General features: G+C 38.3%; 1 protein-coding gene across 2 annotated transcripts; it reads right to left on the bottom strand.

Moving 5' to 3' along the window:
• Nucleotides 1–1,526: 1,526 nt before the first annotated feature.
• On the bottom strand, nt 1,527–50,715 carry LOC138851956 (probable phospholipid-transporting ATPase IIB). 2 transcript variants are annotated; one of them, XR_011391500.1, is made up of 11 exons: nt 50,559–50,715; nt 49,721–49,897; nt 43,143–43,313; nt 41,049–41,222; nt 38,426–38,527; nt 31,542–31,664; nt 28,973–29,193; nt 28,226–28,392; nt 25,629–25,829; nt 10,496–12,452; nt 1,527–10,421 (listed from the first exon to the last, which is right to left on the bottom strand). XR_011391500.1 is itself a non-coding variant. In XM_070081524.1 (10 exons), exons 1-10 carry the CDS (start codon nt 50,574–50,576, stop codon nt 12,274–12,276), a joined length of 1,533 nt encoding a protein of 510 aa, XP_069937625.1. In that variant the 5' UTR covers nt 50,577–50,715; the 3' UTR covers nt 1,527–12,273. The 2 variants fall into 2 exon arrangements, 1 of the variants encoding a protein (XP_069937625.1); XM_070081524.1 differs by having other exon boundaries at nt 1,527–12,452.
• Between the last annotated feature and the right edge of the window lie 60 nt (nt 50,716–50,775).

Genomic DNA, 50,775 nt, shown 5'->3' with positions numbered 1-50,775 from the left:
CGACAGGCCCTCTCCGAAACTTTCAGCCCTCAAATTAGAGGGTCGGCCCAAATTTAAAAAAAAAAAAAAAATTATTTTCTCTTATGAAAAGATAGAGAATCTTTTTCCGATCATAACGACACCAAAAGTTTGAAATTTGATAGAAAACTTACGGAATTATGCTCTCGCAAAGTTAGCGGTCTCGGCGATGTTTACGGATCGGCGACTTTGCCCACTTTGAGCCCCATTTTCGGCCAATTTCACTGTACTAGTCGACAAAAAACATGAATATTTCGCTAGAACTCCATTTTTTCTATCGAATGGGTGCAAGAAACCACCCATTTATAAATTCAACTATCCAGTACAGTGGTCAGAATTTAGCAATTTTGCCAATTTCACACAAATTTCAAAAGATGCCAATTTCGGAATAGGGTCCAGAATAAACAAGAAAGACATTCCTGGCACTAAAATGACATTTCCTCTAGTCATTAGTCACGTCTCAAGGCCCCTCTTATATTCTTTTGCTTTCCACTTTGAATTTTTATTCTCACAAAAAATATAAGATTTACTGTTATGCAGACTACTGCATTAGTGTAAAAAATGGTATAAATATTATTGGTGCACTTGTGAAAGAATATTAGACTCACCAGTTGACGTGTATTGCACGCTTGGCACGATTTGTTTACTTTTGAAGTTTGGTAAAAATCGAACATTTCTGCTACTTTGAGCTCAATTTCAAGGCACCTTCCATTGTAAAACCAGTCAAAATCATCGCAATTTCAGTAATATGTCTTCCATTCTATAAAATGAGACCAAGAAAACTAGAATACAACAATAAATACTATACGAAAATACACTGCAAAGTCGCTGATTTATTAAAAAAAAATGGAAAAAGTTTTTTTTTTCTCATTATGCACCGTGTGCTGCAGGATTTTTTTTAGACTGTGCACACTGACCACATAGACCCATTCTTTCATATGAAGGCCTACCAGCTTTCTCCCACTAGATTTGAGGTCGCTAGAATTTATGAGTACTAGTACGTCAAAAACCCCTACGCGTAAGACGTACTAGTACGACGAAAACCCTCAAAGGGTTAAGCAAAAAAATTGCTCAGTAGTCAATTGTTTGCTCGACACTTGACCAAACACGACATGCCAGTACTTCATTGTAAACTATTTTGTGTTTCTTTGCATTTTTTGGTGTTTTTTTTATATTATTTGTATAAATAAGTAACCTGGGGGCCTAAGAAGATGTGATAACAGCCAACCAAAACAAAAATTGGCAGAAAGAAATCCGTTCAGCACTCGAACAGCCTTCTGGAATGAATTCAGTTCGAGTACCGAGGTTCCACTGTATATTTATACAGGCAGGCCCTGCTTTACAGTGCTTTGCTTTATAGTGATTCACTAATACAGTGGTTTTAAATAATGTCCATTCTTCATTTATTCAGACTTCCTACAATAAATATATTCACCACTAACTATAAGCTAAGGATGAAAATATTTTTAAGTAATGTGTGTACTGTATATGCATTTTTTAGGCATAGCTATATTGCACACTTAATATTTAACAACATAAACATGTTATTAGGCTTTTATATGCATTTTAAAGTGAAAAAAAGCTGATTCACTTTACAATGATTTTAACTTTACATCAGTAGCCCAGAACCTAACCTGACGTATAACGGGGCCCTCCTGTATACGCTCTTTACTACTTGAGGTTATTTTATTAAGTTACAAAAATCTTTACTTTGGGGCCTGTGAACTGTAAATAACCCCTGACTCAAATAAGCACACAACTAGCCTGGTGAAGATAAAAATACTACATTATGTATTATAATTTAAAAAATCTTATTTTACCTGCTCACATTCTTCCTATCCATCCTATTTCTGCTAACCCATCCTGAAACTAATCTGTAATAAGAATTATATCCTGAATTTGATTTGTAATAAAAAAAATCTGCAAACTTACATTTCCCATACATCTCTTCTTGTACTGTACTGTATTATGCCAAGTGATTCATGATAAACCTTGTCCATTTGTATGCATCTAGAGTTTTTGCTTGTTTCAATATTTTTACAGTGCCTCTGTCTTCTCTCCTTGTGTGCAGTCTTATTTATATTGTTTTACTGGGATATTCACTTGAGAAGTGATCCCTGGATGCCTGGGGATCCAGTCATTCCATGTACAGTACAGGATTCACTTTGAATCACCTTGTAACATTGCCATTGTCTTGGCAGCACAGTGTTTCAAAATTAATAATCATTCATCCACTCTCTCAATGCCTTCTTTTTTTTTCCAATAATATTATTCACAAATGTATGTTGTATTTTAAATTGTTATTAATATACAGGAAATAAAATGTAAAAATTCATGAACAATTCAGCCATTTTTGTCTTGTCATTCCAGCACATAAACTACTACTGATGTGAGTCTTTTAAATGGGGGACAAAAGTTTCTCTTATTCAGGAGGGGAAATATCTACAAACTTTATTTAAAGTGAGCAACATATATCATCCCAAATAGAGAGCAGAATAAATCAACAATATCCTAAGCCAATAACAATAATTCTGAGACTATGAACACATTACCTCAAAATTTCAAAACCACGGCAAAACAAATCAGAAATAAGAAAATGCATTTATAGTGCAGTACATTTTTTTTATTAAAGAAAAAAAAATGCTTAATAATATTTCAAAATAAAGTCTGTCCCATGCAAACCTTCCTTCCAATAACAAGAAAAGATCCTAACTTTGCATAGGCAAATAAGATAAAGTTTTGCTACACGAGCAGAATGATACCTGATCTCGCTACCATATCAGTGAAGTGATAGCAACAGTAAATAAGCACTCCCAGGTCTTTCATATCTTCCCTTTGTTCTATTACATGATCCTCTTGAGTGTTGTATACAGTGTCCCTCACGAATTCATCTTTCTTTCCATATCCAAGCAGCTGGAATTTATCATCACTGGACATCATGCTGTTTTCCACTGCCCAAGGCAAAACTCTGCTTATATATAAAACAACAAACAGCTTCTTCCTCTTTTTTTCAAACACACCAACTCTCTTCTCCCCAAGATAATGCGAACCAAAAAAGAAGAGAAGCTTTCACCATCACTCATTCAATCACTGTCTTGCCAGAAGCATGCTGACATCACAGTTCATGGTGATAAATCTCCTAGCTCCATGTTGGACTCCAAGAAACCTTCCATGTTAATTTAGCATTAATAAAATAAGAGAAAGCCAGAAGTTTCAATAATATTCATGTATTTTGAAAGAATCAATACTTTATGGGAAAAGTTATAACTAAATTGGCATTATTTCCTTCAAATTATTTAGCATAGACTGAAATATTAGGCACAAAATATTGAAAGTAGACTTTAATATAAATATAAATACATAATATAATATTTATTTAGTATTTATTTTAACAATCATACAATTAAAGCTTTTAAAAACTATCAAAGAATGAACCTGCTGAACAATATTGTTACTTCTTAATAACCATTATTCGGTAATAATAATAATAATTTAATAATAATAATTTATAATAATAATAATAATAATAATAATAATAATAATAATAATTTAATAATAATAATAATAATAATAATAATAATTTGGGATTTTATAATTCCTGATAAATAAAAAGTAACAATATTGTAAAGTGCTGCTCAAATGATCATTTCACTAGAAACACTGACTAGCAAACTAGGCACACTAGAATACTGAAAAAAATGGCAAGAGGTATTTCCTTTAATTATTCTTTTTACTTGATTAATTTTTTATTAAAATGCAAAGGAAGAGCTCAATCCATAGGGCATCGTACTGTGCTGCTGTTATATTGATAATGTGAATATAATTGCAAATAACTTAACATTTACAGCATTTTCTCAAATTTTGTATTATAGTTTCACGTGCAATTAACCCTTTCAGAGTTTCGGCCGTACTAGTACGGCTTACGTGCCAGGGTCTTTGACGTACTAGTACTCATAAATTCTAGCACCTTCAAATCTAGTGAGAGAAAGCTGGTAGGTCTACATATGAAAGAATGGGTCTATGTGGTCAGTGTGCGCAGTATAAAAAAAAATCCTGCAGCACACAGTGCGTAATGAGAAAAAAAAAACTTTGACCGTGTTTTTGGATTAAAACAGCGACTTTGCACTGTATTTTTGTATGGTATTTATTGTTGTATTCTAGTTTTCCTGGTCTCATTTTATAGAATGGAAGACATATTACAGAAATTGAGATGATTTTTGACCGGTTTTACAATGAAAAGTACCTTGAAATTGAGCTCAAAGTAGCAGAAATATTCGATTTTTACCAAAGTTCAAAAGTAAACAAATCATGCTAAGCGTCCAATACACGTCAACTGGCGAGTCTAATATTCTTTCACAAGTGCGCCAATATTATTTATACCATTTCTACACTAATGCAGTAGTCTGCATAACAGTAAATCTTCTATTTTTTGTGAGAATAATAATTCAAAATGGAAAGCAAAAGAATGTAAGAGGGGCGTGGGGACGTGACTAATGAACAGAGGAAATGTTATTTTAGTGCCAGGAATGTCTTTCTTGATTATTCTGGACCCTATTTGGAAATTGGCATCTTTTGAAATTTGTGTGAAATTGGCAAAATTGCTAAATTCTGACCACTGTATTGGATAATTGAAATCGGTAAATGGGTGGTTTCTTGCACTCATTCGATAGAAAAAATGAAGTTCTAGCAAAATAGTTATGATTTTTGTCGACTAGCACACTGGAATTAGCCGAAAATAGGGCTCAAAGTGTGCAAAATCACCAATGCGTAAACATCGTCAAGACTGTTAACTTCGCGAGAGCATAATTCCGTAGGTTTCCCATCAAATTTCATACTTTTGGTGTCATTATGATCAGGAATAGATTCTCCATATTTTCATTAGAATTTTTTTTTTTTTTTTTTAAATTTATGGGACCCTGAGAACAAGTCTCTGAGAGGGCCTGTGGACCCTGAAAGGGTTAACAGTGTGGGACCAGGATATGTATGTTCTTTTTATTTTTGTCAACTTAGAAATTAGCAATGCTAATAAAATGGCAATATAAATGAATGTAAGATTATGATTGGCTGACATTTTTTTTATTTGTAATAGAATGTACTGAAAGATAAGAACAGTGAAGGATAAGCAAGAATGTCACACAGCGGACAGTGTTAATGTATGTTTATGGGGAAGCACTAAACTCACAGGGCTCAAACAATGTCTGGGGTATGGGAGACATCATGTTTGAGCCAAGAAAGAGGAAAATATCTTCAATTCCTTGAATCAAGAGTCCTTCACTTACAGGATCATGATGCAAAACAGAATGAATAGCCTTTGAAGCAGGAAAGAAGTGAAGTCAACTCTTCCTTCAGTCAAAGAATGAAGTAATATATTACTTAAGAATACATTTCTGATGCTTGATTAAAAAAATCCCTAAATTTTCTGATGGAAAAACACTCAGTGTTAAATGTTTTATCATGATAAGAATTTCAGGTGGAACTGCAGGACATACTCCTCACTCCTCATACCAAATTATAATCTCACTCTCCTCACTCCTCATCCCAAACTATAATTGCTCACTCTCCTCACCCCAAACTATAATTTCTCACTCTCCTCACCCCAAACTATCATCCTCACTCCTCATCCCAAACTATAATCTCTCACTCTTCATTACAAACCATTATCTCTCGTTCTCCTCGCTCCTCATCCTAAACTATAATTTCTCACTCTCCTCACCCCAAACTATCATCCTCACTCCTCATCCCAAACTATAATCTCTCACTCTTCATTACAAACCATTATCTCTCGTTCTCCTCGCTCCTCATCCTAAACTATAATCTCTCACTCTCCTCACTCCTTATCCCAAGCAATAATCTCTCACTCCTTACCCCAAACTATCATCTCTCACTCCTCATCCCAAACTATAATCTCTCACTCTTCATTACAAACTATTATCTCTCATTCTCCTCACTCCTCATCCTAAACTATAATCTCTCACTCTCCTCACTCATCAAAAACTATCATCTCTTTTTCTCCTCACTCATCCCAAACTATCATCTCTCACTCTCCTCACTCATCCCAAACTGTAATCTCTCATTCTTCTTGCCTTAACATGGAGATGCGACCTCCTTTCATGTCACTTGATCCTAAACATGTACTTACTGGTGTATTAAAAATAAAATATATTTTTCCATTTCTAGTTTACAGTATAATTTGCAAACTCCAATACTGCTGTAATGTTTTAAATAACATTCTTGTATCATACTATATAGACTGATGATTTTACACAAACTTTTGATACATTTCTCATAAGCAGAATAATATTTGTCAATTAACTTGATATTAAAGCACTCAAATGGGCAAATAATTAGCTACAGAAATACAAAATTATCAAGTGACAGGTATGGTAAAGCATCGATTTAATGGACTAACAAGGGGAAGGTGACTGGTAATGGTGTCTGAGGTGGACAGAGATGAAACTGTTTGACCGTGATCGTAAGAATAACAGAAATTTCTGTTATTCTTACAATCGGTTGCCTGACTGTTTTTTCTGAATCAAGTAACCAAGTGAATTTTGTCCATTAAATCGAGGGTCTGTTGCAAATAATAAACCAAAAATATAGTAGTATATACAGTATATCCATACAAGGTTACTAATAAATCACAATTTCTACAGGCCCCAAATTACCTTTCAAAATGGCTGTTAAGACTCCCATTGTGTACCATTCTTCTGACTATGATTCTTCAAGCAGTTAATGTATCAAATCCTTTGGTGTGTGTGTGTGTGTGCATGCATACATGTGCTTGTTTGTTTTAGCCACTGGTGCTACCATGTTCTGAACATGTTACCTGGTGAGGTACTATGGAACACCAAAACTCCACTCATCCACACTACTCTCTCTTGCTATAACCTTCTTAAACAATTATCCTCAAAAACTACACACCCACACATTATATAACCTGGTACATAAACCCTCATATGTAAAGAGTACTTTATTAGATATGATGTGAGAGAGGGAGAGAGAGCTACTGCCTCTGTCACACATCATCTGACACCACCCACACTTCTCCTACACCATATTCAACTCCAGCAGTGAGAGAGTAGAAAGCACACATATATAAAAAGCACAAAACTACAATATTAGAGAGGGTGATGCAGCGAAACCTGTGTTAAAGGGCATGTAAGAGCCTCTGTTTTCCAATAACATCTTCATTTTTCCACTATAATCTACCTTGTCCAAAATTACTATTGCATTTGCATTGTCTGTTTCGTAAGGTTAAGTCTAGGATTTTTCTTTAATTTGTGGTATAACTTAACAAATCTCTGAGGACAATTGTGCCTCTTGAACCATCAATAGACACAGCATTTATTTTTTCTAATAATTAATTGAGATATGGGTAATTTAAAATGTAATTTGAAATAAAAGATCATATGGAAATTAATAATTCATTACAAAATTAGAATTTCAAGAATGGGGAAGCAATGTTTCACCAATGTATCCAATGTTATTACTGGCAAGTGTCATTTGCAGTTGGCTAACAGCTGACCCAGTGTTTCCTTTTCCAGTTCTTTTGATATGCTCCATTTTTTTAATTTAATGATGATGTATTACAGAAGAATTCATGGAAATTGCCAATTCATTTTAACATTTAATCTTAACACATAGGGGAAGTGTGCCTTTGACAAAGTATCCAATGCGATTATTGGCTAGCAGCATCTGCAGTTGGCTAAAAAAAAAAAATAACAGTAATACAAAGGGAGTATGGTCCTGTTTCACACGCTTGTACTGCAACTGCACCTGGATCCAAAATGCTCTGTTCGTAAGTGTGAATGTGTGTAACTTGCAGCGTTTATTTAACAAGGGTCCTTCTGTACTCTAATAACACATTGTCAGATTTATGCTACCTAATTCAAGGCACAGGATGAATAGTTCACTGCCTCTTTGTGTAAGCCATCACAATACATGTATCTAAAAATGTGTGCATTACTTTAGAAAGGCAAACCTTGGCCCTAAAGCTACATAAAGTTACTTTAAGGTCATCCTTAACAAACTGGGCAGTTCTCCTCTGGGAGCTGAGTCAAATAAAATTGCTGAGCACTGCTTAATTATCAACACTGAACATAAAGAAGCAACAGGGACAGATCATCAAGTACTGTAATATACAACAGTATATAAAATTATAAAACTAGCTTATATTTTCTGCCTTATGCTTATTTATATGACAAGGCCTAAAAAATTTAATATGTTTATATACAGTCTACATACATGGTATATGTCTACATTATAATCATAAAACACATCAAACATTCTAAGCCTACAGTAACCAACAAAGTAATGAGCATATTATTCTTTGTTTTTTGTATAAACAGTATATTTTATCTTTATATCAACAGCTATCTTCCACCAAGGCAGGATCAGTACAAGAAGAAAACACATTCACTGTCATTCGTTCAATTGCAGTCTTTTTCAAAATGCACAGACATCACGATTCAAATGATCCTCTAATCTGCAACATCCCCACCCCTCCTCCAGAGTGCAGGTACTGAATTTCCTACCTCCAGCATTAGAGTCCAGTTAATCAGTTTCCTGACTACCTTATCCACCGGGAGGCCTGGTCAAGGACTGGGCCATAGGGTCATTAACCCCCGGAATACCCTCCAGGTAGACCTCCAGAAATGTTATCTTGCTCACACTCCACAGGGGTTCAAAAATAGATATGATAACCTAGGCATGTGAGGGATCAGGCTCCTGTAAACTTTCACCTTTATGAGGCAGCAGTACATAGACTGAAGAAAATATGGGAAAAATAGTGTTGTTTATATACCTTGTATACCTTTTTAAGTTTCATAATTTGTCAAAAATATCTTGTTACACCTTACATGGTAATTGCTGTTGCTAGCTGATCTGGAAATGTGTGAAAGGAATTAATGTGGCCCTACTAGGTCTAGCTGAATGAAGTTTATAATATAACTGTGGCTAAAGGAGGGGTCTGCGATATACGATGTTTAAAGGGACATCGAAACTGTCAAATCTGTCCACCTCTGGCAGGACAGTGATAGTGTAAAGGATGGTGAAAGTGTTTCTTTTTCAAGTCACTCTGCCTCAGTAAAAGAGGTCCAGCGTGTTAAAAAAAACATTAGCTAAGAGAGTAAAATAAACAAAGGAGCATATAAATAAAAACCAGGAGAGACTATTAGCATCATCTCATAATGTTGGAAAACATAGATCAAGAGGAGGAATGATCATGATAATAAAAATATATTCTGGAGAATGAGCAGGATGGACAATAACAGATTTTTCTTGTTTGTTTCTGGAGGGTCTGGGATGAAAGGACAAAGATGAATGCTAAACTTCAAAATAAATTGCATAAATATTAAAAAACACTTTAGTAATGAAATGGACTATGAAATGACATAAAAGCTGAATCAATACATAGTTTCAACAGCAAATATAATTTGCTAAATCAGGTGGAGGCAAGGAAGCTCATCCTTGGAGGCACAAAGGGAAATATACCAGGTAATAGTTGTACCAACACTGTTGTATGGGCATGAAACATGAGTTTTAAATGTTGCAGCAAGGAGGCTGGAGGCAGCAGAGACGTTGTGTTTTGAGGGCAATGTGTGGTGTAAATATTATGCAGAGAATTCAAAGTGTGGAGACTAGGTGGTGTGGAATCACCAAAAAATATTATTCAGAGGGTTAAGAGGGGGTGGTGGACATTTAGAGAGGATGGGGAAAAATAAGATGACCAAGATGGCATATAAATCGGGGTGTAGTGAAGGAAGGGTAGGAGGCTGTCCTAGGAAATGTTGAAGGAAGGAAGAGGGGGTGTAAATGAGGTTTTGAGTGCTAGTCCTTGGGCATCCAACAGGTTTGTGTGTGTTAGACAAGAGTGAGTGGAGGCAACTGATTTTTATGATTTGATGTGCTGTTGGAGTGTGAGGAAGGTAAAATTTATGAAAGGATTCAGAGAAACCAGTTAGTCAGACTTCAGGGTGCTTGCACTCTAAAGGAAAGGTGGAAACATTACAGTAATTGCATGTGTTAAGGTAACTGCATGTGGCAGAATACAAATAAATAAATCCTATTTAATATAATAACCGTAATTTCCTACAATCATTACCACATTAGTCAAATCATATTAGATAATGAGAAGCTACAGCAAATAGTAAAACATTTTGAAATCAGTTTAGCTAAGAAACATATAATTATTATTCTTTGATTGCTCAAGATCAGCCGGGCTGTGGTTCGTACACTGGACTACTTGTGGCCAGCAGTAACAGCCTAGTTGATCAGGCCCTGATCCACCAGGAGGCCTGGTCAAGGACCAGGCCACAGGGGTGTTGACCCTTGGAACACCCTCCAGGAAGGTAACAGTGTTGTTGACCCCTAGAACACCCTCCAGGAAGGTAAGTGATGTTGACCTCTGGAACACCCTCCAGGAAGGTAAGTGATATTGACCCCTGGAACACCCTCCAGGAAGGTAAGTGATGTTGACCCCTGGAACACCCTCCAGGAAGGTAACAGTGTTTCTTTCTTTAATTATCTGGCCCATGAATGTAGAAATCCTTCAAGGACATATACTTTACTGAAATATGAATAAAAATTCACAATACCATGACTGGAACAAATAATGACCCCACAAACTAGAAATGAAAATATTATATCTTTTAGTCAGTCTTGAACTATCATCACTCACTATTTAATATTTCTTCACAATGAACTGAAGTGTTATCAACTTTTTAAAATCCAATTTGTTTTCTGGGATATGTTACTTTGTTTCCATCTTCTGCTCAATCAACTTTACCCAAATTTCCCATGTTTCCTGCAACATCTTGCTCATTTGTTTCCCAAATGATGACTGTAAATATTATTTAGAACCCATACAAAGAGAAAAACTTTATTCGTAAGTTAATTTCAGCTCTGCTGTTAGGTCTTTACCACTTTAGGTATGGGAAAAAATTGTTACCTGGTGGGAATATGGGAAAATACTGTAACTGGTGGGAATATGGGAAAATACTGTTACCTGGTGGGGATATGGGAAAATACTGTTACCTGGTGGGGATATGGGAAAATACTGTTACCTGGTGGGGATATGGGAAAATACTGTTACCTGGTGGGGATATGGGAAAATATTGTTACCTGATGGGAACGATTAATCAAAGTGAACAAGAATTATGCACAAGGTATTCAAACAGTACTTTCCACACTCATATTATTCCAACATTATAGAAAGGCATTACAGTAAACACAAAAATCATTCAGCTTGCTTGATCTGTAAGCATAATTTGAAAGAAGTGTAGCCTATATGACTGTGGTTATCATATGAAAAAATTCAGTATTTAGAATCTAATACTGCACTTTTTTTATATATATATTTCTAATCCTAGGTAGTAGGTTGGTAGACAGCAACCGCCCAGGGAGGTACTACCGTCCTGCCAAGTGAGTGTAAAACGAAAGCCTGTAATTGTTTTACATGATGGTAGGATTGCTGGTGTCCTTTTTTCTGTCTCATGAACATGCAAGTTTTCAGGTACGTCTTGCTACTTCTACTTACACTTAGGTCCCACTACACATACATGTACAAGCACATATATACACACCCCTCTGGGTTTTCTTCTATTTTCTTTCTAGTTCTTATTCTTGTTTATTTCCTCTTATCTCCATGGGGAAGTGGAACAGAATTCTTCCTCCGTAAGCCATGCGTGTTGTAAGAGGCGACTAAAATGCCGGGAGCAAGGGGCTAGTAACCTCTTCTCCTGTATATATTACTAAATGTAAAAGGAGAAACTTTCGTTTTTCCTTTTGGGCCACCCCGCCTCGGTGGGATACGGCCGGTGTGTTGAAAGAAAGAAGAAGATATTTCTAATATATGACTATCATAAGACCTGGTCATGGACCAGACCATGGGGGCACTGACCCCCAAAACTTTACCCTCCAGGTATATGTGAAACTAAAGTACTAATTCAGTTATTAGAACTAAGAGAGTCACAGAAGAGCTTTTATGAAACATAAAGTGATTAAATGTAGTACAACATTCACTACTTTAATTCAAATATCACAAGATGGGATTCTCAAAATGACTCACTTCACAACTCCGAACTGTATCTCAGTCAAATGTTAGTTTAGTAAATTTGCTGAGCTGGAAATATTTCTAACAGATCCACAGGAGGGTACATCCTAAGACAAAATCTGCTTGTAAAAAGTTGATTTCTTTCTCACATATTTTGAAATCTTTGGAAAGAATAAACATACACAGTAAATTTAAGGGTGCCCTCATGGCTGAGACTGAGTTAAGCTGGAACTGCCAAAGGTATTGAGCTCTTCTAGTTTGGAATACGTCGGTGGAGTAAATTTTCGACGCAGGAATTTCAAGATGTAGAGTGGTAGGCAGGAGACTAATGTGATGACCACAACTTTCCAGAAGAAATCCTTAGATTTAATAAAGTCCCAGTCTGAAAAAGAAATATTGGCATTCTCATATATATCTCCAATAACTTAACAAAAACAAGGTATTCTGCAATCAACAAGCCAAGAATAATAATAATAATAATAATAATAATAATAATAATAATAATACCTAGTAGGTTGGTAGACAGCAACCACCCAGGGAGGTACTACCGTCCTGCCAAGTGAGTGTAAAATGAAAGCCTGTAATTATTTTACATGATGGTAGGATTGCTGGTGTCTTTTTTCTGTCTCATAAACATGCAAGATTTCAGGTATGTCTTGCTACTTCTACTTACACTTAGGTCACACTACACATACATGTACAAGCATATATATACACACCCCTCTGGCTTTTCTTCTATTTTCTTTCTAGTTCTAATTCTTGTTTATTTCCTCTTATCTATATGGTGAAGTGGAACAGAATTCTTCCTCTGTAAGCCATGCGTGTTGTAAGAGGCGACTAAAATGCTGGGAGTAAGGGGCTAGTAACCTCTTCTCCTGTATATATTACTAAATGTAAAAGGAGAAACTTTCGTTTCTCCTTTTGGGCCACCCCGCCTCGGTGGGATACGGCTGGTGTGTTGAAAGAATAATAATAAAAATAATAATAATAATGTAGGTAGTAGGTTGGTAGACAGCAACTGCCCAGGGAGGTACTACCGTCCTGCCAAGTGAGTGTAAAACTGAAGCCTGTAATTGTTTTACATGATGGTAAGATTGCTGGTGTCTTTTTTTATCTGTCTCATACACATGCAAGATTTCAGGTATGTCTTGCTACTTCTACTTACACTTAGGTCACACTACACATACATGTACAAGCATATATATACACACCCCTTTGGGTTTTCTTCTATTTTCTTTCTAGTTCTTGTTCTTGTTTATTTCTTCTTACCTCCATGGGGAAGTGGAACAGAATTCTTCCTCCGTAAGCCATGCGTGTTGTAAGAGGCGACTAAAATGCCGGGAGCAAGGAGCTAGTAACCTCTTCTCCTGTATATATTACTAAATGTAAAAGGAGAAACTTCAGTTTTTTCTTTTGGGCCACCCCACCTCGGTGGGATACGGCTGGTACGTTGAAAGAATAATAATAATAATATTTTTTATTTTTTTTTTTTTTTATTATCACACCGGCCGATTCCCACCAAGGCAGGGTGGCCCGAAAAAGAAAAACTTTCACCATCATTCACTCCATCACTGTCTTGCCAGAAGGGTGCTTTACACTACAGTTTTTAAACTGCAACATTAACACCCCTCCTTCAGAGTGCAGGCACTGTACTTCCCATCTCCAGGACTCAAGTCCGGCCTGCCGGTTTCCCTGAATCCCTTCATAAATGTTACTTTGCTCACACTCCAACAGCACGTCAAGTATTAAAAACCATTTGTCTCCATTCACTCCTATCAAACACGCTCACGCATGCCTGCTGGAAGTCCAAGCCCCTCGCACACAAAACCTCCTTTACCCCCTCCCTCCAACCCTTCCTAGGCCGACCCCTACCCCGCCTTCCTTCCACTACAGACTGATACACTCTTGAAGTCATTCTGTTTCGCTCCATTCTCTCTACATGTCCGAACCACCTCAACAACCCTTCCTCAGCCCTCTGGACAACAGTTTTGGTAATCCCGCACCTCCTCCTAACTTCCAAACTACGAATTCTCTGCATTATATTCACACCACACATTGCCCTCAGACATGACATCTCCACTGCCTCCAGCCTTCTCCTCGCTGCAACATTCATCACCCACGCTTCACACCCATATAAGAGCGTTGGTAAAACTATACTCTCATACATTCCCCTCTTTGCCTCCAAGGACAAAGTTCTTTGTCTCCACAGACTCCTAAGTGCACCACTCACTCTTTTTCCCTCATCAATTCTATGATTCACCTCATCTTTCATAGACCCATCTGCTGACACGTCCACTCCCAAATATCTGAATACGTTCACCTCCTCCATACTCTCTCCCTCCAATCTGATATTCAATCTTTCATCACCTAATCTTTTTGTTATCCTCATAACCTTACTCTTTCCTGTATTCACCTTTAATTTTCTTCTTTTGCACACCCTACCAAATTCATCCACCAATCTCTGCAACTTCTCTTCAGAATCTCCCAAGAGCACAGTGTCATCAGCAAAGAGCAGCTGTGACAACTCCCACTTTGTGTGTGATTCTTTATCTTTTAACTCCACGCCTCTTGCCAAGACCCTCGCATTTACTTCTCTTACAACCCCATCTATAAATATATTAAACAACCACGGTGACATCACACATCCTTGTCTAAGGCCTACTTTTACTGGGAAAAAATTTCCCTCTTTCCTACATACTCTAACTTGAGCCTCACTATCTTCGTAAAAACTCTTCACTGCTTTCAGTAACCTACCTCCTACACCATACACTTGCAACATCTGCCACATTGCCCCCCTATCCACCCTGTCATACGCCTTTTCCAAATCCATAAATGCCACAAAGACCTCTTTAGCCTTATCTAAATACTGTTCACTTATATGTTTCACTGTAAACACCTGGTCCACACACCCCCTACCTTTCCTAAAGCCTCCTTGTTCATCTGCTATCCTATTCTCCGTCTTACTCTTAATTCTTTCAATTATAACTCTACCATACACTTTACCAGGTACACTCAACAGACTTATCCCCCTATAATTTTTGCACTCTCTTTTATCCCCTTTGCCTTTATACAAAGGAACTATGCATGCTCTCTGCCAATCCCTAGGTACCTTACCTTCTTCCATACATTTATTAAATAATTGCACCAACCACTCCAAAACTATATCCCCACCTGCTTTTAACATTTCTATCTTTATCCCATCAATCCCGGCTGCCTTACCCCCTTTCATTTTACCTACTGCCTCACGAACTTCCCCCACACTCACAACTGGCTCTTCCTCACTCCTACAAGATGTTATTCCTCCTTGCCCTATACACGAAATCACAGCTTCCCTATCTTCATCAACATTTAACAATTCCTCAAAATATTCCTTCCATCTTCCCAATACCTCTAACTCTCCATTTAATAACTCTCCTCTCCTATTTTTAACTGACAAATCCATTTGTTCTCTAGGCTTTCTTAACTTGTTAATCTCACTCCAAAACTTTTTCTTATTTTCAACAAAATTTGTTGATAACATCTCACCCACTCTCTCATTTGCTCTCTTTTTACATTGCTTCACCACTCTCTTAACTTCTCTCTTTTTCTCCATATACTCTTCCCTCCTTGCATCACTTCTACTTTGTAAAAACTTCTCATATGCTAACTTTTTCTCCCTTACTACTCTCTTTACATCATCATTCCACCAATCGCTCCTCTTCCCTCCTGCACCCACTTTCCTGTAACCACAAACTTCTGCTGAACACTCTAACACTACATTTTTAAACCTACCCCATACCTCTTCGACCCCATTGCCTATGCTCTCATTAGCCCATCTATCCTCCAATAGCTGTTTATATCTTACCCTAACTGCCTCCTCTTTTAGTTTATAAACCTTCACCTCTCTCTTCCCTGATGCTTCTATTCTCCTTGTATCCCATCTACCTTTTACTCTCAGTGTAGCTACAACTAGAAAGTGATCTGATATATCTGTGGCCCCTCTATAAACATGTACATCCTGAAGTCTACTCAACAGTCTTTTATCTACCAATACATAATCCAACAAACTACTGTCATTTCGCCCTACATCATATCGTGTATACTTATTTATCCTCTTTTTCTTAAAATATGTATTACCTATAACTAAACCCCTTTCTATACAAAGTTCAATCAAAGGGCTCCCATTATCATTTACACCTGGCACCCCCAAACTTACCTACCACACCCTCTCTAAAAGTTTCTCCTACTTTAGCATTCAAGTCCCCTACCACAATTACTCTCTCACTTGGTTCAAAGGCTCCTATACATTCACTTAACATCTCCCAAAATCTCTCTCTCTCCTCTGCATTCCTCTCTTCTCCAGGTGCATACACGCTTATTATGACCCACTTCTCGCATCCAACCTTTACTTTAATCCACATAATTCTTGAATTTACACATTCATATTCTCTTTTCTCCTTCCATAACTGATCATTTAACATTACTGCTACCCCTTCCTTTGCTCTAACTCTCTCAGATACTCCAGATTTAATCCCATTTATTTCCCCCCACTGAAACTCTCCTACCCCCTTCAGCTTTGTTTCGCTTAGGGCCAGGACATCCAACTTCTTTTCATTCATAACATCAGCAATCATCTGTTTCTTGTCATCCGCACTACATCCACGCACATTTAAGCAACCCAGTTTTATAAAGTTTTTCTTCTTCTCTTTTTTAGTAATTGTATACAGGAGAAGGGGTTACTAGCCCATTGCTCCCGGCATTTTAGTCGCCTCATACGACACGCATGGCTTACGGAGGAAAGATTCTTTTCCACTTCCCCATGGACAATAGAAGAAATAAAAAAGAACAAGAGCTATTTAGAAAAAGGAGAAAAACCTAGATGTATGTATATATATATATGCATGTGCGTGTCTGTGAAGTGTGACCAAAGTGTAAGTAGGAGTAGCAAGATATCCCTGTTATCTTAGCGTGTTTATGAGACAGAAAAAGAAACCAGCAATCCTACCATCATGCAAAACAGTTACAGGTTTTTGTTTCACAGTCATCTGGCAGGACGGTAGTACTTCCCTGGGTGGTTGCTGTCTACCAACCTACTACCTAAATAATAATAATAATAATAATAATAATAATAATAATAATAATAATAATAATAATCTTGATTTCTACATGATAAAACTTACGCATACTTAGCTGACAAATAATTCTGAATAAGTCCTTTTGGAGTGAGTGAAAACCTTAGATAAAGTATAAAATAACACTATGTTTATGATTACAAAAACATCAACTAAACTGCAGGATACTATAACTTGGTAATTTAAGAAAAACTTTAAAAAAAAGGGGAAAATATTTGATAAAATGCAGTAATAAAAAATTAGCAAATTGGTTGGCCTTACAACTACTGTGGAAGACTCTTCAAGGAGGCAGTGCCTTGGTGTTGGTGGAGGCTCTCTTGATCCAAGAAACATAAATACAAATTAAAACCACAATGAAAGATAACAAATTAACGGAACTTAGATTTCACAGAATGACCATATGATGATTAAAGCTCCCTCACAAAATATTGCCAAAGATGTATTAGATATTTTGAATACTGTATACTATACAGTGGACCCCCGGTTAACGATCACCTCCAAATGCGACCAATTATGTAAGTGTATTTATGTAAGTGCGTTTGTACGTGTATGTTTGGGGGTCTGAAATGGACTAATCTACTTCACAATATTCCTTATGGGAAAAAATTCGGTCAGTACTGGCACCTGAACATACTACTGGAATGAAAAAAGTTCGTTAACCGGGGGTCCACTGTATAGTACTGTGTACCAGATGTAGCTAAGACTTGGCTTGCAAGCTGCAAACCACAACAGTAACCCCTCCATATAAGTAATTGATTGGGAAAGGAGCAAATGGTAAGTAATGGAAATTGTGGTAGACAGAGAAGACTATGTTTTTGCCCTGATTGTCACAATAATGGTTAAATCAGTAACCAATGGACTTCGTCTAATCTTTCCAAATTGATTGATCCAGTCGATTTTGCTCCGTCTGTTATAGAGGGCCATTATATGGAGGGTTGGTATTAGCCTTATCCACTGTAGTTCAATGAGACAATATCCACAGCAAAGTCAACTAAAACATTGTTTAGAAAGATGCATTGAGTGAGCAAATGAGCTACATGCAACTTTGCAAACCAAGGCTTGGCTATGACTACAACTGTTCCTCGACCTATGATATTTCAACTTTATGATGGTGCAAAAGCAATTACTTTGGAGATGAAACTTACGATAATTACCCAGTATGAAAGCGGCAAGTCCGTAACTTGTATTCATTTACAGGAAGGCCCCACTTATACGGCGGGTTAGGTTCCAGGCTACCGCTGTAAAGCGGAAATCGCCGTAAAGTGGAACACCCTTTTTTTCCACTTATAAATGCATACAAACACTAGATAACAAGTTTACACTAACATATATTAAGTTAGCAATAGAACCAGGCATCAAAAAACAATAAAAAGGTACAATACACACATAGTGCACTCATTACTTACCTTAAAATATTTATAGTCTTAATCTAGGGTGAGACAAGTAGTATTTATTGTAAGAAATCAAGTGTGGTATGTATTGTAATAGCCTCACCAGGCCACCCCACCCACACATACTATTCTATGATATTTAAGCATCCCAGAGCGATAAAATGTATATACAGTTCACTCATTACTTACCTTAAAATATTTGTAGTCTTAATGTAGGGTCAGGAGTAAGTAAATGAGATAAAACGAATAAATGAGAGAGAGAAAGAATGAATACATGAGAGGGGGCAGGCGCAGTTATGTAAACAAACCAGGGGAAGGTAAGTTTTGTAAACAAACGAAATGTACACGTCTGGTTTGTGTACAAGTTACATTGTGTACAGGTTGTCTCTACATTGATACGGTAGAATTAATAAAGAAGAACACTCCCATTCTCATGTAACATCATTTTGAGAAGAAATGAAGCTCTGAGTGAAGGCAATGGAAATAAGTCACACTGACTTTTTTGGGTTATCCTAGGTTCTCTACACGTATGTTGTTATGTATGATAATCTATGTAACTGTATTTGTGTATACCTGAATAAACTTACTTACATACATACGAAAGGAATAATTTTCTAAAGTTACCCCCAGTAACACATTTACTCTTATGTTAGATTAGAGAAAATGTTATTCTTGCCGTCACTTGTACAAGTTATGTGGCTCCCACATCTTATATTTATGTTTATTTATTCTATTGTGGGGTGTATTTATCATCTTTTTATGTTATGTATCGTGTTTATTATATAATTTTGAAAAAAATATCATGGATGGATTAATGAAAATGTGTATATTACCGTAATATACGACATTTAATGAGACTCGGTATTGTTATTATCACCACTTGTGCAAGTCGTCTGCTACGACATCTCACATTTGTTTATTTATTCTACTGTGGGGTGTATTTATCTTATTTATATGTTATGCATCGTGTTTATTATATAATTTTGAAAAAAATATCATGGATGGATTAATGAAAATGTGTATATTACCGTAATATACGACATTTAATGAGACTCAGTATTGTTATTATCACCACTTGTGCAAGTCGTCTGCTCACATCTCACATTTGTTTATTTATTCTACTGTGGGGTGTATTTATCTTATTTATATGTTATGCATCGTGTTTATTATATAATTTTGAAAAAAATATCATGGATGGATTAATGAAAATGTGTATATTAACGTAATATACGACATTTAAATGACTCGATGTATGTAAGTTTATTTAGGTACAGGTATACATAAGTATAATTATCAGAGTATATATAAAATATGAAATAACTTTTAAAAACATTTGAAATTTTGGAGTTTCCAGACAAAATGGAGAGACTTAGTGCTTACTGAGCTCATGGAGAATGTAAACAAACAGGGTGGGGCACGGTGACCGTATTAGAAAGTCAGGTGGGGGGAGCCGTATAGTGAGTTTTGGTCATAATTTGAAATGTCCGTATTAGCGGAACGCCGTAAAGCGGAACGCCGTAAAGCGGGGCCCTCCTGTATTTACTTTTCAATACTGGTACAGTGGAACCTCAAAAATCGAACTGCTCTCAACTCAACCAATTATGTAAGTGTATTTTTGTAAGTGCTTTTATAAGTGTATTTTTGAGGGTCTGAAATGGACTAATCTAATTTACATTATTCCTGATGGGAATAAATTCGTTCCGTAGCGACACTTGAACAGCCTTCTGGACCGAAGAAAGTTCTATATATAATTAGTTTATTTACTTATTAAGTGACAGCATTTACTTATTTACTTATTTATCACATTATAAATAGTAGGTTGGTAGACAGCAACCACCCAGGAAAGTACTACCGTCCTGCCAGATGACTGTGAAACAGAAACCTGTAACTGTTTTGCATGATGGTAGGATTGCTGGTTTCTTTTTCTGCCTCATAAACACACTAGATAACAGGGATATCTTGCTACTCCTACTTACACTTTGGTCACACTTCACAGACACGCACATGCATATATATATACATACATCTAGGTTCTTCTCCTTTTTCTACATAGCTCTTGTTCTTCTTTATTTCTTCTATTGTCCATGGGGAAGTGGAAAAGAATTTTTCCTCCGTAAGCCATGCGTGTCGTATGAGGCGACTAAAATGCCGGGAGCAATGGGCTAGTAACCCCTTCTCCTGTAGACATTTACTAAAAAAGAGAAGAAGAAAAACTTTATAAAACTGGGATGCTTGAATGTGCGTGGATGTAGTGCGGATGACAAGAAACAGATGATTGCTGATGTTATGAATGAAAAGAAGTTGGATGTCCTGGCCCTAAGCGAAACAAAGCTGAAGGGGGTAGGGGAGTTTCGGTGGGGGGAAATAAATGGGATTAAATCTGGAGTATCTGAGAGAGTTAGAGCAAAAGAAGGGGTAGCAGTAATGTTGAATGATCAGTTATGGAAGGAGAAAAGAGAATATGAATGTGTAAATGCAAGAATTATGTGGATTAAAGTAAAAGTTGGATGCGAGAAGTGGGTCATAATAAGCGTGTATGCACCTGGAGAAGAGAGGAATGCAGAGGAGAGAGAGAGATTTTGGGAAATGTTAAGTGAATGTATAGGAGCCTTTGAACCAAGTGAGAGAGTAATTGTGGTAGGGGACCTGAATGCTAAAGTAGGAGAAACTTTTAGAGAGGGTGTGGTAGGTAAGTTTGGGGTGCCAGGTGTAAATGATAATGGGAGCCCTTTGATTGAACTTTGTATAGAAAGGGGTTTAGTTATAGGTAATACATATTTTAAGAAAAAGAAGATAAATAAGTATACAAGATATGATGTAGGGCGAAATGACAGTAGTTTGTTGGATTATGTATTGGTAGATAAAAGACTGTTGAGTAGACTTCAGGATGTACATGTTTATAGAGGGGCCACAGATATATCAGATCACTTTCTAGTTGTAGCTACAATGGGGTCGAAGAGGTATGGGGTAGGTTTAAAAATGTAGTGTTAGAGTGTTCAGCAGAAGTTTGTGGTTACAGGAAAGTGGGTGCGGGAGGGAAGAGGAGCGATTGGTGGAATGATGAAATAAGAGAGTAGTAAGGGAGAAAAAGTTAGCATATGAGAAGTTTTTACAAAGTAGAAGTGATGCAAGGAGGGAAGAGTATATGGAGAAAAAGAGAGAGGTTAAGAGAGTGGTGAAGCAATGTAAAAAGAGAGCAAATGAGAGAGTGGGTGAGATGTTATCAACAAATTTTGTTGAAAATAAGAAAATGTTTTGGAGTGAGATTAACAAGTTAAGGAAGCCTAGAGAACAAATGGATTTGTCAGTTAAAAATAGGAGAGGAGAGTTATTAAATGGAGAGTTAGAGGTATTGGAAAGATGGAGAGAATATTTCGAGGAATTGTTAAATGTTGATGAAGATAGGGAAGCTGTGATTTCGTGTATAGGGCAAGGAGGAATAACATCTTGTAGGAGTGAGGAAGAGCCAGTTGTGAGTGTGGGGGAAGTTCGTGAGGCAGTAGGTAAAATGAAAGGGGGTAAGGCAGCCGGGATTGATGGGATAAAGATAGAAATGTTAAAAGCAGGTAGGGATATAGTTTTGGAGTGGTTGGTGCAATTATTTAATAAATGTATGGAAGATAAAGGTGATAAAAGAGAGTGCAAAAATTATAGGGGGATAAGTCTGTTGAGTATACCTGGCAAAGTGTATGGTAGAGTTATTATTGAAAGAATTAAGAGTAAGACGGAGAATAGGATAGCAGATGAACAAGGAGGCTTTAGGAAAGGTAGGGGGTGTGTGGACCAGGTGTTTACAGTGAAACATATAAGTGAACAGTATTTAGATAAGGCTAAAGAGGTCTTTGTGGCATTTATGGATTTGGAAAAGGCGTATGACAGGGTGGATAGGGGGGCAATGTGGCAGATGTTGCAGGTGTATGGTGTAGGAGGTAGGTTACTGAAAGCAGTGAAGAGTTTTTACGAGGATAGTGAGGCTCAAGTTAGAGTATGTAGGAAAGAGGGAAATTATTTCCCAGTAAAAGTAGGCCTTAGACAAGGATGTGTGATGTCACCGTGGTTGTTTAATATATTTATAGATGGGGTTGTAAGAGAAGTAAATGAGAGGGTCTTGGCAAGAGGCGTGGAGTTAAAAGATAAAGAATCACACATAAAGTGGGAGTTGTCACAGTTGCTCTTTGCTGATGACACTGTGCTCTTGGGAGATTCTGAAGAGAAGTTGCAGGGATTGGTGGATGAATTTGGTAGGGTGTGCAAAAGAAGAAGATTGAAAGTGAATATAGGAAAGAGTAAGGTTATGAGGATAACAAAAAGATTAGGTGATGAAAGATTGGATATCAGATTGGAGGGAGAGAGTATGGAGGTGGTGAATGTATTCAGATATTTGGGAGTGGACGTGTCAGCGGATGGGTCTATGAAAGATGAGGTGAATCATAGAATTGATGAGGGGAAAAGGGTGAGTGGTGCACTTAGGAGTCTCTGGAGACAAAGAACTTTGTCCTTGGAGGCAAAGAAGGGAATGTATGAGAGTATAGTTTTACCAACGCTCTTATATGGGTGTGAAGCATGGGTGATGAATGTTGCAGCGAGGAGAAGGCTGGAGGCAGTGGAGATGTCATGTCTGAGAGCAATGTGTGGTGTGAATATAATGCAGAGAATTCGTAGTTTGGAAGTTAGGAGGAGGTGCGGGATTACCAAAACTGTTGTCCAGAGGGCTGAGGAAGGGTTGTTGAGGTGGTTCGGACATGTGGAGAGAATGGAGCGAAACAGAATAACTTCAAGAGTGTATCAGTCGGTAGTGGAAGGAAGGCGGGGTAGGGGTCGGCCTAGGAAAGGATGGAGGGAAGGGGTAAAGGAGTTTTTGTGTGCAAGGGGCTTGGACTTCCAGCAGGCTTGCGTGAGCATGTTTAATAGGAGTGAATGGAGACAAATGGTTTTTAATACTTGACGTGCTGTTGGAGTGTGAGCAAAGTAACATTTATGAAGGGGTTCAGGGAAACCGGCAGGCCGGACTTGAGTCCGGGAGATGGGAAGTACAGTGCCTGCACTCTGAAGGAGGGGTGTTAATGTTGCAGTTTAAAAACTGTAGTGTAAAGCACCCTTCTGGCAAGACAGTGATGGAGTGAATGATGGTGAAAGTTTTTCTTTTTCGGGCCACCCTGCCTTGGTGGGAATCGGCCAGTGTGATAATAAAAAAAATAAAATGGAAGAGGGTAAGGTACCTAGGGATTGGCAGAGAGCATGCATAGTTCCTTTGTATAAAGGCAAAGGGGACAAAAGAGAGTGCAAAAATTATAGGGGGATAAGTCTGTTGAGTATACCTGGTAAAGTGTATGGTAGAGTTATTATTGAAAGAATTAAGAGTAAGACGGAGAATAGGATAGCAGATGAACAAGGAGGCTTTAGGAAAGGTAGGGGGTGTGTGGACCAGGTGTTTACAGTGAAACATATAAGTGAACAGTATTTAGATAAGGCTAAAGAGGTCTTTGTGGCATTTATGGATTTGGAAAAGGCGTATGACAGGGTGGATAGGGGGGCAATGTGGCAGATGTTGCAGGTGTATGGTGTAGGAGGTAGGTTACTGAAAGCAGTGAAGAGTTTTTACGAGGATAGTGAGGCTCAAGTTAGAGTATGTAGGAAAGAGGGAAATTATTTCCCAGTAAAAGTAGGCCTTAGACAAGGATGTGTGATGTCACCGTGGTTGTTTAATATATTTATAGATGGGGTTGTAAGAGAAGTAAATGCGAGGGTCTTGACAAGAGGCGTGGAGTTAAAAGATAAAGAATCACACATAAAGTGGGAGTTGTCACAGTTGCTCTTTGCTGATGACACTGAGCTCTTGGGAGATTCTGAAGAGAAGTTTCATGGATGAATTTGGTAGGGTGTGCAAAAGAAGAAAATTAAAAGTGAATACAGGAAAGAGTAAGGTTATGAGGATAACAAAAATATTAGGTGATGAAAGATTGGATATCAGATTGGAGGGAGAGAGTATGGAGGAGGTGAATGTATTCAGATATTTGGGAGTGGACGTGTCGGCGGATGGGTCTATGAAGGATGAGGTGAATCATAGAATTGATGAGGGGAAAAGGGTGAGTGGTGCACTTAGGAGTCTGTGGAGACAAAGAACTTTGTCCTTGGAGGCAAAGAGGGGAATGTATGAGAGTATAGTTTTACCAACGCTCTTATATGGGTGTGAAGCATGGGTGATGAATGTTGCAGCGAGGAGGAGGCTGGAGGCAGTGGAGATGTCATGTCTGAGGGCAATGTGTGGTGTGAATATAATGCAGAGAATTCGCAGTTTGGAAGTTAGGAGGAGGTGCGGGATTACCAAAACTGTTGTCCAGAGGGCTGAGGAAGGGTTGTTGAGGTGGTTTGGACATGTAGAGAGAATGGAGCAAAACAGAATGACTTCAAGAGTGTATCAGTCTGTAGTGGAAGGAAGGCGGGGTAGGGGTCGGCCTAGGAAAGGTTGGAGGGAGGGGGTAAAGGAGGTTTTGTGTGCGAGGGGCTTGGACTTCCAGCAGGCGTGTGTGAGCGTGTTTGATATGAGTGAATGGAGACGAATGGTTTTTAATACTTGACGTGCTGTTGGAGTGTGAGCAAAGTAACATTTATGAAGGGGTTCAGGGAAACCGGCAGGCCGGACTTGAGTCCTGGAGATGGGAAGTACAGTGCCTGCACTCTGAAGGAGGGGTGTTAATGTTGCAGTTTAAAAACTGTAGTGTAAAGCACCCTTCTGGCAAGACAGTGATGGAGTGAATGATGGTGAAAGTTTTTCTTTTTTGGGCCACCCTGCCTTGGTGGGAATCGGCCAGTGTGATAATAGAAAATAAAAAAATAAAATATTCACATTCGAATTTAACAATATTTTCGACTTACTATGGATTCGTTGGAACGTAACAGCATTGCAAGTCAAGGAGGACCTATAATATGCACTGTACTGCTTAAGGCTTACGCTAAGTACATTCTTCATATTTTGCTAAATAACTTTTGATGCACATTCTAGTTAAGAATTATCACAGTACAATAGTAGGTCCTTAAACATTAATTAATACTCACCAAAGTAATGCATAAAGATGATTGATAAGGCATAGAAGCCGAGTGAGAGAAACTGTGCGACAATCATGAGGGGATGCCAGGTGCGCACTGTCAGACCCACCATGAGTAACTCCGTCAGGATGAGTGAAGTGAAACTGATGCTCACAACATGAATCAACTCGTCCTCAAACAGCAACATTGCACCATACATGAGTACTCCACCTAGAGGAATACAAGGATGATGTCAATCATAATATAAAGCTTAAGTAAATCAGAATATAAGAATGTAAATCAGAATATAAGGATGCAAATCAGAATACATGTATAAGGATGCTAATCAGAACATAAGGATGTAAATTAGAATATAAGAATAAGTAAATCATAATACAGTCCCCATCCCTTTATTCGAAATTCTGAAATTCGAAAAGGTCCAAAAACCAAAGTTTTTTCGTCTAGTGTGGAGCATCAGCCATCAATATATAACTCTAACATCGCCAGTTGTGTCATAAGAACATAAGAAAGGAGGAACACTGCAGTAGGCGTGCTGGCCCATACTAGGCAGGTCCTTCACAATCCATCCCACTAACAGAATATTTGCCCAACTCAATTTTAAATGGTACCTAAGTAATAAGCTTTGATAATTCTATTTACTCACATGCAAGTCCCATGCAAATCCAACCCCTCTCACTCATGTATTTATCCAGCCTAAATTTGAAACTACCCAAGGTTTAACCTTCGACAGGACCTTGGGTAGCTTTAAAAAAGAGATTGGACAAATATATGAGTGGGAAGAGCTGGGTATGATTGGTGTCATGGGTACATAAGAACATAAGAAAGGAGGAACACTGCAGTAGGCCTGTTGGCCTAGACCCCACCTTCATGCTGAAATTCGAAACACTGCTGGCCCCAAGGGTTTCTGATAAAGGGAGGGGACTGTACATGCATTTGTTTTCCCCAGTTATGAAGGCAAAGGCATGAAAGTTAACAAAAGAAAAATTTAAATATTCTAATGTTTTCTGTTGTAAATAGTTTTCAGAATTAGTCTCTACTTGAATATATTTATGGCAATAAAATAATCATTATATTCCTTAAACTGTTGCACTAAATACAGTATTCCTTGATTATGATAAGTCACTATTTGTAAATTTCTTTTATGCAATGCTATTTCTATCAGTGATTTCTTATGTAGGGAATAAGTAGGGACAAGTAGCCAACAAGCAAGCCTGGCCCCAGGTTGGGCTATGAGCAGGGGTGGATCTGCTGTGAAACTAATGGGGCTTAAGCTTCAGGGGCCCCTAATCCCAGAGGGGCCCCAGAAGTGACTTTAGTAAACAACGCTTAAAAATTTTGGGTCTAGTGTATGAGAAGGGGTTGTGAAGGGGCCCTCATAACAGTTGAAGCTTCATGGCCCCAAAAATGTAGGTCTCCCACTGGCTGTGAGAACAGAATAATCCTTAACTCTTTCAGGGTCGACAGGCCCTCTCCCAGACTTGTTCTCAGGGTCGACAAATTTAAAAAAAAAAAAAATTATTTTTTCTTGTGAAAAGATAGAGAATCTTTTCCCGATCATAATGACACCGAAAGTATGAAATTTGATGGAAAACTTACAGAATTATGCTCTCGTGAAGTTAGCAGTCTCAACGGTGTTTACGCATCGGCAATTTTGCCCAATTTGAGCTCTATTTTCGGCCAACTCCAGTGCACTAGTCAACAACAATCATAACTATTTCGCTAGAACTCCATTTTTTCTATCGAATGAGTACAAGAAACCACCCATTTACCGATTTCAACTATCCAATAAAGTGGTCAGAATTTAGCAATTTTGCCAATTTCACACAAATTTCAAAAGATGCCAATTTCCAAATAGAGTTCAGAATAAACAAGAAAGACATTCCTGGCACTAAAATAACATTTCATCTGTTCATTAGTCACGTCCCCAGGCCCCTCTTACATTCTTTTGCTTTCCACTTTGAATTTTTATTCTCCCAAAAAAATAGAAGATTTACTGTTATGCAGACTACTGCATTAGTGTAGAAATGGTATAAATAATATCAGTGCACTTGTGAGAGAATATTAGACTCACCAGTTGAAGTGTATTGGATGCATAGCATGATTTGTTTACTTTTGAACTTTGGCAAAAATCGAAGATTTCTGCTACTTTGAGCTCAATTTCAAGGTACTTTTCATTGTAAAAGCAATCAAAATCATCTCAATTTCTATAATATGTCTTCCGTTCTATAAAATGAGACCAGGAAAACTAGAATATCATCATAAATACCATACAAAAATACAGTGCAAAGTTGCTGTTTTAAAGCAAAAACACTGTCAAAGTTTTTTTTTCTCATTACGCACTGTGTGCTGCAGGATTTTTTTTATACTGTGCACAATGACCACATAGACCCATTCTTTCATATGTAGGCCTACCAGCTTTCTCTCACTAGATTTGAGGGCGCTATAATTTAGGCGTACTAGTACGTCAAAAACCCTGGTGCATAAGCCATACTAGTACGTCAGAAACCCTGAAATGATTTAAACTGGTTATAGGCATGTCACAAAGGCATTTTGTTGGCTCATGATACCTGTGGCCTTTTAGACAGTTTAAATAGATTTTTACATACCCTGATAAATGCTAATGAGCACCCATACAAAGAAAGTCTTATAAGATAAAGATCTTCCTTTTGTGAGATCCTTGTAGAGCTCAGGGTAGGTGAGAGCTATGTTTGGAGAGACATCATGATCCAGGACCAGTGAGAACACAGGGAAGTTGGTGTAGAAGGTAGCATACCTGAAAATGCACACAAAAACTATGTAAAGTGAAGTGCCATATTTATATAAGTTAATATATTATCAGTGACCAAGCGTGTCATAAGAGGTAACTGAAATACTGGGAGCAAGAGGCTAGTAACCATTCCTGTATACATTAATAAATTTCAAAAGAGAAACTTTCATTTTTGTTTTTAGATCACACTGCCTTGGTGGGATCTGGCTGGTTCATTGAAAAAAAAAATTATCAGTGATTATGCATGTCAAAAGAGGCGAGTGAAATGCTGGAAGCAAGGGGCTAGTAACCCCTTCCCCTGTATAAAATTACTAAATGTAAAAAGAAGAAAAACTTTACATTTCTTCTTTTTCAGGTCACCCTGCCTCCATGGGAGATAGCCATTATTAAAAAAAATAATAAGTGAACACCATTTATTAGAATCTCCAACTTTAATTTTTAACATATTGAGGAGCTGTGTTGTTATTGTGACATTTAATAACAGGCTATATACATTATAGGAGATTCTGAAGGAAAGCTTAATACACACTATTCTATGGAAAATATAAAGCCATAAAATTCTAAGGGTGTACAACACTGCACTCACCCAACCATGAGGAATCCTTGATACAGAGCAACACTGGAAAAATAGAAGATGGAAGAAAATATTGCTTGAATGGTGGATATGATTAGGCCTCGGTGCATCACAAACTGAGAGAGTGCCGCCGAGCGCTTGTACGAGTTACGACCGTGTACTAGACAGAGTCTAGCGATGTGCTGGAACTGTTCAATGCTGAAGTCTGCTGCTAAGGATGCCTGTTTTCCTTCCTGTGGAAGACATTTTCACGTTGATCATGAGTAAACAATACATTTTTAAATCATGGAACGTGTGGGACTTGAGCCCATGGCATGGATACAGGGGGACTACCGTAAACAATACATCTTTAAATCACTGAATGTATGGGACCTGAATCCATGTCATGGGTTCAAATCCAACCCATTCCCTGAATTGTTTGCAATCGTGTTATTATGATTTCTTGCGTCTGAATAAACATTTTTAAAATGTTTATTCAGACATTAACATCACATATTAAGTAACCCAACTACAATAATCCCTATTTCAATAACTCTTAACAATCCTTTTTCTCCTCATTTCTTACATTATATCTTACAAGCTTCTTCATTCCATATGCTCTGCATAATATTCACACCACACAATGATCTGAAAAATGTGATTTCCACAAACAGTCTGGTCAGCAAATCCAAATTTTTCCCTGAAACTGGAATTTTGTGGTGTGTAATTACTTTTATCAAAAGTCGAATCTTAGGTATCAAGACTGATAATATAGTGGGTCCCATTCTGTCACCCTTGAGGAATATAAAAATTCCAAGACTGACTGCTAAGGCAGTGACTGCACACCTGTGAATCCATAAAGATCCACATCACCATGAATGGTGAGTATTTTAATTAAATTTTATATGCATTTGAAAGTGAAAAAAGGCTATGTTTCACTTTATAGCAATATTTACTTTACAGCTGTAGCCTGAAACCTAGCATGCTGTATAAGCGAGGCCCTCCTGTATATTACTCAAATGAGCAAAATCTTAAATACAAATAAATATTTTGAAATGTAACGATATATTTGTATTAGTAGCCCTGGTAGGTAACTTGTTAGATAAATGGACACATTACTTTAAATTGTACTGAAAACCAACAGTATCTTAAATTGTATTAGAAACCAACAGCATCTTAAATTACATTAGAAACCAATAGCATTTACTCAATGCAAATCAATTTGGGACTTTCATGTTGATAGGGCCCTGAAATAACCACTTTGCCAATTGGTCCTATATATCACCTACATACTTCCTCTATTAACCCTTTCAGGGTCCGTCCCGTAGATCTACGGCTTTACGTTCAGGGTCCAAACCGTAGATCTACGCCATGAGCTCAGCTCACTCTGATAAACTGTGAGTGGTACATTTGGGCCTAGATATGAGAGAATACATCTATGTGGTATGTGTGCACCACATAAAACAGATCCTGCAGCACACTGTGTATAATGAGAGAAAAAAATGAAATCATGATTTTTCGATTAAAACAGCAACTTTGCAGTGTTTTTTCGTATGTTTTTTATAGTTGTATTTGCGATTTCTTGGTCTCATTTGATAGAATGGAAGACATATTACAGAAATAGAGATGATTTTGATTGGTTTTAGCACTGGAAATGGCTTGAAACTGAGCTCAAAGTAGCAGAAATGTTAAATTTTTGCCGATATTCAAGAGTAAACAAACGACCTCACACGTCTAATACACGCCAGCTGGTGGGTCTAATATACATTCACAAATATGGTGATGATATTTATACAATTATTACAGTATTGCATAACAGTAAATCTTCTATTTTTTGGTGTGAATAAAAATTCATTATGTGAATAAAAAATCAAAATGGAATTTATTTGTAAAGCCTCAAAACATAACTAATGAACAGAGGAAATGTTAGTTTAGTGCCAGGAATGCCTACATTGTTCATTCTGGACCCTATTTTGAAATTGGAATATTTTGAACTTTGTGTTAAATTGGCCAAATTAACAATTTCCGATCACTTTATTTTGTAGTTGAAACAGTTGACTTGGCGATTTCTTGTGCTCAATCGATAGAATAGAAGTAATACTAGTGAAATAGCTAAGAATTTGGTTGATTGGAATAATGTAATTGGCCTAAAATGGGAGTCAAAGTCGGCAAAATCGCCGATTCGTAAATATCGCTGACACATCAAAATTCGCGAGAGCATAATTTCGTCAATTTTCCACCAAATTTCGTACTTTTTGTTTTATTACCTTCACAAAAAGATTCTTTACGATTTCATAAGAAAAAATAACAAAATTTTTTTTTGAAAATTCTTGGACACTGGTGCGTGACTCCAGATTTGGGCCTTGGACCCTGAAAGGGTTAACTCAATAGTAAACAGGCGCCTGGATGCTAGCTGATTGATTCAAACTGTATCCAGGGAAAGTGAAATACTTTGCTTAAGATACCTCTATAAACCAAAGGACTTTGTCCTCAATGCCAGGATACTATAGAAAAAGAAACTACATACTATCCTTCATCACAAAGCTGACTTGCACTAAACCAGCATACTATGCATGTATGGTTTTGGAGCAGAAAACCCTACCTTGCCAACTATACCAATACCAGCATCTGCAGCCTGAATCATGGAGACGTCATTGCCACCATCTCCTACGGCAGCTGCCCGCTTTCGCGTGTGTCTCTGTATAAGGCGAACCACGGCTGCTTTCTGCAAAACAATTTTTTTTTTAGAACACATAAAAATGAAACTGCAATAATTCTGGTAGAATTACTGATTTTTTTTTTTCAACATGTCGGCCGTCTCCCACCGAGGCAGGGTGACCCAAAAAAGAAAGAAAATTCAGAAAAAGAAAATACTTTTATCATCATTCAACACTTTCACCACACTCACACATTATCACTGTTTTTGCAGAGGTGCTCAGAATACAACAGTTTAGAAGCATATACATATAAAGATACACAACATATCCCTCCAAACTGCCAATATCCCAAACCCCTCCTTTAAAGTGCAGGCATTGTACTTCCCATTTCCAGGACTCAAGTCCGACTATATGAAAATAACTGGTTTCCCTGAATCCCTTCACTAAATATTACCCTGCTCACACTCCAACAGATCGTCAGGTCCCAAGTACCATTTGTCTCCATTTACTATCTAACACGCTCGCGCACGCTTGCTGGAAGTCCAAGCCCCTTGCCTACAAAACCTCCTTTACCCCCTCTCTCCAACCCTTTCAAGGACAACCCCTACCCCGCCTTCCTTTCCCTATAGATTTATATACTTTCCATGTCATTCTAATTTGATCCATTCTCTCTAAATGACCAAACCACCTCAACAGCCCCTCTTCTGCCCTCTGACTAATACTTTTATTAACTCCACACCTTTTCCTAATTTCCACACTCCGAATTTTCTGTATAATATTTACACCACACATTGCCCTTAAACAGGACATCTCCACTGCCTCCAACCGTCTCCTCGCTGCTGCATTTACCACCCAAGCTTCACACCCATATAAGAGTGTTGGTACTACTATACTTTCATACATTCCCTTCTTTGCCTCCATAGATAGTTTTTTGACTCCACATATACCTCAACGCACCACTCACCTTCTTTCCCTCATCAATTCTATGATTAACCTCATCCTTCATAAATCCATCCGCCGACACGTCAACTCCCAAGTATCTGAAAACATTCACTTCTTCCATACTCCTCCTCCCCAATTTGATATCCAATTTTTCTTTATCTAAATCATTTGATACCCTCATCACCTTACTCTTTTCTATGTTCACTTTCAACTTTCTACCTTTACACACATTCCCAAACTCATCCACTAACCTCTGCAATTTTTCTTTAGAATCTCCCATAAGCACAGTATCAACAGCAAAAAGTTTTTTTTTTTTTTTTTTTTTTTTTTTTTTTCAACAAGTCGGTCGTCTCCCACCGAGGCAGGGTGACCCACAAAAAAGAAAGAAAATCCCCAAAAAGAAAATACTTTCATCATCATTCAACACTTTCACCACACTCACACATTATCACTGCTTTTGCAGAGGTGCTCAGAATATAACAGTTTAGAAGCATATACGTATAGAGATACACAACATATCCCTCCAAACTGCCAATATCCCAAACCCCTCCTTTAAAGTGCAGGCATTGTACTTCCCATTTCCAGGACTCAAGTCCGACTATATGAAAATAACCGGTTTCCCTGAATCCCTTCACTAAATATTACCCTGCTCACACTCCAACAGATCGTCAGGTCCCAAGTATCATTCGTCTCCATTCACTCCTATCTAACACGCTCATGCACGCTTGCTGGAAGTCCAAGCCCCTCACCCACAAAACCTCCTTTACCCCCTCTTTCCAACCCTTTCGAGGACGACCCCTACCCCTCTTTCCTTCCCCTATAGATTTATATGCTTTCCATGTCATTCTACTTTGATTCATTCTCTCTAAATGACCAAACCACCTCAACAACCCCTCTTCTGCCCTCTGACTAATGCTTTTATTAACTCCACACCTTCTCCTAATTTCCACACTCCGAATTTTCTGCATAATATTTACACCGCACATTGCCCTTAGACAGGACATCTCCACTGCCTCCAACCGTCTCCTCGCTGCTGCATTTACCACCCAAGCTTCACATCCATATAAGAGTGTTGGTACTACTATACTTTCATACATTCCCTTTTTTGCCTCCATAGATAACGTTTTTTGACTCCACATATACCTCAACGCACCACTCACCTTTTTTCCCTCATCAATTCTATGATTCACCTCATCCTTCATAAATCCATCCGCTGACACGTCAACTCCCAAGTATCTGAAAACATTCACTTCTTCCATACTCCTCCTCCCCAATTTGATATCCAATTTTTCTTTATCTAAATCATTTGATACCCTCATCACCTTACTCTTTTCTATGTTCACTTTCAACTTTCTACCTTTACACACATTCTCAAACTCATCCACTAACCTTTGCAATTTTTCTTTAGAATCTCCCATAAGCACAGTATCATCAGCAAAAAGTAACTGTGTCAATTCCCATTTTGAATTTGATTCCCCATAATTTAATCCCACCCCTCTCCCGAACACCCTAGCATTTACTTCTTTTACAACTCCATCTATAAATATATTAAACAACCATGGTGACATTACACATCCCTGTCTAAGACCTACTTTTACCGGGAAGTATTCTCCCTCTCTTCTACACACCCTAACCTGGGCCTCACTATCCTCATAAAAGCTCTTTACAGCATTTAGTAACTTACCACCTATTCCATAAACTTGCAACATCTGCCACATTGCTCCTCTATCCACTCTATCATATGCCTTTTCTAAATCCATAAATGCAATAAAAACTTCCCTACCTTTATCTAAATACTGTTCACATATATGCTTCAATGTAAACACTTGATCTACACATCCCCTACCCACTCTGAAACCTCCTTGTTCGTCCGCAATTCTACATTCTGTCTTACCTCTAATTCTTTCAATTATAACCCTACCGTATACTTTTCCTGGTATACTCAGTAAACTTATTCCTCTATAATTTTTACAATCTCTTTTGTCCCCTTTCCCTTTATATAAAGGGACTATACATGCTCTCCGCCAATCCCTAGGTACCTTCCCCTCTTTCATACATTTGTTAAACAAAAGTACCAACCACTCCAACACTATATCCCCCCCTGCTTTTAACATTTCTGTCATGATCCCATCAGTTCCAGCTGCTTTACCCCCTTTCATTCTACGTAATGCCTCACGTACCTCCACCACACTTACAGTCTGCTCTTCTTCACTCCTAAAAGATGGTATACCTCCCTGGCCAGTGCATGAAATTACCGCCTCCCTTTCTTCCTTAACATTTAAAAGTTCCTCAAAATATTCTCGCCATCTACCTAATACCTCCCTCTCCCCATCTACTAACTCCCCTACTCTGTTTTTAACTGACAAATCCATACTTTCCCTAGGCTTTCTTAACTTGTTTAACTCACTCCAAAATTTTTTCTTATTTTCATTAAAATTTCTTGACAGTGCCTCTCCCACTCTTTCATCTGCTCTCCTTTTGCACTCTCTCACCACTCTCTTCACCTTTCTTTTACTCTCCATATACTCTGCTCTTCTTATAACACTTCTGCTTTGTAAAAACCTCTCGTAAGCTACCTTTTTCTCTTTTATCACACCCTTTACTTCATCATTCCACCAATCACTCCTCTTTCCTCCTGCCCCCACCCTCCTATAACCACAAACTTCTGCCCCACATTCTAATACTGCATTTTTAAAACTATTCCAACCCTCTTCAACCCCCCCACTACTCATCTTTGCACTAGCCCACCTTTCTGCCAATAGTCGCTTATATCTCGCCCGAACTTCCTCCTCCCTTAGTTTATACACTTTCACCTCCCTCTTACTTGTTGTTGCCACCTTCCTCTTTTCCCATCTACCTCTTACTCTAACTGTAGCTACAACTAAATAATGATCCGATATATCAGTTGCCCCTCTATAAACATGTACATCCTGGAGCCTACCCATCAACCTTTTATCCACCAATACATAATCTAACAAACTACTTTCATTACGTGCTACATCATACCTTGTATATTTATTTATCCTCTTTTTCATAAAATATGTATTACTTATTACCAAATTTCTTTCTACACATAGCTCAATTAAAGGCTCCCCATTTACATTTACCCCTGGCACCCCAAAATTACCTACTACTCCCTCCATAACATTTTTACCCACTTTAGCATTGAAATCCCCAACCACCATTACTCTCACACTTGATTCAAAACTCCCCACGCATTCACTCAACATTTCCCAGAATCTCTCTCTCTCCTCTACACTTCTCTCTTCTCCAGGTGCATACACGCTTACTATAACCCACTTTTCACATCCAATCTTTATTTTACTCCACATAATCCTTGAATTTATACATTTGTAGTCCCTCTTTTCCTGCCATAGCTTATCCTTCAACATTATTGCTACTCCTTCTTTAGCTCTAACTCTATTTGAAACCCCTGACCTAATCCCATTTATTCCTCTCCATTGAAACTCTCCCACCCCCTTCAGCTTTGTTTCACTTAAAGCCATGACATCCAGTTTCTTCTCATTCATAACATCCACAATCATCTCTTTCTTATCATTTGCACAACATCCACGCACATTCAGACTTCCCACTTTGACATTTTGAATTTGATTCCCCAAAATTTAATCCCACCCCTCTCCCGAACACCCTAGCATTTACTTCCTTTACAACCCCATCTATAAATATATTAAACAACCATGGTGACATTACACATCTCTGTCTAAGACCTACTTTTACCGGGAAGTAGTCTCCCTCTCTTCTACACACGCTAACCTGAGCCTCACTATCCTCATAAAAACTCTTTACAGCATTTAATAACTTACCACCTATTCCATATACTTGCAACATCTGCCACATTGCTCCTCTATCCATTCTATCATATGCCTTTTCTAAATCCATAAATACAATAAAAACTTCCCTACCTTTATCTAAATACTGTTCACATATATGCTTCAATGTAAACACTTGATCTACACATCCCCTACCCACTCTGAAACCTCCTTGTTCATCCGCAATCCTACATTCTGTCTTACCTCTAATTTTTTCAATTATAACCCTACCGTACACTTTTCCTGGTATACTCAGTAAACTTATTCTTCTATAATTTTTACAATCTCTTTTGTCCCCTTTCCCTTTATATAAAGGGACTATACATGCTCTCCGCCAATCCCTAGGTACCTTCCCCTCTTTCATACATTTATTAAACAAAAGTACCAACCACTCCAACACTATATCCCCCCCTGCTTTTAACATTTCTGTCATGATCCCATCAGTTCCAGCTGCTTTACCCCCTTTCATTCTACGTAATGCCTCACGTACCTCCCCACACTTACATTCTGCTCTTCTTCACTCCTAAAAGATGGTATACCTCCCTGACCAGTGCATGAAATTACTGCCTCTCTTTCTTCCTTAACATTTAAAAGTTCCTCAAAATATTCTCGCCATCTACCTAATATCTCCATCTCCCCATCTACTAACTCCCCTACTCTGTTTTTAACTGACAAATCCATACTTTCCCTAGGCTTTCTTAACTTGTTTAACTCACTCCAAAATTTTTTCTTATTTTCATTAAAATTTCTTGACAGTGCCTCTCCCACTCTATCATCTGCTCTCCTTTTGCACTCTCTCACCACTCTCTTCACCTTTCTTTTACTCTCCATATACTCTGCTCTTCTTATAACACTTCTGCTTTGTAAAAACCTCTCATAAGCTACCTTTTTCTCTTTTATCACACCCTTTACTTCATCATTCCACCAATCACTCCTCTTTCCTCCTGCCCCCACCCTCCTATAACCACAAACTTCTGCCCCACATTCTAATACTGCATTTTTAAAACTATTCCAACCCTCTTCAACCCCCCACTACTCATCTTTGCACTAGCCCACCTTTCTGCCAATAGTCGCTTATATCTCACCCGAACTTCCTCCTCCCTTAGTTTATACACTTTCTGATATGTTAGGTAAAAGGACACAAGTGAAACTAATGTGACATTTTATTGTGGCATAATTTCGCTCTCCAGGAGCTTTGTCAAGCCATTATGACTTAAAGCATTTGGAGAGTGAAACACTGCCACAGTGAAAATTACAAAATATGACTTAATGTGCATTTCTATTTCCTGAAACGTTAAATCCTGTGGGTCATTCAATGCATGAATTGGTGGAGGCTTGATCCTCCATCTGATAATCACAGCCATGTCTCTAACTAGTCACGCTGTTGGTGACCAAAACACCATGCTCAGATAATGTAAGGACCTACTATAAAAGTTGCTAAAAGTGACATCCCAAAAAGATCTTTACCTTCCCAATAATATTTAAAATTTAATAAAAGAAAAAGGACTTGCTTGTATGAATAAATAACTATGTGACTATAAAAAGTTTTCACCTGAAGATCAAATATGTAGTGAGGAACTTTAATGCTATAGCTGGCAACCTTCAAAACAACTTTTCACAACAGTTAATCCAAAACTGAATAGCACATACTATGAAGGACTGTTCATGTGCTTTTCGATTTTGGATGTACTTTTTCAACTGTATTAACAAAGAAATTTCACTATACAGAGGAGCTTTATAAGAGAGAGATTAAATTAAGAAGGATTCTCTGCTACCAGTATCTTTATTTCTGATCATAGTTCTGCTCCTGTAACTACAGAGGTAATCACAAAAGAACAATGTATATAAGCAAACAAATGATGCACACATGAATATTTCATCACGCATGAAAAACAGCTGCAACTCAACAAACACAAAATCAATCCCTCTACTTCTGTACTGAGTATATTTCCAATACATTTCACTTCAGGCTCTGGAACATTCTGGGATATTTTTTTAAGGCATAAAAAATTCTCCATGTGGCCACTGTCACCAAGGCATGCAAAATGTCAAAATACCTGTGTGGGTGAACATCTGCACACAACAACAGCAGGACACTGCACAGCCAGATCCATCAATTCGTGTTCATAGTACTGAAGACAGGTCTCCAGTGCATCACCCTGCAAAGATAAGTGTCTTCCCTGATGATAAATCCATTAGTACAATGTTTGAGAATTAAATTTTAAAATATCTTCCCTTTTTCAAAACAAAATTTTTTGTAGCCATTAGTTTAGTTGCAAATTCTTCAAAGGGTGTCTGCAATGTACTTCTAAATGCTATTTTTTTTTAACTCAACTGCTGTCTCCTGCCAAGACAGGGCAACCCACATTCACCGACATTCATTCTATCACCATCTTTCCAGAAGTGTGCTGACATCACAATCAGATTATCCTTCGATTTCAACATCCCCACTCCTCCTTCAGAGTGCAGGCAATGCCCTTGCTGCATTATCATTCTAAAACCCACACACAGCAGTATCATCAAATGCCAGTTCTAACCCTATTCTCCCTGCTCAGTCATTCCTCACACCATACATCTTTTTTTTTTTTTAAACATCAGCTGTTTCCCACCGAGGAAGGGTGACCCAAAAAGAAAGAAAAAACTTTCACCATCACTTGTACATAATCACTGTCTTTGCAGAGGCGCTCAGATACGACAGTTTAGATGTCCCACCAAACTGTCCAAACATACTCCAAACCCCTCCTTTAGAACATAACAAGCATATTATTTTAGAGTTACTGTATTAAGGGGTCATTTCTTCCCCGCTGCCAAATATTATCCTCCCATTTATATAATCTGGATAAAGGAACTTAAACCTAACCTACAATAAATGATTTAATTTTGTATCTTTTTTAGATCATTAAAATATCAGATGCTGGTAAACACGTAAAAAATCTAAAAGTCTACTGGCAATTTAACAATAGTAGGTTGCCTTATCTGAATGCCTACATTACACATTCTTGTCCAAGTAATATTCATAGTTCTTGAATTCAATGTCATCTAATGTACAAAATAGTATTGTACCTATAATGTCAGCTAAAATCATCTAATGTAAAAAAATAGTACGTATAAACTTTTTTTTTTTAACACATCAGCTGTTTCCCGCCGAGGTAGGGTGACTTAAAAAGAAAGAAAAACCCAAGAAGAAAGAAAAAAACTTTTATCATCATTCAACACTTTCACCACTCATACACAATCACTGTCTTTAAAACACTCAGATACGACAGTTTAGATGTCCCTCTAAACTGCCAATATCCCAAACCCCTCCTTTAAAGTGCAGGCATTGTACTTCCCATTTCCAGGACTCAAGTCTGGCTAACCAGTTTCCCTGAATCCCTTCACAAAATATTACCCTGCTCACACTTCAACAGCTCGTCAGGTCCCAAAAACCATTCATCTCCATTCACTCCTATCTAACGTGCTCATTTCACGCTTGCTGGAAGTCAAACCCTCTCGCCCACAAAACCTCCTTTACCCCCTCCTTCAAACCTTTTTGAGGCCAACCCCTACCCTGCCTTCCTTCCCTTACAGATTTATATGCTCTCCAAGTCATTCTTTGTTCTATTCTCTCTAAATAACCAAACTACCTCAACATCCCCTCTGATTAATACTCTTAGTAACTCCACACCTCTTAATTTCCACACTAAGAATTCTCTGCATAATATTTACACCACACATTGCCTTTAGACAGGACATCTCTGCTGCCTCCGGCCACCTCCTCGCTGCAGCATTTACAACCCATGCTTCACACCCATATAAGAGTGTTGGTATCACTATACTTTCATGTATTCCTTTCTTTGCCTCCATGGATAACATTATAAACTTAGCAGACCATAACCCAAATAATTATTTCTGACATCATATACATTGATATGCCCTTGTAATCTTCAAGTTAGGCTATTCTTGCCATAAATGCTCTGCATAATTATGAGCTTTCAAAATGCTCTCAAGTGTCACCTGCTTCTGTATAAACAATGTATCATGTTACACAAATAACCCGCACATAAAACATAGAAGCTTACGACGACATTTCGGTCCTACTTGGACCATTTACAAAGTCACACTGTGACTTTGTAAATGGTCCAAGTCGGACCGAAACGTCGTCGTAAGCTTCTCTCTTTTATGTGCGGGTTATTTGTGTATCGTTCCAGTCACGGTATTGTGCCTTTTTTTGTTATTTAATGTATCATGTTGAAATAAACTTGTATCTGTGTTAGTATTAGTGAAAATCTTTCTCCCACTGTCCTACACATCCTAACCTGCATTTCAATCCCTTCATGAAAACTCTACAATTTTTAACAACTTATTGTCTATAACCATACTTGTGCTGCACTTGACACATTACTGCCCAATCCACCATGTCATATAATTTTTCAAAATCTGTAAATGAATTAAATAGTTATTTTATCTTGTCAAACATCTGATTCTCACATACCCTCTCCTTTCTACCTCCAATATGTCTTGTAATCATACTGTCTTTTCAATAATTTTCAATCACAAATCTGCCATACACAATAAATGCCATACTTACCACACTTTTTCCTTTAAATAGTATTTCTTATGAACTCTCTCTCTCTCTCTCTCTCTTATCCCTTTCCCAGTGTACAAAGGAATCATATATCAAGAGCACAAGCAAATTACTTTAATAATAAGAGCTGAATCGCTCTTTCTTCTGAGGGCATTCAGTTCCAAATGAGCTTCTCTCCGCGTTGACACATTACCCATGACGTGGAGGCCCTGGTTGGGTGATACAAGACGAGAACTCTTTGCAATGCAAGTAGCAGTTTCTAGTTTATCTCCAGTTAACATCCATATCTGAAAAAAAAAGGCACTAGTTTAATTTTTTTTTTTATTAACAAGCCAGCCGTCTCCCACCGAGGTAGAGTGACCAAAAGAGAAAGAAAATCCCCAAAAAGAAAATATTTTCATCATCATTCAACACTTTTGCCTCACTCACACATAATCACTGTTTTTGCAGAGGTGCCCAGTATACAACAGTTTAGAAGTATATACGTATAAAAATACACAATATATCTCTCCAAACTGCCAATATCCCAAACCCCTCCTTTAGAATGCAGGCATTGTACTTCCCATTTCCAGGACTCAAGTCCAGTTATATAAAATAACTGGTTTCCCTGAATCCCTTCACTAAATATTACCCTGCTCACACTCCAACAGATCGTCAGGTCCCAAATACCATTTGTTTCCATTCACTCCTATCTAACACGCTCACGCACGCTTGCTGGAAGTCCAAACCCCTTGCCCACAACACCTCCTTTACCCCCTCCCTCCAACCTTTTCGAGGACGACCCCTACCCCGTGTTTTAAATAAAGAATGCATGTCTGAAAGAAAATATAACATTTGAAGGAATTAGATTCTAACAAATCTTACATTATCAATATGGTTTAGAAAAATTTCTAAAATTTAGTTATTTAGCATCCCAATAGCCCTAAGTTTAATTCTTGGAATGGAATGGACGCTACAAGTGCAACATTTGGGAAACTTTATTCTTTCTTTTTTCAACAAACTGGCCATATCCCACCAAGGCAGGGTGGCCCAAAAAGAAAAACAAAAGTTTCTCTTTTTAAATTCAGTAATGTATACAGGAAAAGGGTTACTAGCCCCTTGCTCCTGGCATTTTAGTTGCCTCTTACAACACTCATGGCTTATGGAGGAAGAATTCTTTCCCACTTCCCTATGGATAAGGTCAGTATTCTGGTTATATTATGCAGCACCACTAAGATAAACAATGTTGGGAGTCTGGACCTGCAGCGACTTAACCACACAGCATACAAAAGAACTCAGTGTGGTTAGCCACAACTGTTGCTTAGTCCATCAAGTACTGATCTGATGCTGTATAAAAAACAAGACTCAAATTGTCGAAAGAGTTTTTTATTGGAGCAACTTTTTGATCAGGGTAGAGCTTTATCAAGTCCTAAAACAAAATATTACCTTTGTATCGTTGTATTTACAGCATCAAATGCCGATAGCAGTTGGGCATCTTTCCTGTTGACAATAATGATACCCAACTGTTGAACATGTTTTGATGAATTAGACATGTGCAACATCTGTGTATCTTTACTTGTAGATGCGGATGTGTCGGCAATACGCTGTTTCATCCAAGTGATTTGATTCTGTAGCCATGAGACCAACATGGTATTGAGAATTTTATATCATGGTCACTAGGGACATGACAAGAGACTGCTTTAGCAAAGTAAGTCCCTAGGTCTGTGCACCAATGACAAACCATACTACAGGAAGGGAATGAACTTGTGGTGAGTGAGTCATAAAGCTCTAGGCCAGCATGTAGCCACGAGTTCAATCCCCGCCCGTGGTATGGTTTGTTTGCAATCATGTCATTACGATTTCGTGAGTCACCTATAGCAAGACAGCTACTACATGAATGATGGTTAGCTCTCTTATTTTTTTTTTTGGGGGGGTGGGGACCTTACGTTGGTTGGAGACAGCGAATGTGATTAAAAAAAAAAAAGAGCACTAACCCACCATTCAATAAGGATGATTTGACACTGGTGAAGAACTCTTGATATAAGGAACTGGAGCTACCCTGTCCTTCCTAGGATCAAACTTGATTACACCCCAGGAGAGTAACCCTAATCCAAGACTAGGGTTTCCCCCGTAAAAATAAAAATTGAAACAATAACAAAGTTATTAGGTGCTGTAAGACCCCAAAATGGTTTAGTGTGCTGAAAAAAAATAATAGTAATATAGTTTACCTTAATCCCAGCATTTCTCAACAGCTCAAGAGTTTGTTTAACATTGGTTTGCAGTTTATCCTCGACTCCAGTAAGGCACAAGAGTTCAAGGTCACACTCCAGACTCTCCACAACTGCTGCTACACGACTTCCTCTCTCTGTTACACTTAACTTGGCTGCTGTATATCGTTGCTGCATCGTGGAAGCAAAGTGGTACAACATCAGAGCAGTGATGAAGACAATATTAAATTATCAGTGTGGAAAACAATGTAAAACTAAACTTTATAAAATTATGTTAGTCTGACAGTATGACTGATGATGGCACTGTATCCCCAGTCATCTATCCTACCATTTTTTTAACACATTTGCTGTTTCCCACCGAGGTAGGGTGACTCGAAAAAGAAGAAACACTTTTATTGTCACTCACTCCATCACTGTCTTCCCAGAGGCGTGCCAATACTTAAGTTAAAAAACTGCAACATATCTCACTATCTCACATATCTCACTATAGGTAGTAGGTTGGTAGACAGCAACCACCCAGGGAAGTACTACCGTCCTGCCAGATGACTGTGAAACAAAAACCTGTAACTGTTTTGCATGATGGTAGGATTGCTGGTTTTCTTTTTCTGTCTCATAAACACGCTAAGATAACAGGGATATCTTGCTACTCCTACTTACACTTTGGTCACACTTCACAGACACGCACATGCATATATATATATACATACATCTAGGTTTTTCTCCTTTTTCTAAATAGCTCTTGTTCTTTTTTATTTCTTCTATTGTCCATGGGGAAGTGGAAAAGAATCTTTCCTCCGTAAGCCATGCGTGTCGTATGAGGCGACTAAAATGCCGGGAGCAATGGGCTAGTAACCCCTTCTCCTGTATACAATTACTAAAAAAGAGAAGAAGAAAAATTTTATAAAACTGGGTTGCTTAAATGTGCGTGGATGTAGTGCGGATGACAAGAAACAGATGATTGCTGATGTTATGAATGAAAAGAAGTTGGATGTCCTGGCCCTAAGCGAAACAAAGCTGAAGGGGGTAGGAGAGTTTCAGTGGGGGGAAATAAATGGGATTAAATCTGGAGTATCTGAGAGAGTTAGAGCAAAGGAAGGGGTAGCAGTAATGTTAAATGATCAGTTATGGAAGGAGAAAAGAGAATATGAATGTGTAAATTCAAGAATTATGTGGATTAAAGTAAAGGTTGGATGCGAGAAGTGGGTCATAATAAGCGTGTATGCACCTGGAGAAGAGAGGAATGCAGAGGAGAGAGAGAGATTTTGGGAGATGTTAAGTGAATGTATAGGAGCCTTTGAACCAAGTGAGAGAGTAATTGTGGTAGGGGACTTGAATGCTAAAGTAGGAGAAACTTTTAGAGAGGGTGTGGTAGGTAAGTTTGGGGTGCCAGGTGTAAATGATAATGGGAGCCCTTTGATTGAACTTTGTATAGAAAGGGGTTTAGTTATAGGTAATACATATTTTAAGAAAAAGAGGATAAATAAGTATACAAGATATGATGTAGGGCGAAATGACAGTAGTTTGTTGGATTATGTATTGGTAGATAAAAGACTGTTGAGTAGACTTCAGGATGTACATGTTTATAGAGGGGCCACAGATATATCAGATCACTTTCTAGTTGTAGCTACACTGAGAGTAAAAGGTAGATGGGATACAAGGAGAATAGAAGCATCAGGGAAGAGAGAGGTGAAGGTTTATAAACTAAAAGAGGAGGCAGTTAGGGTAAGATATAAACAGCTATTGGAGGATAGATGGGCTAATGAGAGCATAGGCAATGGGGTCGAAGAGGTATGGGGTAGGTTTAAAAATGTAGTGTTAGAGTGTTCAGCAGAAGTTTGTGGTTACAGGAAAGTGGGTGCAGGAGGGAAGAGGAGCGATTGGTGGAATGATGATGTAAAGAGAGTAGTAAGGGAGAAAAAGTTAGCATATGAGAAGTTTTTACAAAGTAGAAGTGATGCAAGGAGGGAAGAGTATATGGAGAAAAAGAGAGAAGTTAAGAGAGTGGTGAAGCAATGTAAAAAGAGAGCAAATGAGAGAGTGGGTGAGATGTTATCAACAAATTTTGTTGAAAATAAGAAAAAGTTTTGGAGTGAGATTAACAAGTTAAGAAAGCCTAGAGAACAAATGGATTTGTCAGTTAAAAATAGGAGAGGAGAGTTATTAAATGGAGAGTTAGAGGTATTGGGAAGATGGAGGGAATATTTTGAGGAATTGTTAAATGTTGATGAAGATAGGGAAGCTGTGATTTCGTGTATAGGGCAAGGAGGAATAACATCTTGTAGGAGTGAGGAAGAGCCAGTTGTGAGTGTGGGGGAAGTTCGTGAGGCAGTAGGTAAAATGAAAGGGGGTAAGGCAGGCGGGATTGATGGGATAAAGATAGAAATGTTAAAAGCAGGTGGGGATATAGTTTTGGAGTGGTTGGTGCAATTATTTAATAAATGTATGGAAGAGGGTAAGGTACCTAGGGATTGGCAGAGAGCATGCATAGTTCCTTTGTATAAAGGCAAAGGGGACAAAAGAGAGTGCAAAAATTATAGGGGGATAAGTCTGTTGAGTGTACCTGGTAAAGTGTATGGTAGAGTAATAATTGAAAGAATTAAGAGTAAGACGGAGAATAGGATAGCAGATGAACAAGGAGGCTTTAGGAAAGGTAGGGGGTGTGTGGACCAGGTGTTTACAGTGAAACATATAAGTGAACAGTATTTAGATAAGGCTAAAGAGGTCTTTGTGGCATTTATGGATTTGGAAAAGGCGTATGACAGGGTGGATAGGGGGGCAATGTGGCAGATGTTGCAAGTGTATGGTGTAGGAGGTAGGTTACTGAAAGCAGTGAAGAGTTTTTACGAGGATAGTGAGGCTCAAGTTAGAGTATGTAGGAAAGAGGGAAATTTTTTCCCAGTAAAAGTAGGCCTTAGACAAGGATGTGTGATGTCACCGTGGTTGTTTAATATATTTATAGATGGGGTTGTAAGAGAAGTAAATGCGAGGGTCTTGGCAAGAGGCGTGGAGTTAAAAGATAAAGAATCACACACAAAGTGGGAGTTGTCACAGCTGCTCTTTGCTGATGACACTGTGCTCTTGGGAGATTCTGAAGAGAAGTTGCAGAGATTGGTGGATGAATTTGGTAGGGTGTGCAAAAGAAGAAAATTAAAGGTGAATACAGGAAAGAGTAAGGTTATGAGGATAACAAAAAGATTAGGTGATGAAAGATTGAATATCAGATTGGAGGGAGAGAGTATGGAGGAGGTGAACGTATTCAGATATTTGGGAGTGGACGTGTCAGCGGATGGGTCTATGAAAGATGAGGTGAATCATAGAATTGATGAGGGAAAAAGAGTGAGTGGTGCACTTAGGAGTCTGTGGAGACAAAGAACTTTGTCCTTGGAGGCAAAGAGGGGAATGTATGAGAATATAGTTTTACCAACGCTCTTATATGGGTGTGAAGCGTGGGTGATGAATGTTGCAGCGAGGAGAAGGCTGGAGGCAGTGGAGATGTCATGTCTGAGGGCAATGTGTGGTGTGAATATAATGCAGAGAATTCGTAGTTTGGAAGTTAGGAGGAGGTGCGGGATTACCAAAACTGTTGTCCAGAGGGCTGAGGAAGGGTTGTTGAGGTGGTTCGGACATGTAGAGAGAATGGAGCGAAACAGAATGACTTCAAGAGTGTATCAGTCTGTAGTGGAAGGAAGGCGGGGTAGGGGTCGGCCTAGGAAGGGTTGGAGGGAGGGGGTAAAGGAGGTTTTGTGTGCGAGGGGCTTGGACTTCCAGCAGGCATGCGTGAGCGTGTTTGATAGGAGTGAATGGAGACAAATGGTTTTTAATACTTGACGTGCTGTTGGAGTGTGAGCAAAGTAACATTTATGAAGGGATTCAGGGAAACCGGCAGGCCGGACTTGAGTCCTGGAGATGGGAAGTACAGTGCCTGCACTCTGAAGGAGGGGTGTTAATGTTGCAGTTTAAAAACTGTAGTGTAAAGCACCCTTCTGGCAAGACAGTGATGGAGTGAATGATGGTGAAAGTTTTTCTTTTTCGGGCCACCCTGCCTTGGTGGGAATCGGCCGGTGTGATAATAAAAAAAAAAAATAAAAGTGAGGCTCAAGTTAGAGTATGTAGGAAAGAGGGAAATTTTTTCCCAGTAAAAGTAGGCCTTAGACAAGGATGTGTGATGTCACCGTGGTTGTTTAATATATTTATAGATGGGGTTGTAAGAGAAGTAAATGCGAGGGTCTTGGCAAGAGGCGTGGAGTTAAAAGATAAAGAATCACACACAAAGTGGGAGTTGTCACAGCTGCTCTTTGCTGATGACACTGTGCTCTTGGGAGATTCTGAAGAGAAGTTGCAGAGATTGGTGGATGAATTTGGTAGGGTGTGCAAAAGAAGAAAATTAAAGGTGAATACAGGAAAGAGTAAGGTTATGAGGATAACAAAAAGATTAGGTGATGAAAGATTGAATATCAGATTGGAGGGAGAGAGTATGGAGGAGGTGAACGTATTCAGATATTTGGGAGTGGACATGTCAGCGGATGGGTCTATGAAAGATGAGGTGAATCATAGAATTGATGAGGGAAAAAGAGTGAGTGGTGCACTTAGGAGTCTGTGGAGACAAAGAACTTTGTCCTTGGAGGCAAAGAGGGGAATGTATGAGAGTATAGTTTTACCAACGCTCTTATATGGGTGTGAAGCGTGGGTGATGAATGTTGCAGCGAGGAGAAGGCTGGAGGCAGTGGAGATGTCGTGTCTGAGGGCAATGTGTGGTGTGAATATAATGCAGAGAATTCGTAGTTTGGAAGTTAGGAGGAGGTGCGGGATTACCAAAACTGTTGTCCAGAGGGCTGAGGAAGGGTTGTTGAGGTGGTTCGGACATGTAGAGAGAATGGAGCGAAACAGAATGACTTCAAGAGTGTATCAGTCTGTAGTGGAAGGAAGGCGGGGTAGGGGTCGGCCTAGGAAGGGTTGGAGGGAGGGGGTAAAGGAGGTTTTGTGTGCGAGGGGCTTCGACTTCCAGCAGGCATGCGTGAGCGTGTTTGATAGGAGTGAATGGAGACAAATGGTTTTTAATACTTGACGTGCTGTTGGAGTGTGAGCAAAGTAACATTTATGAAGGGATTCAGGGAAACCGGCAGGCCGGACTTGAGTCCTGGAGATGGGAAGTACAGTGCCTGCACTCTGAAGGAGGGGTGTTAATGTTGCAGTTTAAAAACTGTAGTGTAAAGCACCCTTCTGGCAAGACAGTGATGGAGTGAATGATGGTGAAAGTTTTTCTTTTTCGGGCCACCCTGCCTTGGTGGGAATCGGCCAGTGTGATAATAACAATAATAATAATCTCACTATCAATTATCTCATCCTATTTACTATCACTTAATGTTTTTAACATGTCAGCCATCTCCCACTGAGGCAGGATGATCCAAATAAGAAAGAAACACTTTCACCATCATTCACACATAATCACTGTCTTTGCAGAGGTACCCAGATATGACAGGTTAGATGTCACTCCAAACAGCTAATATCCCAAACCCCTCTTTTAAAGTGCAGGCATTGTATAATCTAAGTATCCTTATCCTCATGTACCTTGTTATGATGAAAAATGTACTGTGTGGAAATAAATTGCTTGATCGACTGATTTCGTGTAACACTGAGAGGGTTTCGAGAGTTTTCCTACTTCTGCAACCTGGCTCTGGGCCACACCTGTCTGGTACTTGTCTGATCAACCAGGCTGACAAAAAAAAAAAAAGTGGAAACGTTTCATGATTTTGTGTGTCCTTCATTGTATGCAGGAGTTGCTTTTTCTGGCCCATGGTAGCTCTTTCTCCAGAGAATACTGAATGCTTGTTTTAGTGGTATGTTGCACTTCCTTATAATATACTGCACATATGGGATTAGTTAGAGAAATGAGGCATCACAAACCTAGGAAAACCATTACAGTACTGTATTATGTACTGAAAAGTACATGTACTATAGTTTACAACACGTAATACAGTGCCGTGCATATGTTTTCTTAAATTGTTTAAATAATTTAAAACTTCAAACAAAATAAAGCAACTTACAACACTTAACTCTTACACTGTTACTGGTAGGCAACTAGCCAGCCTGCCTTCCTTCCCCTGTTTTTTTTCATGCCTAATAACTAAGCAATGTTAAAGTTCACCTGTACTGCAGGCCCAAGAAATCTCAAGTGAGCTGACTGCTGAGTTGGTAATGAGGAACGGTATACCACACTAATTAAAAACATGGATGTGAGCCTTAGCCCAAGGCCACACTCTGCAAGTAGGAAAACTCTTGAACTCATCATAGGTATATCAAAGGTAGATTGAACATCTATATATAAACATGCAAATATGCCATCATATAAAAGAGTAAGCTGTTTTATAAAGCTCCTATATACAGAGTAATTTTTGTATATGTGATTGAAAATTTTCATTCAAAAGTAAATAGCACACCAAAAGACCTTCTCGTAAATGCTATTCATTTTGAATGTGCTTTTTCAATTGCATTTGCAAAAAATACACTACATACATGGTTTTAAAAGACAGCTAACTGCATGTTACTTATTAAAGAACCACTGCAAAACAGTACAGTACCTCAAAATGCGTGTACTGTTCTGCTGTCAGGACCTTGCGAGCCACAACTAAAGTACGAAGACCCTTCTGAGCTAAGTTTATACACTCTTCTTCCAGCCAGTCATTATATTCTACCATGGACGACATCACTGTGTCTGCTCCCTTCATGTAGAGAACTATTTCTCCTGTTGATTCCTCCTGCCAAAACCAAAAATATTTTCAAAACAACAAAGACAAAGCCATACACAAATAACCCACACATAGGAGATAAATATAACAGCCTCACTGTAATACATGGCTATTGAGCAATTTGTATACTGTTATATCCCTTAATCTTTTCAAGGCTAAAGGACTCATTATCTTCTATTAAGGCTGAGGGCCTGAACATCTCAAAATCATCTCTCCGCTTATATTTAAAAGAAAAAAAAAAGTCTGTCTCCCACCAAGGCAGGGTAACCCAAAAAAGAAGAAACACTTTCACCACTTTTTGCATTGTCTCCTGGATATAATCTCTGTAGTGAACTAAAAAAGCCACTGGTTGGTGAATACGGCACATGTTCAACACTTGAGTATCTTCATAATAAAGACACCTAGGTGTGGCAAATGTGTCTTATTCATCAACTTCTTGTTAGTGTGTACCCTTAATATAATGATCCTGGCCTAAAATTTGTAAATATCACTCCATCACTGGTAAAACAGTGATGGAGTGAATGATGATGAAAATTTTTCTTTTTTGGGCCACCCTGTCTTGGTGGGAAATGGCCAATGTGTTAAAAACAATTATAATCAACATCATGTTATATGACTTTTAAAAACTAGGAAAGAAACCAATGCTGTACTGTGTACACTAGATACTCACCTTCACAATGATACCCATTCTTTTTGTTTCAGAAGTAAAAGGAAAGATCTGGAGGACAGTATAAGTGAGGCTTTTACCAGCTGGTGTGCGCAGGGTCAGGGTGGTCAGGTCCCGATGCACCAAGGGTAGGCCGACACACTCTGTCCACCGTACCAGAGAAACCTAGAGGCATGTTCTTGATCAGGGTCAAAGATAATTAAAGGTGCTCTAAACACTT

The sequence above is a fragment of the Cherax quadricarinatus genome, unplaced genomic scaffold (genome assembly GCF_038502225.1).
Source record: "Cherax quadricarinatus isolate ZL_2023a unplaced genomic scaffold, ASM3850222v1 Contig2989, whole genome shotgun sequence".
NCBI lineage: Eukaryota > Metazoa > Arthropoda > Malacostraca > Decapoda > Parastacidae > Cherax > Cherax quadricarinatus.
This window is presented reverse-complemented; position numbering and strand designations above follow the sequence as displayed.

Excerpts from the sequence above, each read along its gene's own strand:
- LOC138851956 (XM_070081524.1), bottom strand. Across the intron at positions 43,314-49,720 it reads AACAGTACACGCATTTTGAG|CAACGATATACAGCAGCCAA; the intron begins GTACTGTACTGT and ends TCCACGATGCAG. Across the intron at positions 38,528-41,048 it reads ATTCAGCTCTTATTATTAAA|GGTGATGCACTGGAGACCTG; the intron begins GTAATTTGCTTG and ends TTATCTTTGCAG.